Source organism: Bacillus rossius, chromosome 5, assembly GCF_032445375.1.
Source record: "Bacillus rossius redtenbacheri isolate Brsri chromosome 5, Brsri_v3, whole genome shotgun sequence".
NCBI classification, from domain to species: domain Eukaryota; kingdom Metazoa; phylum Arthropoda; class Insecta; order Phasmatodea; family Bacillidae; genus Bacillus; species Bacillus rossius.
In genome coordinates this window covers 79871772-79927470 of record NC_086333.1, presented here as the reverse complement: position 1 = coordinate 79927470, position 55699 = coordinate 79871772, and the positions used below count along the sequence as shown (strand labels likewise).

Sequence of the window (55699 nt, the reverse complement as noted above, 5' to 3'; positions counted from 1 at the left end):
TGACATAGTTACCAGAGTTCCGTCCTCGCTGTGGCATAGCGGACACAAATGCTGGGTGCGGGCGCGGCGGTACCGAGGCACGGCGAACTCACACGTGACCGCGGTACATCCCAGAAACTGAGTCGTTAGTAAATGTCACTGAACGCATTTAGCTATTAAGTAGCCCCGCGTGGGCAAAGTCCAAACTCCTGGTGGAGGTATTACAGTGTGAAGCGAGGGCACATCGGCGTGATACCCTTAACAAAAGTACTTACATATTATAATAAAAACTGCTCATTCCTGAGCCACATACAATTAGTAAAGGACCGCACGAAACTTCGCACGGTCGGTTTAGGGCCAGCCGTGGAGCGGATGAAAACGGATTAAGATATTGAACTATTGAAAACTTCATGCTGAAAGTGAAGGCTCCACGTGCGCGGGGCTGCTGGCCCTGATGAGTGCTTGATGGCAACTGACTCCACTCCCTGGCAACCCGGCCAGGGAGGGCTCGATTTCCCGCGGAAAGTTACGGAGCGCGGGAAGATGGTGACGGCCAGCGTTGTAACACTAAAGCACCTGGATCAACATGAATTAATTATTTAGGGATTTTAAAGACATAAAAAGTTTTAGTTTTTCTCTGAATTACAATTACATTAGTGCACTATGTTTCGATGGTGCATTGCCACACCCGGCCGGGCGCGTCGCACAACACAGCCAGCCGTGACTAGCATCACGCCGTTCGGTGCACTGCCCTAACTCACTCTTCCTGGACCGTGCGGGCGTGTTCGTTACATTTGTCCTAATCAGGTGTTGAGGACACATAACGGCCTGTGCTCTCAGAGGGAGCACCGACGGGCGACGTCAGGTACTTTTCCGCCTTTTTTTTAAGTGGCCAGGAGGAATATTCGTATTATGGTAGTCTTCCGATATGGTAGTCTTCCGCGCCCCCCTTTCTAGCTGTCAAGCTTTTATTATGAAGTGTTCTTTTTTTCTAAACACAGCCATACAACCTTAACATAACCTGATCATTTTTTTTTAGTTAAACTAACCTAGCCTACCCTTTAGAAAAAATAAAGCATTTATTACACTGAGAGATTATAACCTAACCTATTACTTCGGTAAACTTCAGAAATATTCGGGTTGTTGTTGTTGTTGTTGTTGTTGTTGTTGTTGTTGTTGTGGCTTTCTTCCCTGTTAACTGTAGGCTATTCGGATCACATTAAACGTAAGCAAACCACGCTGACAGGAGTTGCTGCTACCGAGCTTGAGTCACGCTAACGATTAATATACAGCGTAGAGCGCTCGAAAAACTTTCCAACAAAAGTTACTATTCATGGAACGACTATCGATAACCAAGTACATACTATATGTATCGTTAAAAGCAAGATTAAAACCGTCAGCGAACACTAATATCGGGCTTATGTAAATGCTAAATACAATGTACGATGGTAGTCAGTTAAATAGAATTACACTGAGTTTTGCTGTTGTGCATAATATTGTGTTCTTTTAATACTAAGTTGAAATTGTCCGAGCCTTAACATAAATACATAGGAAATGATTAAATCGCTAAAATGTTGAATTGGCGCTATCATAATACATTTATGTTTGTTAGAAAATACATGCATAAGTATTCTTATCTCAATCCATAATCCAAAATGTTGATCATTGTCACATTTTAGTCCCTATCTCCAAAACATTTTTTGTAATTTTGGAGGATAAAATGAATTGATAAGTATAAAATAAATAATCGGAATCAACAACATAACAAACGTATCTACGTTTTGTTTTGGGAAGCCTACAACTCATGTAGTTTCGGTTCCCTGCAAGAATTTCCGAAGATTTCCGAAGTTTTACGTTTTGGTATTAACGCCACTTCAGCCGCTAAATCAGAAGTTTCCAATGAAAACAAGCAGATTGTGACTGACCTAACCTAACCCTTCGATTTTTTTAATTTCGAATTTTTTTTTCCTAACCTAACTAAAACTAAGTGTATTTTGGAGGGGTCCGGATTAGGGAGGGACCTAGGTGCGTCTCAGGCCGAAGCCTATACGCTTAGTAATGCTGGGATTAGCCATGCAGGGAGAGTGTCGCATGCATCATGTGCTATTTTTAATTTCAATTTTTGAGAGAAATCCGAAGTTGCACGAACGTGGTAGGGAATCGAAACTGTGTGAGTTGTAGGCTTCCCTTTTGTTTTACCGCGGAGTTGGTTAATATGTAGTCGATACATCGAAGAAATCGATATTGGATTCAATTTTTGGTGGTAATTCAAATGGTTCTGTTAAATTCCTGTAATGTAAGATATATTTAATTTTATTTGGTCCATTAATTTTGAATTAAAGCGTCATTTAATCAATGCATATTTCTGAATGATATATCTAAGGTAATTATAGTAATTATTTTGTAGTATTTGTCCAGTATATTTAAATACATTAAGGTTGCTAAGATACTTGATTTCTGTTTGGAGTATCTAAACATTAGGGTTAGGAATTTGTGCTTTGTTTATTTAATTGGGAATGTAACACATGCTAAATATTTGCAAAGGTGATTATATGTGATGAATATAGGGTCTAAATGGTTTTTGTCTGATTTTTTAGATCTGCTATATACTACAAAAAAAATGGAATGATTTAAATATAAAATATTGATACATATAGACAGTTGCAACTGAAATGGCCACTCCTGAAATAACGCCCCACGTGATATTTGGACTGAAGACTGGGATAAAAGGCAATGCGACGTACATCTCGGACAACGAGCTCCTGTACCCAGTTGGAGCGGTGCTGGCGGTTCACAACTTTGATGAGAAGCGCCAGCGTTACATTAAACTTAATGACAAAAGGAAAGGTGTGAACATAATATGTGTCAGTAACAACAAGTAAGTATGCAGAGCTGAAGTAATTTTTCAACTTGTGACTTGTGTTTTAACATGTAGGATTTAAACCTCCATGTTGTAGGTACTTAGAGTTTTTGAAATTGAATTTTAAAAGAATCAAAGGTTTTGTTTGTCTAAAATTGTGCTTTAACTTAAAAAAAAAAAAAAAAAAAAAACCTTTAAGTGGTGGGTTTAATAAAACCTGTTTTAAAGCATCAAGTAGGCATGTAATTTATAACGGCGAAGCATTTCATTGTTATTTTACTTGAAAACTCTATAACTACACCCTCAAAAACTGTGACACATTGATTCACGGTACCTAAGTAATACATTAGAGCTAAGGTCTATAATGACCTGAACCCAAAAGTGATTTGTTATTATTATTATTTTTTAAAATAACTTTGTAAAATGGACATTAGCTTGTTGTCATTGTTAGGCAGCAATTTCTTATGAGGGGAAATGTGGCCTGTGTAACCGTTTGAAATTTACACTCTCCCTTTTGCATGGATTTACCAAGGGGTGGTTTTATGGAAGGCCCCACCTCCAGCCCTTCTAATGTAAAATGTTTGTCATTAAAATGTAGACCCTTTTTCATTTTATAATGTTACCATAATTAATTTACATTTTAACTGCTTAAGATAAATTAGTAAAACCATTGTTAAAATGTTAGTTTCAGACTGTCTATAAAATGGTGTTTTGAATAACACCTTATCAAAATTCATCATTATGTAATTTTTTCTGAAAAACCCAAAATTACTAGGCCTAGAGAATTTATTTTTCAAATATTCCGAATGAGGGCCCACCGAACACTCATACGTACCCCAGCAAGACATTGCCAGGATTTTGTGACGTAGGGGATCCAGTTCAACCATGTCATGTTTTATGGGTGATTTTTCTTTATAATTGAATCTTAAAATATTGTCATACTAAAATTTCAGGTAAAAGTACCTACACTTTTAGATCTCCAATATTTACACATAAATATTCAAGTAAGGATTTTGCTTGAGTTTAGAAAACTGATAATATTATATTTTGGTTTATGATGATTTTTAAAAATATTTTTCTTATTAAGTCAAATGTTTGATGATTTCAATAAAAAAAAATCATACATATAAATGTTATTAAATACATTAATTACACATGTCCATTTCAAAGGAATATGCTCACAGTTACATGTGTGAAAACCAGCATAAAATTATGGCTTCTTAGAAATACAATTCCAGACACATGGCCAGTCTTAATGGGGAGGAAAAATATAGTTAAGTAGCCCATTATGGATTATAATAAGCCTTCTAAAAAAAGTGTGCACGTGGAGTCCACACGCAACAGAAGTGAAACTTTGTGTATGGTACAGATAGAGATAAATTATTAGTATTTTTTTATTGAACAAGAGATAGTTCAGAATAGTAATAATGTGGATATGATCTCAAATGAAAAAAAAAAAAAAGTGATAGCATCAATCATTAGCCGTTACGAAATTGAGGAGTAGACAAACACAAGCAGCATTATGAGAATTCCATAGCGTCACTCCTGCATCACATGTCTCTCCCTTGCCCTCTCCCCTTCCGGCCGTTACAACTAGCATATAGCATGCTACGCTATGTACCTACCTTCCACCCTCCCTTTTGTCGACTTCCCATTAGACCGCTAATGCATGCGTTAAGAATGGCATCGCCACTGACACACTGTCCTCTACCAGTTCCCCCACCATGTATTTATATATTCTCCTCGTGTGATCTGTATTTTCGTAACGCTCGAAAATTGTAGCTACCTCAGCAGAGTTTCACTTCATTAATCTCTCTGAACCTTTATGTAGCTAAGATGCTGAGTAATTTTCTTATGTCTTCGCTTGTTAGTTTTTAAACCCTGGAAGGGAAGGGTCCGGGCAGGATCTGAGGTCGCCACTGGATGTGCACAACTCCAAAAGGAGCGAGTGCTAATGACGGACAACGCGCAGAGGAAGGGAGGCGCACGTACTAGGGTGTTGTCGATGTGCACACGGGAGTGAGCGACGTGGTCGTCCTGCAGCGACGTTGCACGACGCACCGTTCAATTATTCTTCCGTCTACACTCTCTCACTGTTGTGTCCTTTCGTAAGTTGGCAGCAGTGGGACATGTTGTAAACAAAAAAGGTGTTTATGGCGGGACGCGGCTACGACAGGCGCGGCAGGTCTTATGTTGTGTGTGAACAATGAGGTGCAATATGAGTACCATGAATGCTGTGATGTGCGGTGTTAGTGTCATCGACTAAACACTCACATAGTGGGTCACCTCCTAGTCTTCTCATTCAACCTTCTGTCGTTCAGTCGTACTTCCAAATCACGTCTATAGAATGTACACTTACTTTCCTCTTCTTTTATCACTAGTTTCACGCAAATCTTCAGAAATTTTTCTCTAAAACAATTGTAGCTATTCTTCTTGAACAAAAATTACAATTAATTTGTTAGTAATGGCTGCTGGATAATTTCATTGATAATTTTTCTCTAATATTTGTGTAAGATTTATTAGGTTTTATTATAGTAATTTAAACTAAGAACATTTATATCAGTATATTATTTACCCTCATATATAAATTTATTGGACTTTATCATACACTTAGCATTTAAAATAATAATTTTAATTCTTTGTGATCAACATTTTTAGATTTTGGTTTATATCATAAAAGTTATGCACATAAACATAGACTAGTAGCACTTAACAAGCTAACTCTTGTGAGTGTTATGTGTTTTGTAAAATATTGAGAGTTTTTGGCAAATGCTGTAAAAAAAAATTGCATGAATACATGAAACTAGCCCGTGTATGATGTGCAGGGCCCAGGACCAACGAGAGGGCGTGCAGTGATGGGGGGTGGGGGGAAGGGAATATCCTGGGGGCTGACCCCAAGGAGGTCCCGGTTGAGTCTAGAGATAACTTTAATTCTTTAGTTTACTTTTTGTGGGATGAAAATTACAAGTCAGTTGTTAATAGAATGCATTGAAACCTTGCGAGTAACACAATATGCACAGATATTGTTTTAAGTTATGACTACAGTAACAGTGGTAGTCAAATTATGGATTTAAAAAGTTGTGTATCAAAAATTAGGGAGGGGGCTCAACATATGCCCTCGGGCCCTTGGTTTCTCTGTGCGGCCCTGTACCCTATGTGATGACGGTGAAACAAGTGACTGATGCGTGTGCGTGTGCAGGGAGCTGCTGGCGGTGGGAGACAGCGGCGAGCGCGCCTCCGTGTCGCTCTACGACCTCGAGACGCTGCAGCTCAGGAAGACGCTGGTCGCCCCGCCTGAGATCACCGCTGCCGAGTTCGCGTCGCTGTCCTTCACCTGCGACGCCAGCCAGCTGGCCGCGCTCGCCGGCGCGCCCGACTGGACGGTGGTGTTCTTCAACCTGGCGCGCGGCCGTGTCGACAGCTCCGTGCGCGCCAACAATCCCAGCAACCCGGGCCCCGTCTTCCAGGTGCAGCTTCGCACGCACTGATCCCGACCTTCACGAGCACTGATCCTGACCTTCACACACACTAATCCTGACCGTCACACACACTAATCCTGACCTTCACATGCACTAATCCTGACCTTCACACGCACTAATCCTGACCTTCACACACACTAATCCTGACCTTAACACGCACTAATCCCGACCTCCACATGCACTAATCCTGACCTTCACATGCACTAATCCTGACATTCACACACACTAATCCTGACCTCCACATGCACTAATCCTGACATTCACACGCACTAATCCTGACCTTCACATGCACTAATCCTGACCTTCACACGCACTAATCCTGACCTTCACACGCACTAATCCTGACCTTCACACACACTAATCCCAGCCTTCACACGCACTAATCCTGACCTTCACACGCACTAATCCCGACCTTCATGTACCTACTTTAACTTCAGACGATTCTGTAGCCAAGATTGATTTTTTTTTCAGTTACGGTAGAGTGTCGATTAATCAAGTTTCAATGTACCTAGGTTCCTTATTATCTGAGCTGACATAAACCGCCATTAACAGCAAAGACTATTGAAACATTTGCTTGAGGATCTAGAAAATGATCTTGTTGAAATCCTGAAGAAAATTAACTTGAAAAATACTGTTTACTGGTTGAGCAAATCAGAGAGTTATGTGAAAGAATCTTCTCTAAAGAAACACTGGGAAAACATCACCTCGAAAAATAACACCACAGGGCCAGTTCTATTATCAAATCTGTGTTAGCCAAGATTTTGCTTATTCTGTTGTTATGTTGTAAAACATTATTATTAGGTTCGGAATCCGTAATGTTATAACATAGTTAGACGTTAAATAGAACTATTCTTAACCCTCCCTATTATCTGATATTTTTGCTCATCCGACATTCTGCCGACCCGTTTGTCAGATAAGTGAGACACTGCTGTACGTGATCACCACCCCAATTGTTTGTCTTGACTTTTGTTTCACTAGAGCTTGCTAATTCAACACATTGTTAGAACCAGCAACAAACATTTTTTTCTCACCAGGCAGTGTCCACGTTTGTTCATTCACAGTAACACTTGGTGAATTTTTTTTTTTAAATGTTGATTTCAGAGTAACAATAGTAGCACAAATGCATCTCAGCAATGTCTGCAGCTAGTACCCTGGCAGTTGGAGCGGACAAGTTGCTTGTCACTACTGCAGCCATGGTTATAAATTTCACCGAAGAGTTTGGAAAAGTAGTTTCTTCTGCATATAAAAAAAAATAAGTTTTAAGATTTTATTTTGTAAGAGACTGCATCAAAGAATGTAAAAATGTGTTCCAGGATGAATGAATCAATTCCAGTTTATTAACTGCTTCTGGTACGTCCAGGGAGTGTTGAGTGATTTAATATTATAAACCCAATTAAGTACTCAATCGTGAGCGTAGTTACCGGATGGATCTCGTCTTGAGGCGGTAAGTTGATCTATTAGCGTTTATTGAGTTAGTCTCGGGGCACGAGGGAGTTGCTGAATGTTGAACACGAGGAGGTGCAACGCCACGCCGGGCCTCGCGCAGGTGCTGTGCAACCCCAAGGACAGCACGCTGGTGTGCGCCGTGGGGCCGGGCCTGTTCCGCCTGTTCGGCTTCTCCGACGCCGGCTGGCGCCCCTACGGCTTCCAGAAGTCGGACGCCCTGTCGCTGACCTGCGCCTGCTGGCTGACGCCGGACCGCGTGGTGGCGGGCACCCGGGACGGCGCGCTACTCTTCGTCGACTCGGGCGAGGTGAAGGCCATCGTGCGGCGCGCGCTCGACGCCTCGCTCATCGTCATCAAGGTCAAGGACGAGTGAGTGCGGCGTCCCGCGCCGAGCGTACTAGCACCCACCGCTCCTCCCTCCTACCTTCGAGACCATTGGGGATCTGGGATCATTCATGTCTTCCCAATTTCTGCTATTTCGAAATTAATTAATTTCTAGAACTACAGCAGACATAACACAGAAATGAATTTTAGTTGAACTTTTTTTCAAAGCAGTAAGTAACGTATTTACGGTTCTCAACAAATGAAGTACATCTTTTGTGTTCGGATCAAGGGTGAAATTTATGGAAACCTAAGGAGCACACAACTTCTTTTCTAATAACATTTCTGTTGATAGATATTTTGAACGGAAAAAAAATTCAAAATGCAGTACGTCTTTCTCTAATTCTCTGTTAAATTTAAATCAATGTCACGTTGTGTACGACTGGCATGTTCGTGCTCATCTACAGACTGTACTGGGTAGGATGTTCAGGATGTTCACACCTAAATGCACCTCACCAATTGTCTGGTTTGTCACCAGTCCTTGTGAGTTACGCTTCATGTACGACTACATTGCTTGCTACTGCCATTACTGACTGTTCTTTTAGGGTTTTAATGTCTCATCACATTGTCATGTCTGGGAAAAGGAACTGCAGTGAAATCTCATTGCAATGTACATACTTGGAAAAAAAAAACACCTTTTTAGTACTTAATAATTAAAGTACTTTGTACTAAACTGGTATTAAATGTAAAACATATTTTTGGGACCTGAAAATATATACTATACTTTAAAGTGAGAAATCTTTCATTGCGAGGTAACTTATTAATGTTTCCTTGTAGTTGCTTTATGCACGAAGTTACCAAAATATGTGAACTGAGTTTGAGAAAGATATGAGTTTTCACTTAGGTAACCAGTTTTTTAATTTTTTTACTTAGGCTGTTAGGTATTATGAGCAGTGTATTGAATGCAGAAATTGTCTTGTATCAGACCCAGGTTCACTGTGTTCTCTCTCTTATGGATGTGGTTGTCACAACACTTTCATCAACTGCATATTTTAAGTTCAACAAAAGATTTGTCCTGATATAAATAAAATTTACGATAACATGTAAACCATCATATTCCAAATTATGAACACCATGTGCAAGGTTTGATTGGAAATCTCAAATTTTATGAAACTCACAAATAATTCTGAAGCCACCCTCCTAGATGGTACTGCCATCAGTAACTATTTTAGCTGGGCTTGCAAAACACGCACTTGCAAAATCAATGATTACACGTGGTAGTTACATTTATTACATAATAACATGTATTACCATGGCTTCACATAGCAAAATAAAAGATTATGCATCAATTTTTTTTTTTCATTAGATTGGGTATTGCTCACAGAACTTCAAGTAGATTTGAGCTGAGTCAAACTCAGAAAGTTGAATTACGATATAGTGTGTTTGTGAAACAGCCAAGTCAAGATCTCAATTAAGATGCAGGTTAACTTACAGCCTAGTTGTAACTATGTTTAATTTGTGAGCGGGATAGCCTGTGTTGCGCTGTGTCGCCCGGGGCATGCGGAGGGGGCTGGTTGCGTGGCAGGCCGCCGGCCCTGTCGTCCATCAGCCTGCGTCTGTCGAGCACCTCGTCGCTGGACGCGTCGTGCGAGGTGCGCGAGCTGCTGCCCCTCGCCAAGGGCTTCGCGTTCGCGTGCGGCGCGGGCACGGTGCACCTGTTCGAGCGCGAGGGCGCCAACAAGTACAGCAAGAGCGCCGTGCTGCTGGTCCCCACGCCGCACTTCGCGGAGGGCACGGCCTCGGACCTCACCGCCGTGCAGTGCCTGGCCGCCGGCGCGTCCCAGGACCGGGTGGCCGCCACCACGCTGCGCTCCCAGCTGTACTCGGCGCCGCTGTGGGGCGCGGCCGGCCACGACCCGGACCAGGCGAGTGTCGCGCCGGGCTCCGTGCGCACGCGGGCCGGCCGCGCGGGCGCCGCTGACGTGCCCGGGGGCGTGCGTGCCGCAGGTGGCGAGCGCGCAGTTCCGCGAGCTGGGGGAGAGCCTGCACCACGGGGCCGTGGCAGGACTCGCCACCTGCGCCTGGAAGCCCGTGTTCATGACGTGCGGGCGTGTGGACCGCACGGTGCGGCTGTGGAACCACGACACGGGCAGCCAGCAGCTGGAGCGGCAGTACCAGGACGACGTGCATTGCGTCGCGCTGCACCCCACCGGTACAGTTCCGCACTCCACAACAACTGCCAGGTCTTGGACACCCACGGGTCTCGCGTGTTCCACTGCTGCCAGGTGAACACATGCTGTCGAATACATACTGGATGGCCAGACGTTATTACTGCGGCTTTGCTCCAAGTTGATGACTTTACTACGATACATATCTTAACATCACATTAAACAAATAACTTATAGTTGGCCAATGGAAAAGCATGAATTCCCCCAAACTGAAATCTTTTTAATAAATTGGGTAAGTTACTGTGTACAAGGGAGCTAGTATTATTATTATAGTTATTTATGCATATCCAGTATCTTACATACTGCTTATTTGGCTTTGGAATTATTTTCTTGTTATGAAACCAAACTTACCCCCATTTTACCTTCTTGATGGTAAAGTTTAAAAAACAGGAATAAAAAACACAATGTAACTTCTGAATTTCTTACTTTTCCCGTTTGTAGATTTAGTGAAATTAATTTTTCCATATGAAACAAAACCTACCCTATTTTCACCACCATAGAGATTCACTTTCAGAAAATAGTAAATATGGGTTGTTAGTTTTAGTTTTTAGTATGTAAGTGAGGGCGTACCGGTGTTACGTTTTGAATTACTGGTGGAAACAGTGGGCGTCACCACGTGAGTGGGCACGTGGACCCAGCTTGATGCTCTAACTCAGGGCGTTACGTGGCCCGTGTGCGGCGAGATATTAGCCCTCCTGATACCTAATTCCACAGCTGTTCCTAACCGAGCCCGCTCTCAGCGTCGGGCACGCTTCTACTTAACCGCATTGGGCTCTTAGGGCGTCCCACACGCCATGACTGGGTTAAGGACCCACGTGGCCCGCCTGAACACAAAGACACGTGACTCAATTAAGTTGGTTTTATTTATTTCTACGTTACACGTTCTCATACAGTCCTTCCTTGATAATGTAAAAAATGCCCTAGGCACGAATCGGTTTAGTTGAGGAGGCGGACCACACACGTGGCCACCTCAAGCTTTTACGTAGAACACAGGGGGTTAAAAACTCCGGAGAGTATAGAAATCACTAATTAAACAGCCCCACCGACCGAGAGAGGTCCCGAGGATGAAGAGAAAACAATTTGAATTATTTAACTGAACAGAACTACTTATCGGTGAGACAATGGTGATGTCCTCGGGGTTTCTGCAGAGACGTCCACTGTCGGCCGGCTGAAGAAGGAGACTGGGGTGAGACAAGCGCTCGCGGCAGGAAACATGGCGCCCTTCGCGCCCAACACAATTACCGTTAACATCCTAGCTATTGCGTGCCCCGGGTTATTATAGAAAATAACATGAACTCTTTATAAAATTACCAGATACACATCCACGACAGACCGTCTGTAATAATTACTTATGTGGTTAAATAGTTTGAATAAAGTTATGTGTTGGTTCCGTCGTCGCCCGCTAGGGAGCGTCCGTGGCCGTGCTTGCACGTACTTTATTAAAAAAATACAATATATTAATAAAACAAAGGACACTCACTTACTGATTCGTCGGGACACTATTTTAGGGGCGAAAAGAAAAGGTTACAATATTATTAATTACATATAGGGGTGCAGCGCACTGCAGCTAAGCGCCCTCTTGCCAGGCTACCAACACACGCACGCACACGGACGCACTCGTTAGCGGGAGGGTTGAACAGAGGGTGGTGGTGTTTGGATGGTGGCATATCGGGCTCAAAGGGGCCGCAGGCCCGGACGACGTCATAAGTTTATTATTGATACCAAATATCTCAACTTCAGCTCGATTAGCTCCCGAGATACAGCTTTTTTTGTATTGCAAATTCAAACTTTACTCGCTTTTCACCCCTTTAAATCTAGGTCTAACATGTTGAGGTGGTTATTTAATTTTTTGTCAGTAGTATTAATATATGAATTTTCCAGTTAAATAATCCTGATAGCTCTCTTACATGTGATATTAGGTCACAAATCCTTTCACCAGATATTTGCTAAATATTATTTTTTAGTTTTAAAATCATGCAAAAAATGCAAGAGTGCTACTGTGATAAATTTAAAGTGGAATTTAGAAAATGGTACAACTTAGTTGGTAATTTTTGTTTGTTTATTTATCATGTTCAGTATCTTACCTCCTGCTTCATTAGTTTTTGAGATATTAACTTCACTCTTTTCGATGGCCAGATATTATTTTTGAAACTATTTCGGGGGCCAGATATTATGAATTGCTATTAAATTTATTACAATTTTTTAATATACATATTTTTTTGTTAATGTTAAGAAGAAAAAAATCTTTTAAAAATATTTTTATAAAATATAAAAACCTTTAAACCTAAGAAGTACCATGAAACAAAAAAAAATTCATGAGTAAGAAAATGTAAATAATGTTTTTCAGTGTTTTTTTGAGTAACTATGGCTTTCGAACAGTGTCTAAGGAATACTTACCGGTATATTATTTATTCTGTACAGGCAAACAAAAACTGCTATAACACAAGGCAATACTATGTACTTGTAATATTCTTTGTTGAAAGATCCTTCAAGCGGACCATAAGAAACGATTTTTTGTGCCTGATTTGGCCTGTAAGCCGCTGTTTGCCATCACTATAATAAAACAAACTAACCTCCATGTCACCCCTCTTATTTCTAAAAACAGTAAAAATCCATACTTTTACATTTATAATGTTGGTAGTATTGGGTCACAATACAGTGCAGCTATCATGCTATCCTCACTTGGCAGTTGTCTGGGCTCTAGCCTCCCAGATCTCTCGAGCGGGAAAATGGCTTTCACTGCTGATAGTCGTTCAGGTTTTCTCTGGGTTATTCAGGTTCTTTGGGCAGTGCATGCTGTTGCGCTATTGTTGTATTATTGCAGTTAAATTCATAGTATCATTTTGACTAATGTGTGATGCGCTTTCACAATAAAATCATTAGTAATAAGTATGTCTATAACAAAGCTACTCAGAAAAAAAAATTGTGCATTTGCAAAATGTGCTTTAATCATTAATTTTAAAAAGTGATATTAATAAGAGGTGCAACAGAAACAAAGTAATATAATTTTTTTTTTCATTCCATTTAGTTCTTACATTTTGGTACCAGATTAATGCTAAATTAATTACACTCAAAGAATTAACCATGATAAAAGATTACATATTTGTAGTTTTGATTCAAGTTTTGCGAAATTGCTGATTAATCATATGTTTTCAGTTATATTTTGGTGCTAAAAGGTGTATTAACTTGCATTATACGGTGTATGGACGTGATTCACTGTGTTATTTTGGTTTTATCGCAATGTACAGTACAATCGTGTCCCTAGTCATCACATAACTGCCATCAGAACTGAGGGCCTCGTTGTGGGGTTGCTGGAAGAACAAGCGTCGGGCGTCTCGGCAGAGTGAACGAGGAGTGGACGGAGCAGCGGGGGGAACGGGACCGTGCTGGAGGTCTGAGGGGAGGGAACCACACATAACTTAGAAAGTCACAACTTAGAACTGTCATAACTTAGAAAACTTGGAAAAATCCACGTAACTTGGAAACGTCATAACGTAGAAACTCATAACTTAGAAACACACAACTTAGATACACGCAACGCAGAACCACACAACTTAGAAACGTCGTAATGTAGAAAGTCATAACTTAGAACTGTCACAACTTAGAAAAACTCAACTTAGAACTGTCATAACTTAGAAACATGTAACTTAGACAATTCTAAGTTGTGACAGCACCCCCTGAGGGGAGACCGGCGGGCCGTGTACAGGTCTTTTCGCGGCCGTCGGCTTCTCGGACAAGCTGCGCCTGGTGATGCTGCTGATGGAGGAGCTGCAGCCCATCAGCGCGTTCCCGGTGCGCGGCTGCAAGGAGTGCGTGTTCAGCGCCAGCGGGCACCTGCTGGCCGCCGCCAACGGCAACATCATCCAGCTGTTCTCCACCGTCTCCTTCGGCACCGTGCAGACCCTCACCACGCACAAGGGCATCGTACGTGCAGGCAGGGGAGCTCGGGTGTCTTTGAAACCTGTCAGATACAGGGCAATTCAATTATAGCCTAGAATTACATAACAATTGGAGTAAAAGTTGCCTACGGAACTATGAGCAGGTGAATAGAAAAGATGGGTGACACTTGAATACTGAAGTTCTCATGTGCATCGGTTCGGAACAATTACGTCGATAATCAATAAAATTAGGAATATCCACCAATACTAATATTAAAATAATTACGTAATTCGGTACATCACTATTTGTACAATTAATTATCTTTGTATAGCAACCTATTTTAAATTATGTAAATCTTATGTTGCTGTTGGGGAAAAAAAAATTCCTGGTGAAATAAGTGGGTAAAATTTTCAGAACTGAAAGTGTTCCCACCCAGTTATCTAAACGCTACATCCGCACTCTTCTTGGTAGAGGATATTACCTCTGCCATCATGTCACGCAGCGCTGGTTGAGTATTACGCAGTGTGTGTGTGAGTGGAGAACGCTCGTCTGAGGCAGCCACTCAGGGACTGCCCGCAACTCACACACTGTGAACTGCGTGTGCAAGGCTGTTCGTGTTTCGGACAGTCCGCGCTTCGCTGCAACGCGGCGCACAGGCAGTCCACTCGCCACGGGGTTGCCTGTCTCTTACTTGATCCAGAAGCCAAGTTCCCTGGCAGTGCTGTGTAGCATAGCTTTGCCATGTGGTGTGGTGTTAACATTGTTTACTGGGTCGTGTGGCACTGTATTTGAAACATTTTTATGACTTACGCCAAAGCTGGTTTTCACTGTATGTCATAGTGAAACCACAATAATGGACAGGAAAGAATAAAACACAAACACACAGAAAAACAAAGCCAAAATCAGCCAATGTTAAATGAATGCACAGCACAGAGAACTCCGTGGAAGAAATACAAGTCAGAAATAACATTACAGCACAGACAAACACAATGGGCTGATGATGACGGAACAGTTGTAACAGGAACAGAAACAAACAACCTTGAACAACAGAACGACAAACAGACAAACTTGACGATGTTACAAACCAACAAGTAATCTGAACAAACAGGGCCTGATTAACCCTTAGGCTAATTAGGCTGCAGCCTAGGGCACGATGATGGGGGGGGGGGGGGGGGGGGCCTTATATTGTGTCTTCGCATGCTCTATTAATCTAGCATCATTGCATCTACCCTACATATTTCAACTAGACCGAGACAAATCACTAAAACTAAATGCGCTGTGAACTGAAAAAGCTTGGTGCTTTTATAGGTAGTATGAACCATGTTAAAATTTTCGCACTAGTAAACAAAGTGATAGCTAATACACTACTCTTTAGACCGACCGTAACACATACCTGGTGGGGGTGCGTCCTAATAAACAGCCTAGGGCGGTCAGAACTCTTGATGAGTCGCTGACCATACCGCTTGAAATATGTGAAATTGTTTTAATTGTTTTTATTCTCAACTTACTTTAGCAAATCAGTGAACACGGACATATGTTTTTCAAAGCACTTCCACAAAACTGCTGACAAAGACAAAACATTAAACTGGAACGGCATGTCAGCATGTTGTATAATTAAAAATTTTTCACAAGATTTTTAAATCTGTAGTACAGTTTTATCATTGCAGGTACAGCGAAAGCTCTTTACTCTGGCATGTCGGGGGACCACGGGCTTTGCCAGGTTATGGAACACACCAATGTAGTTTTTGAAATGGGAAAAACCGTGGATCACCGCAAAGTTAATGTGCATGCGATAACACAGGCCTAAATAAAGCATTTACAATTAGTCCTTTGAAATACAAGGACAACGCAGTCAGGGGCGCAACAACAAGGGGGGGGGGGGGGGGCAAGGGTATTTTGCCCCCCCCCCCCCCCTTTTCTGAAACCTTGAAGTGGAGGCAAACGGGAGCAAAGAAAGTGCTGTGTAATCAAATTTTAGATAATAAAACTGCTTAAATAGCACCATTTTCCACCTTGAAATACAAATTTTCCCGGGGGAGGACCCTCGGACCCCCCGCTTCAATAGGGGGGATCGATGATTCTTTATAAAAAAAAGGTATACATTCCCCCCCCCCCTTTGGAAATTTAGTTGTTGCGCCCCTGAACGCAGTGGCATACAGTGGGAACCAGCGGAGGCGTACGTCCATGAGGTAACGACGGAGAGAGCGAGTGCAGCGCGCAGGGTGGCGCGTCCCGGCAGGTGCACGGGCTGGCGTGGGCGGCGGGCGACCAGCGGCTGGTGTCGTGCGGCGCGGAGGGCGCCGTGTACGAGTGGGACGTGGCGGTGGGCCGCCGCGTGGCAGAGGTCATCGTGAAGCACTGCTCCTTCCACAGCGTGGCCGTCACGGCCGACGGCCGGACCAGCTTCGCCGTGGGCAGCGACACTCTGCTCTACGAGATCTCCAACTCCACCGTGAGTCGCGCTCGCTGAACTCTTACACCAACTTGAAGGGACCATCATTTTTGTATCTTTGCAATGATGAGCAGGGCCGGTGCAAGGTAAATTGGTGCCCTAGGCAAAAAACCTTAATTCATCCCCCCCCCCTCCCACCTCCACCACCACCGGACACCCTAAAAAAAATTTTCCTTGCCTCAAAATACATCACGTAAGCCTAAGATTTTGTCAACAATCAAATATAAGCAGGCTTGTGTTTTTTTTTTTTTTACTTTTAACTTATTACAAATCATAAACAGGTCACCGTGGACTTTAAATAATTACTTATTTCAATATAAACATTCCAAACTGTTACCAAAATCCATTTTCATCTACGTAGTTTCAATAATCGTTAAACATGTTATATGAGCTGTTATGTGTCGTGCTGCGCCGCCCCCAGCTACTTGGTGCCCTGGGCGGTTGCCTGGTTCGCCTGTGTGGACGCGCCGGCCCTGATGATGAGGTTTGCATTAACCAAACTATTACGAATTTAATCACAATTTATGTATCCATATATATTAATTCTAATTCAAATAAAGTTACAAATATTATTCTCATTTATCATTTAGTTCTTGCAAAACACCAAAAAAATTTTATATACTCCAAAAACAAAACTTGTATACAATTCCATACAGCACCAAATGTACTTGTTTTAAGGGATTGCAAATAAATACTAGGTATTTATAATAGCTACACCTGTGCCTAAAAAAAAATATATTTTTTTTTACAGTAAACTACTATTTTTTAAAGGATTTAAGACAGAAGACTGAAGCAGAGGTTTTAAAACTACCACCTTCAAAAAACATACCCTACTTATGCTGAACCAAAGAAATGTCAAACTTGCACCAAGATTGGTTCAACTGACTTGTCTCCATGTCTCGTGTTTACAAGAAGCTTGATTCAAACTAACTAGTCTCAATGTCACAAGTTTACAGCTAGCTTTATTCAAGCTAAGCAGTCTCAAGGTGTCAAGCTTGCAGAAAGCCTGCCAAGGAAAATCCACAGCAAGCTTGCCAGAGTGTCTGTTGCAGAGATTAATCCTAATTGAAGCCTTTGGCAAGGCTGTAGAAAGCAAGTCTCGGCTTTTATTGTCAAATCTAAGTTTGTATAGGCTTCAATAACCTTTGGTGAGTGAGGCTTGCACTGCAAGCCTAATTCAAGTCATGAAAATTTTTCCGCTAGGTGGCATGCATTGGGAGATTTTGTAAAGTAGGTACCAAACTCCACTGACTGAGAACCATGTTACCAATGCTTCTTTTAAACTCTTCTGTAGCAAAGACAAGGCCACGTTTCATGATCATTTGTTACTAGACCCTGCACATGTCTAGTAATAAAATGTAACACCATGTGATGGTTGGCAGGCATGGGTTGCAGGTGGTGCGCGCCCTGGAGGTGACCGGAGAGGAGTTGAACTGTGTCACCCTGTCGCGCTCCGACCCCGTGCTGTTCCTGGGCACGGCAGGAGGGGCCGTGCTGGCCGTCAAGTTCCCGCTCACGGAGCCCCTGGCCTTCACCCGCCACCAGATGCACGGCGACAGTATCTCCCGGGTAGCTGCCCCCTCCCCGCGCAGTAGAGCTCACACCCGTGCTGCTCCATGTCAGCAAGCCTATTGGTCGCTAGAGTGTCCTATCATGGAGCCATTAGATTTGGCCAAATGATCGTTATTTGTAAAATATTACGTTCTACAGATATCACATCACTTCTAATAACCTAGCCTGTGGCCCTGAATATACATACTTACCATTCCTCTTTAGAGATTCTCCACAGAGTTTTTATGCCAATAAACCATTGTTCGCACTTGCACTGACTGAAAATACTATTTTGACTTTTAAGACGGAATGCATTAAGAATACTATCATTGCTAACTGCTAGCCATGATAAGAAACCTTTCATAAATCTCAATAAAGTCCTTTATGGCACATGATCTTTGGAAGTCGTGCACTTAATTTTTTTTGTTGTTGTTGTTCTTCTTCTTCTTCTTCTTCTTCTTCTTCTTCTTCTTCTGCTATGCAGTTTTATTACGTCCTGGGTTTATTGTATCAGAGCTATATTTTGGGCAGTGACTCAGTTAAAATTGAATTTTATCCCCGTTACTTAATGGCAAAACTTACAACACCATGTGTCTCCTCTTTGGCTTTTATCCTTGTCATTTATTTGATAGTGCACTTTGTTTGTAGTAAAAAAAATATTTTGTGGCTGCTATGGTATTTGTGACTTATTGGGTTTTCTCCTTTTATATTGTCTTTCTTCATATAAAGTACGAATACAAAAACCTAAGACCAACACTCAAATTTGAAAATTTTCCATGGCTGTTGACATAAATCAATTGCTTTATTTAATGTCTTCATTGCAGAAACACTCAAATGATGAATTTAATAAAAAAATAAAATTACTCTAACCCAAAATACACTCTAAAATGTAGAACAAATCACAACAAAAAATACTACTGTTAGTTAAAAGTATTCCATAGGTTGTAATGCACTACGTATGTAAATCTTTTCATAAGTATAGTTTTTAAACATTGTTGCGTTTCATGTTTTAGAATCAATATGTATGCATATGTATTATTAGGTTATATATATTTGAACAATCCTCGCACAGTTTTGAGAAGGAAACAAAATATACCCATGTTGAAAGGCTGAGGAACAAATACCAGGCTAAAAGGTGTTCTTAAGTATTCTGGGAGCTATGTCTGACATTTGACGAGCAAGGTCGTAACTATTCTTTATAATGGATTTTTGGAATTCTAAAATTAAAATTGGCTGTCCCCTCCAAAATCTCAGTGAATAGTAGAATTTTGAAGGGTACTCAAATGTCAACTTATAGAATTTTTTAAGCAATGATTCTGCTTGAGAAAAAAAAATTGTACATTTTATATTTTGTTTATTTTGTTGGTTTTAATACCGTGTTCTCAAGTAAATCGTTTGCTTTTTTTTTTTTTAAGACAAGTCAATAAATACATGGAACACACGTACGAAAGACATAACTTACACATGTGCAAACTGGCAAGACTGTACGTACTTGGAAACATAATCTCTGCCGTGTCTGTGTTCGAGGGCTGTAAAACGTTGCCCGCCTAAGGAATTACAATGACATTGCCAGAATGATATCTTTGTGACCTTATGTAGCTGAATTGTACATATTTTATAATTCTGTTCTCAATATTTTTTTTTTCTTTTTTTCTTTTAAATCCTGGAAGGTAGGGACCTCTCCCCTGGCTGCGTACGTAATGCGAGTCTCGGAGGCAGAAGGATACTTTACAGTCCGTCAAGGTGGCTACTACCGAGAAGTCTTGTGTATCAAGGTGTTTGCAATGCCAGGTTCATGTTTTATTGGTGTTCAGCCACGTTGCGATTTCATATATTATATGGAACAGCATCAATAACACTGATATTGAAAAGCTTGACAGGATTCAATCTAAAGTATCTGACTATATTAACAAAAAATTAAATACCATCAATAACATAGATTTAAATTCCCTCCTTGGTTCATTATCAACTAGAAGAAAGATCTTAGATGCCATTTTTGTCTTCAATTGTTATTATGGTAATCTTATATGTCCTCATATATTTGATGTTACTGGCATTAAAATTCCTTCTTTTAATAGCCGTAACCAACCTTTTTTGTGCACACTTTTAAATACAAATGATATTATATATAGACTTGTTAACAATTTTAATATGTATGTTAAATCACTTACAACCTACCAGAGAGAAAAAAAACCTGTTAAAATAATTATTTTTTCGGCATCCAAAGATTATTTATCTTTATGCTCTTAATGTTTTTACCTAAATAATTTAATACCAGACATATTAATCTAAGGTTACTACCTGTATTTATCTACATAACATTATATGTTCTGTACTTATAACATTTATTACTCTCGTGAAACAATTTTTTTCGTTATTTTAAGTGTAATTTTTTTTAGAATTAAAGCACTCATACGCATATTTGTACGTCATGTTGTCCTGTCTTTGTTTTTTTGTCCCTGCTTTTTGTGTGTTGTTCTTATAATTGCTTTGTTCTTTATTTTTGTTCTGTTATACTGTATTTGTTTTTTTTTTTTTTTTTTTTTTTTTTAACTTGTCTCGCATGTTGTGCCCACCGTCGGAGCCTTGCGCTGTTGGTGTGGCATGTTACGAATCAAATAAATAAATAAATGAAAATTCCTGACGTGCCGGAGAGTGGAGCGGAGCACGGGGGCCTTGCAGATGGTGCTGACTCACGGCGACCGCACGCTGGTCAGCTGCGACGCGGACGGCGCGGTGTGCCTGTGGGACGTGGGCGCGGGCCGTGCGCGCGCCGCCGGCTACGTGTGCACGGAGGTGCTGGTCGGGCGCGCCGACCTAGAGGACAAGCTGCGCACCATCCAGGCGCTGGGCGCCCGCGTCGACGAGATGAGGGCGGAGCAGGCCTACCAGCAGCAGCTCGACCAGAAGGAGCACGCGCGGAGGATGGCGGACCTGCGCGCCTCGTGCTCGGAGGTGAGCCAGTCGCCGGCTGTCTCTCGCGCCCGACCGCGCGGCTGTGCAGTCTCCCGGAGCGAGCGGAGGGGGCCCGAGTGACGGCCGTATCCCTGCGCAGTGCGTCATCTCACTCGTGTCCACGAGCAATCGCCCACACCAGTTGCAGGTGGCTCTAGGAAAAGAAGTGACTTCTATCTTTATTCATTGCATTGCCCTCGGCAGCACAATGATTTAAGCCATGGTATAAACCAAGTGGTGTTTATAAAAAAAAAACAATTGGTTGATTTTAAGTAATGTATTTTTAAATAAAATATATTAATTTTTTTTTTTTACTGAAGAGTCTAATTCCACTTTAATAACAACAAAAATTTGCTCATTAGTGTTTCTGGTGATTTACAGGAACTTAAAATTATATACTAATAAAAATATTATAATTTGAACTATCTGAATAAGTTGTCAATTATACCCAACTAAATACCCCTCTAAAACTAAATTAATTAGTGAATTAAAAAGTGACTTCTATCTTTATTCATCGCATTGCCCTCAGCAGCACGAGGGTTCGAGTCCCTCCCGCGGTCCCGCCAGAGAAACAAAATATTCAAACACCACCGCCTTAGAAGTAACCCGGTGCCATCCTCTTCACAGACATCCACACATGAACAAGAGGCAGCGGGCGGCACTCCGCGGCCTGGGACTCCTCGCGGGCCCCTTGGTTCGATGCTCGGACCACGAGGCCCGCAGTGGCTGTGGTGACAGTACAGTTAGCGGCACACACTGTGTCACGGTGTTGTCTGATCAAGCAAACAGTCTGAGCGATCCCTCTCAGTCAAGAGTTGTTCCTTCAGTCGGTCAAGTTTTTTTTGTTTCCTTTGCTCTCCCTTCCCAGCTGCACCGCCAAAGTCTCAATGTTACAAACCTGAAGCAACTGTGATTTTATCACTTATGATATGATCTCCAGTGGAGTTTTGATTACAAATGCTGATTAATTTCATGACGTTTTGTTGCATTTCAGTGCTTTATGGTGAAGGTATGCAGAAAGTTGGATGTTGTGTGGCTTTCATTTGAACATGCTTAGAACTATAATAACTAATGTAATAAAAAAAGTTTGTTTAAACCTTAAAAAAAACTCTGGTTCAAACAAAAACTAAAAGTTATTTGGTATTTTAAAAAAAAACTGGTTTTATTTCCAGCCGTAGAGAAACCTCATTTTTTATTTCCAGCCTTGGTATGGCCCACTTCGTGGCTTGTGCAAGGCTCATCTGCCTTGCTTACTAAAGCTGTTCCCACTTCCCTGCCCCTCTGGCATCATCACTGTGCGAGGTCTCCCTCGACTGCATGCAGTCAGCTCGAACTGACACGGCTCATGTTAGTGTATGTGTGCGCGTGCGTGCTGTTTTAGGCCATCAAGGAGCTGCAGGACCGGATCGCGCGGCTGGAGGCGGAGCACGCCCGCCAGGTGGCCGCGCTGAACCGCGCAACCGCGCGCGCCCGCGACGAGCACCAGCAGGCGCTGGTCGCCATGGAGACCGACTACAGCCACAAGCTCATCGTGGAGTACGACAAGTTCCAGGAGCTGGAGCTCAAGATGGCCGCTGACGCCCAGGAGTACGAGGCGCGGCTGGAAGAGGCCCAGCGCGACAGGGAGGATGCGCTGCAGGCGCTGGAGGCCCGCTGCTCCGCGCAGCTTAACGAGCGCGACGCCCGCGTGCAAGAGGCAAGCCGCGCGTCTCGCCCGCGCCCGAACCTCTGGTTGTGACGACACTTGCCAACCAGGCGGAGGCCTGGGCACACGAGGGTCTCACAGCAACCTGACCCAGTTGGCTTACCACAATTAGGCCAGGACACTCTAAATCACTCGCTGACCACACGAGGGTCTCACAGCAACCTGACCCAGTTGGCTTACCACAATTAGGCCAGGACACTCTAAATCACTCGCTGACCACACGAGGGTCTTACAGCAACCTGACCCAGTTGGCTTACCACAATTAGGCCAGGACACTCTAAATCACTCGCTGACCACACGAGGGTCTTACAGCAACCTGACCCAGTTGGCTTACCACAATTAGGCCAGGACACTCTAAATCACTCGCTGACCACACGAGGGTCTTACAGCAACCTGACCCAGTTGGCTTACCACAATTAGGCCAGGACACTCTAAATCACTCGCTGACCACACGAGGGTCTTACAGCAACCTGACCCAGTTGGCTTACCACAATTAGGCCAGGACACTCTAAATCACTCGCTGACCACACGAGGGTCTCACAGCAACCTGAACCAGTTGGCTCACCACAATTAGGCCAGGACACTCTAAATCACTCGCTGACCACACGAGGGTCTCACAGCAACCTGACCCAGTTGGCTTACCACAATTAGGCCAGGACACTCTAAATCACTCGCTGACCACACGAGGGTCTCACAGCAACCTGACCCAGTTGGCTTACCACAATTAGGCCAGGACACTCTAAATCACTCGCTGACCACACGAGGGTCTCACAGCAACCTGACCCAGTTGGCTTACCACAATTAGGCCAGGACACTCTAAATCACTCGCTGACCACACGAGGGTCTCACAGCAACCTGACCCAGTTGGCTTACCACAATTAGGCCAGGACACTCTAAATCACTCGCTGACCACACGAGGGTCTCACAGCAACCTGACCCAGTTGGCTTACCACAATTAGGCCAGGACACTCTAAATCACTCGCTGACCACACGAGGGTCTCACAGCAACCTGACCCAGTTGGCTTACCACAATTAGGCCAGGACACTCTAAATCACTCGCTGACCACACGAGGGTCTCACAGCAACCTGACCCAGTTGGCTTACCACAATTAGGCCAGGACACTCTAAATCACTTGCTGACCACACGAAGGTCTCACAGCAACCTGACCCAGTTGGCTCACCACAATTAGGCCAGGACACTCTAAATCACTCGCTGACCACACGAGGGTCTAACAGCAACCTGACCCAGTTGGCTCACCACAATTAGGCCAGGACACTCTAAATCACTCGCTGACCACACGAGGGTCCTACAGCAACCTGACCCAGTTGGCTCACCACAATTAGGCCAGGACACTCTAAATCACTCGCTGACAAACGAGGATCTTACAGCAACCTGACCCAGTTGGCTTACCACAATTAGGCCAGGACACTCTAAATCACTCGCTGACCACACGAAAGTCTCACAGCAACCTGACCCAGTTGGCTCACCACAATTAGGCCAGGACACTCTAAATCACTCGCTGACCACACGAGGGTCTAACAGCAACCTGACCCAGTTGGCTCACCACAATTAGGCCAGGACACTCTAAATCACTCGCTGACCACACGAGGGTCCTACAGCAACCTGACCCAGTTGGCTCACCACAATTAGGCCAGGACACTCTAAATCACTCGCTGACAAACGAGGATCTTACAGCAACCTGACCTAGTTGGCTTACCACAATTAGGCCAGGACACTCTAAATCACTCGCTGACCACACGAGGGTCTTACAGCAACCTGACCCAGTTGGCTCACCACAATTAGGCCAGGACACTCTAAATCACTCGCTGACCACACGAGGGTCTTACAGCAGCCTGACCCAGTTGTCTCACCACAATTAGGCCAGGACACTCTAAATCACTCGCTGACCACACGAGGGTCTTACAGCAACTTGAACCAGTTGGCTTACCACAATTAGGCCAGGACAGTCTAAATCACTCGCTGACCACACGAGGGTCTTACAGCAACCTGACCCAGTTGGCTCACCACAATTAGGCCAGGACACTCTAAATCACTCGCTGACCACACGAGGGTCTTACAGCAACCTGACTCAGTTGTCTCACCACAATTAGGCCAGGACACTCTAAATCACTCGCTGACCACACGAGGGTCTCACAGCAACCTGAACCAGTTGGCTCACCACAATTAGGCCAGGACACTCTAAATCACTCGCTGACCACACGAGGGTCTTACAGCAACCTGACCCAGTTGGCTCACCACAATTAGGCCAGGACACTCTAAATCACTCGCTGACCACACGAGGGTCTTACAGCAACCTGACCCAGTTGTCTCACCACAATTAGGCCAGGACACTCTAAATCACTCGCTGACCACACGAGGGTCTTACAGCAACTTGAACCAGTTGGCTCACCACAATTAGGCCAGGACACTCTAAATCACTCGCTGACCACACGAAGGTCCTACAGCAACCTGACCCAGTTGGCTCACCACAATTAGGCCAGGACACTCTAAATCACTCGCTGACCACACGAGGGTCTCACAGCAACCTGACCCAGTTGGCTTACCACAATTAGGCCAGGACACTCTAAATCACTCGCTGACCACACGAGGGTCTTACAGCAACCTGACCCAGTTGGCTTACCACAATTAGGCCAGGACACTCTAAATCACTCGCTGACCACACGAGGGTCTTACAGCAACCTGACCCAGTTGGCTCACCACAATTAGGCCAGGACACTCTAAATCACTCGCTGACCACACGAGGGTCTTACAGCAACCTGACCCAGTTGTCTCACCACAATTAGGCCAGGACACTCTAAATCACTCGCTGACCACACGAGGGTCTTACAGCAACTTGAACCAGTTGGCTCACCACAATTAGGCCAGGACACTCTAAATCACTCGCTGACCACACGAAGGTCCTACAGCAACCTGACCCAGTTGGCTCACCACAATTAGGCCAGGACACTCTAAATCACTCGCTGACCACACGAGGGTCTCACAGCAACCTGACCCAGTTGGCTTACCACAATTACCCCCTTGGTCTAAAACTTCACAGTTCAAAGTTGTATGTATTGCCGTATTTAATCGCATAATGTCCGCCATCGCATAATGTCCGCACATTTCCTTTTTAAATACTTGAAATGGAATTTTTTTTAAATCCGCATAAAGTCCGCACCAGACAAAGCAACCTTGGCCACCCCTGAAAGGCACAGTAACGGGATGGAAATTTTACCGACCGACGCTGTCAACAATGCTTTGACCTTGACTTATTCATTTCTCCGGAGCGGTCGCTGAGAGGGTTTTGTGGCGTGGTGAAACTGTCCAGACTCGGAAACTCGCAATCCACTGCGCAGCTGCCTGCGACGTCACGCGAGTTGCATGGGGACGGGCTATATATATAGCACAAGCCAGTACACGTCAACTCACACTACGTCACGAAGTAGGGGAGGTAGCGGAGGAGTGGTGGGGGTCCACGCATACGGTTTTTTTAATACACACAGCGGGCAAGGGACAGGGAGGGAGGCTCGCCGGCGCCGGCTAATGCAGACATTAGACATCTGCCCCGTGCCGTCAGTGGCCATCTCAATGAAAGATTAAAAAAATGTCTTTTCACGCAAAGCGTTTATTTTGTGTAGGCTGGCTGCGGCTTCTGAACGTAAGAGCGCACACGCGAGTGAGAGAAGAAAAAAAATGAGTGGCGTCTTCCACTAATCGCCGGCACCCAATTATCTCGATACCTGTCACATTTCTCACGTCCGCTGCGGAGGGTCGCCAGTCACCAGCGCTCTGCTAGTAAACTCATTATGAGAGAACAATTTTTTTTTACTCTACACAAAACATAAAATTTTGAGGAAAAAAATGTTTTCCGGACTTCACCTCATAATGTCCGCACCCCATTTTTTTTGTAAAAAATGTAGCCAAATTACTGCGGACATTATGCGAGTAAATACGGTACATCTCCTGCTACTGTGGTGATTGTAAACAACTTCCTGTGGTTTCAAGTATGGGCAAACGGGTGACTGGTACGACTATTGAGAACTGTCAAGTTGCATGACCGCACTATAATCTTGCCAAGTAATTTTCTACAACAATTTGTTTTTGTATTTGCAAGATGGGGCTGTAGTCTTACTTGCTAAATGCATTGTTCTTCTTCAGTCTACTCAGGCACTCAAAGTTGGGTCAACGTAATTTTGTTAATGCAGTAAAAATATTTGATAAATTCCTAACAAATAAGCGATCATCAAGAAATTATCAAACACAACTAGGGGTATTAAAAAAAAAATTCTAGATTTGTGAATAATTTGGTATTTGATATTTATGAATACATAATTTGATATTCAATTCAACATTTCAAAATTATGTATGTGTGTGCGTTTGTGTGTGATTTATGTTTGTGAGTGTGTATTTGTGCATGCATTTGTATGTGTGTTTGCATGTGTATATTTGTGTGCATTTATGTGTTTGCATGTGTGCATTTGTGTGTTAGTGTGTGTGCATTTTTTTATATATTTTGTGGGCGGGGGTGTGTGGGTGTGTTTTTGTGTGTAGGTGTAGTTTTTTAATGTGTCTGTCTTAATTGTTTGTTTTTGTGTTTATTGTTTTTGTGTGTTTTTTAGTGTATTTTGTGTGTGTTTGTGTATTTGTATCATTTGTTACTATTAGATATATCATTATACTACATGTGACTCATTAAAAAAATTTTTAAAAAAAAATGAACTTGCATGATGCTAAGATTATTTATTGAGTAATTTAGATTTATTTCCTATACAATTATTAACATATTCTTTTTAAAACTTAAAATTTGGTGATTAGGCTTTGAAATTATAAATAATACTCTAATTTATGTAGCTAATCAACTATACAAAGAATACTGTTTTCAAAATCAAAATTTTACTGTATGATAGTTTTTTTTTTACATTTTACACATTTTTGTTGTAGTACAATGTATATTTCTCATTTTTTTTAAATTTTATTTTATAACTGTATTTGCTTCAATTTTTTTTTGAGCTCCTGTGCGAAGTGTGAAAAAAGAATCTCACTGTATGTTAAAATTCAATTTCAAAAATATTCTAAATTTGTGAGCATTGTGATATTTAATTTTAAATTTGATTCGAAGGAAAAGAATACTACTAGCAGAAACCTAAGCAGAACAAGATCTAAATTGGTGGTGCAGCTGCTGTGACTGCGTGTTGTGAAGAAGATGTGGTGGGGAAGATGGTTGTTGTGGACGAGCGTGGTGTGCTGAAGTTGGTGGGTTGTGGAGGTGTGTGGTGTGCTGAAGTTGGTGGGTTGTGGAGGTGGGTGGTGTGCTGAATTTGGTGGGTTGTGGAGGTGGGTGGTGTGCTGAAGTTGGTGGTTGTGGACGTGCGCGGTGCGTGGTGCTCAGCTGGAGGAGGAGGCGCGGCAGGCGGCGCGCGAGCACGAGGCCGCGCGGCAGCTGCTGGAGGAGGACGCGGACCAGGAGATAGCGGAGCTGCGCGCGACGTGCGCGGCCCAGCTGCGCGAGGAGCGCGCCGCCGGCTCGCTGCTGCGCACGGAGGCGGGCGTGCTGCGCAAGAAGGCGGCGGCGCTGGGCAAGGAGATGGAGGAGGCGCGCCACGAGGCGGAGCGCCTGGCGCTGGACCTGCAGCGGCTGCGCCAGAACTCGGCCGAGCTGGAGCGCGACGTCGCCGACCTCAAGAAGGAGATCAGCGAGCGGGACACCACCATCCAGGCCAAGGCAAGCCCTACCGTTCCATCAAGTCCACTGTCCCCTTTCGGGTACCACCTTAGCTTTTGCCTGGAGTCAAGGCCGTCTTAAACTATGCTGGGGCCCACGGGCACACAAGAATTTGGGGCCCTTTTGGAAAGTAAAGATAGTGAATTATACTAACATTTTTGACGTGACAACGTCTAATAAATCGATGAACGCCGGCTGCACGCACGAAAAAGTGTCCCGTTATGCTGTGTCCCGTTATGCTCATTGTACACTTGCGCCGCATCTATCTCTCTTCCACTCGATTGGAACAACCATCGATATGACTTTTTCGAGGCACATTAAACTTGAAACACTCCCATTCGTTTCCTACTTTTCCTATCATCATCCTATCCTTAACAGAATAACATAGATTGGAAGAAGTTAAATAGCAAACATGTATAAAAGTTATAGTTAAAATAATCTATTCGTTAAAGTAATAAACATATTTTAAATAATGAGTGCAAATAAAATAAAATGTATCAATTAAATTGTATATTTCATTTCACTCCTTGTTTGTATCCATACAAAATAGTGATAATTCAATAAAAATGATTCAATTTTATTCATAAAAGTATGCAATCATTTCATCAATGTTTTGTTATGACGTGAAACTATCATCCGTAAACCGACTTTACAGACAACCAATTTTTTTTTCTATTATGATCTATTTATCATTTCATGGGTAATCAAATAAACAATATAATATTTCACTAATGATATTACTTAGTGTGCTGCTTGTTTTTTTTTTTTTTGTTATGATTAAGATAATGGTTTCTTTCAGGATTTCTGTTTTGAGCAAAATCTTCTACGGACGTCAAAATCTATTTTAGGCCTCGTTTGGACTGTGCAGCTTGACTTTTGGAATCGAAGTGGTTTACATGCTTGATCGCTAGATGGTGTACTTAGTAAGTTAGGATGAATTCTGAAATATTATTAATTAGTGCAACCCGACAAACAAAAATTTTGACAGTGGCGCTGTTAGGTACTGTGCTCGACAAAAATGTTTTGAGTATAAATGTGAGAGAAGTGTCGGTCCTTCGGGGCCCTGGGCACGGGCCCCGTGCGCCCTTGTGGTAAAGACGGTATTGCCTGGAGTGATTTCCAGTAAACTTGGGATAGGAACCTGGATCCTGTGAATTGTGAGTTCATCATGTTACACTCCATTCAGTGAAACCTGATTAATAAAAACTTTGTTAATATAGACTTTAATTAATACAAGGGTGTTTTCATAGTCCCTAGAAATTACATAAGAAATTACGTAAAATGCTAAGCAGTTTGTGTAATTCAAAATATGGTTATGTAATACAAAGGGTTCTTATTTTTTGTCACACAGAGCAACAATTCCATGTATTACAGGACAGTTAATAAAAAACATCTCAGAACGATGAAACGAAACCTTGTGAAGTTTCAACTGAACGCAGTCTCCTTAGTTCAATGTAGGATGGAGAAAGAAAATAATCATCTAAATTGATGGGTCGACTCCTTGTACGTAATTCTGAAATTGTGGTACGTTCTAGTATCGTAAATGCTTGTTAATAGTAGTACAGTACACTGTCAATTTTTTGAACTACAGTTGTGCCTAATTCCAAATGACGTATGTATGACATATTACAATAAAAAATTGAGTTCATTTGTATCAATATAAAACTGTGCAAAATTTTTCTTACAGCTCTTTCTACATTTCTTTAGGAGGTGTCTAAATGTTATAACTGATACAAATATTTATAAATATAGTGGTATTCTCTAGACACCTGCGAGTACTCGAAATTCGAGTTTCGAGTCGAGTTTTTTAGTAATACTCGAACTCGAGCTCGTGGCTTTTCAACAACTCGAAATTCGAGCGAGCTTTTCTTGCACTCTACCTATAGAAAAAAAAACTCTCATTATATCGGAATAAAAGTCTTACAACACTATTATCCTTTACTTTATAATGTAACATGATCGACCGTATACATGAACACATCATTTTTACGTACCCGGGATTTACGAATTTCCGTGATTAATTTTTTTTACTTCTATAATTTTCCGCATAGCACTAATGTATCACTTTCCTGCTTTATGCGGAAGTATTTCCCGCTTTATGCGGAAACATTTCCCGCATTTTACTGTAAAAAGCGTTTAAATTGTCCGGGGTCTCATCATTTACGCCATTAAATGTGTGACATAAAGTCCCGTTTAAAATTTTTATGAAAGTTCCTGCCAGTAATGGCGCACGTAAATATAAATATGAAGAAAAGACAAATGAACAACAACTTACGAAGAAATATGGATGATGTACCATAACTACAGTACAATTCCAATAGTTATCTTAAGATAATTACCATAAAAAGAACTAAAGATTCTTTGTAGATACCATAACTACTGCAGAAGCATGATAGTTACCACATTTGCACTATAGTTGCCGTAATAACCGAGATGTGTATTTACCGTGATGGTAATGTATTTATTTAGGACATATTAAAATTAAAGAACATTATTGAAAAAAAAAGGATGTTAAATCTTGATATGTACGGTTGGCACATGTTGCTAAGAAATAATGTGATCTGAAAGAATGCAGTACTACTACGAAAAGTGAAAAGGGTACTCGTGGATTTTTAGGTTATGGCAGTCTCTCTTTCGTTTTTCAGTAATATCGGCCGAAAATTAACAAGAGTATTGGAAGTTGGCAGAAATGCCGATTCAACTAAATATTGGCAAAATCGGCTTCTTCAGTACAGCTCTACATTTGATGACATGAGTAAACATATTTCAGACTACAGGACATTGAAAAAGACTTTAATTTCCATGTAGGTTTATTGTGCGTAAGTTTTTTTTGCAAGTGTAAATTGAATTTAAGTAAAATGCTTCTATTTTTATTACTTTAAATTGATTAAACTTAATGACAAGTTACAGATATTTGACACTAATTTTGAGGTTAAACAATTTGGTAAATATGTAGAGTAACGGTATATGCGAAAAAAAAATGCTAAAAATCTATGCTCTTTCACTTCCTCTTTTCAAATCAACCGGCGGAGATAAGAAATTCCAAATACTTTAGGAGATATAGAATTTTTTAATTTTGCAATACAACACCTGTACAACCATTAGACCGACGCCATTTTTGTTATTTTGCCGTATGTTCGTGAATGCTTAATAAATAAAATGGTCGATTAGGTCAGGTCAGTTACATTATTAATACTTTCAAACTAAGCGGACATAAAAAATAATGTGAATTAATTTCAATGGTTCTTTAGTTTTAAAGTATTTATAATGTAACTGACCTGACCTAACAAACCCGGACAAATGATGAACATTAACAACTCACGTAAAATATTTTTGTTACTTATTACTTGCGCAACAATATCCAAATAAAAAATAAGACTTTAAAATTAGAAACGTTAAAAACCCACCTAAGTTGGAGGCGGGTACATTTCCTTTGCCATTAGAAGGAAATGATGTAGTCGTTCACCTACGTCGCGATACCTCCGACGGAACATTAATAAATAAATAAATAATCACGTATTGGTTCATTTGAATACTGGCCAATCACGGAACTGTCACGTGACAAAATTGTCCAATAAGAAACATAATAGATACTCGTAAACCAGAAACAATGGTGATCGCCACATGAATACCCAGGTATTGTGATGAAAATTAAAAAATTCGATATTCCTAAAGTATTTGGAATTTCTTATCTCCGCCGGTTGATTTGAAAAGAGGAAGTGAAAGAGCATAGAATAAAAGTATTTTCGGAATTTTAGCATTTTTTTTTCCGCATATACCGCGACTCTACATATTTACCAACAATTTTACTAAAGCATTCCAGCCACACAGGTTGCCAGCGAGAAATGCTTCTCATCTGCTGTAAACACCATCTCCAATCGTAGAGCTAATTTAACTCCTGAACGTGCAGAACAAATTATTTTTCTGCATGATAGATTGAAGAACAGAATTTAATACTCTGTGACAATCTCTCTCAGAATTTTTGTGCCGAAAAGTGGAAATGTTGAAACAATGTGAATGTACTTTTCAAACAACATGATTTTTGGTGCCCAGTTAGTTGAAGCTCAGTAAGGACTCCAGAAAAATTGACAAAGATGAAATTATTCCAAAGATATGTTACATTTACACAAACATATACGTACTTGTAAACTGTGGTTATGTTAGTTGGATGATATCAGTTGCTAATGAACCAATGGAAACAGGTTAGATTCAATGGAAAACATGTTTTTTTTCCTAGCAGTGCAAATTATAAAGCACTCTGTAAATAGTTACCCAAAATTAATAAGCCCACTTCATTTTAATACTTTATTCAAACATTATACCTACTAAGTTTAAGGTAAAAATAATTTCCCAAAAGTGTAACTGTATCACAAAAGCTCAAGCTTCGAGAACTTTCAAGTAAGCTCGCTCGAGCTTGGCTCAAAGTAAAATTCTTAGGCTTGCAGACCTCTAATGTAGGTCTATCTATTTAGTAGGCTAACAATGATAATGGTTTATTTTTTTATTTCCATATTTTTCTCAAAAGTTCTCACATTTTATTACTCCATCACAGTAAATTTATGTGCAATAAACTTTAAAAAAAAACTCGAACTCGACTCGATACTCGCGAGTATTTTAGCAAACTCGCTCGAGCTCGACTCGAAGTGAAAATCTTCTGCTCGCAGAAGCCTAGTATTCTCGTTATAAATGATTAAACTATGTAGTTACTACTAGGTAGACCAGTAGTCAAGAAAAGCAGACAGGCCCGGGGCATGCTGGGAAGAGTACTCAGGAGAGGAAGTGGTTTATTGAGAGGAAAGGCCTACACAACAATGCTGGAGTATGCAGCAGTGCTTGAGAGGGAACTGGAGGGGGTGCAGAGGAGAGCGCTAGGAGGGTGAAGGGTAAGTGGAGGAAGATTGATGGTGATGACAAGGGAGAGTACCTATAGTGCAAGAGAGGACATGAAACGTTCTTTAAATGATTCATGCGATGAGGAATTTTGATTTAATTAAGTTTGTTGGACATACATAATACGCAACTGTTGTCATTGGAAATCTTGTGTGTTCGTCAGTGGTATCGTCGTTTTATTGTCCACAGAACATGTTCAAATTCATAGCTGTTTTCATTTGTTTGCTGCGTTGTCCAGGTTTCTTGTCTGCCTGCATTTAATCTGTCTCCTTGTTGTTAGCCCACTGTGTTTATCTGTGTTGATAAATTTTTTTTCCATGACTAAGTTCCTTCAACGGAATTCTTGTTCTGTATGATATTTAAATGTTGAGCATTTTTTGTCCGTGCTGTCGTCGTTGTGTTGTCCGTAACAATTGTTTAGTTTCATCGTTGGTTCCGTTTGTCCGACATCGGCTGGTTCAGTCTTGTTTTCTGTGAAATTTTTATCTTCATATTTTTATTTTTTTTGATTCTCGGAATTTTTCCATGACAAACGGTACAAAACTGCAATGGCGCATGCTCAAAAACTTTATTAAATCAGAGAAGATGAAGGAAAGGGATGGTAGGGCCTAAAGGACAACAGGCAGAGGGAGAGGTTAGTAAAGATGTACTAGGTGCTGAGGAGGGGTGCGAGGGTGGGGAGAACTGGGGAGACAAGTTGCGATGGACAAGAAACACGGAAAGGGGTCAAAGTGCAATGGTTGAGGAGTGTGTATTGGCTAGTCGTAGTGTGGCTCAGTTCTGGAGAAGAATGAGATGGAAGCTTGCCACCAGGTTTTTCACCCATTCGCAGCAATAACTATCATAATAATTCTGTAGTACACGAATCTGGCAGAGGTTGGAAAGGCGGCTGCGCGCGAGATGAAACGGAGATCAAACAAATTGGAGATATTAGTTTAGCAATTGTTCGGTTGTTACAAACTTCATTATTGCATAGCGCCAAAATCATGGTCCATGCAGTTTCACAGTAATGAAGTTTGCCTGTGGTTCGTGCCGCCGTGCCGAGAGGAATGGAGGTGGCTCCTGAACGTGCCTGGTGGTTGTCCGGCAGGAGAAGAGGATCTACGAGCTGCAGCGGAAGAACCAGGAACTGGAGAAGTTCAAGTTTGTGCTGAACTACAAGATAGACGAGCTGAAGAAGCAGCTGGAGCCCAAGGACGATGAGATAAAATACAAGAAGGAGCAGATAAAGGAGGTAGGCATTGCTTGTGGTGGTTATTGTACGAGTTCATCATCAGTGACATACTTGCCACAACATCACAGCAACCTCAATACTGAAGACACTAACAGTTTTAAAGGTATCTTGATATCAAGGGAACCTAGAACTTTATACGTACTCTTATTACTTATAATAAATACCCCATTTTACCTATTTTTCTCTTACATTATCTAATTTCAGCTCTTACAAGTATAGTGGATGAGGGATGACTTTTGCTTGTAGCCTTCTTTTGTGTAGTAAGTTACTTTTCTTTTTGTCATTATATTACTATGTTATAAAGTTTTCACAGTAATTGTTCTTTATCACGTATCTAAGTAAATCCCTTGATATTGATGGCATGATACTGTGGTACACGATACTTGCTGTTTTAATTTAGTACGTCGAAATATCCTGACCAAACAAAAATTTAAATCACATTACAAACAAATTATGTCAGGTCTTGGAGAATTTTTTTTTTTATTCAACTTATGATCATAATTCATTGTCATATCACAAGTATATTGGTTATGTTGAAGATTTTTCGACGTACATATTAATTTTAAAAAAGCTAGCATCATGTACCACAGGATTAATGTACTTACGGATCATGCCATCAGCATTAAGGGATTAACTTGCATGCGTGATATGGAACTCCAGAGTACTTCTTGGCTCTGTTTGTAAGAGTTGTAATAGCGTTCGCACTCTGGGTTGTGGAGCGGCGTGAAGGCTGTGGAACGCCGTGCGGGCTGTGGAACGCCGTGCAGGGCTGTGGAACGCCGTGCAGGGCTGTGAGCGCCGTGCGGGCTGTGTGCGCGGCAGATGGGCGAGGAGCTGGAGAAGCTGGAGGCCCACGGCGTGGCCCTGGATCTGCGCGTGGCCAGCCTGCGCGACCAGGCGAGCGGCTGCGCCCAGGAGCTGCAGGCGGAGCGCGAGCGCGCGCGCAGCACGGAGGCCCTGCTGCGACGGATACGCACCGACCTGCACGCCTGCTCCGGGCACGTGCAGGAGCCGCGCCGCCTCAAGGAGATGGTCGTGGTAACTGCGCTGGTGCTCTCTGCTCCCAGATGTGTACTCTGTGCGTCGTCACATTCTTCAACCCGCCACCAGTTGAGATACTCGAGATCAGATCTGTCCTGGTCTTACTAATGTGCTGCCAGCGTTTTTAGTCAACTTAGAATTAGTTTTTACTGTCTGCTCTCTTATCAGTACAGCGTTTGCGGTTTTAGAGAGGGTGAAAGTTCACAATACACGTTTCAGCGCTTGGTATGTAATTCCGTCTTAGCTACATAAACTTTTGATAAAGCAGCATAATCGTTAATCTGGCAAGGCCGTAGTCGGGAGCGTACGCAGAATTACATTTCGTGGAGCGGGGGGATAGAACATAGAACGTCTTTGCTTGCTATTTTCGTTCAAATCCTTTCTTGTTGTTGGTGGGAATAATAGATTTTTTTTAGGATTTCTTATGATTTCGGGGAATGATACATCCCCCGATCTCGCCCGATGTGGACGTTCCCGGCCGTAGTCCCGATCGCGCAGGGTTGAAGACCTTCCACTCCACTGTCCTAAACCAGAGTGATATTGCTCATCACTGCTTGCCAGAGCAACCGCTTGCTGTCCACTGGTGTTCCAGTAGGCCTACACTTTCTGCCAACAAATTGGTTTTTCGTAAATTAACAATTTAGTGCAGTCATCGCTCAACGTACTATTCGCAAACTATCAACCACATATACCATACGCAGTGTGCGAGCTGCCTCCTCCGTACTGACAGTTTCACTTGCGAGCAGTGGCGTAGCCAGGATTAGTGTATGGGGGGTGTTAAGAAGGATGCACCACCCCCCCCCCCCCCCCATATTAAAGCAGGGAGTCCGGGGGTCCTCCCCCGGGAAAATTTGGATTTTAAGGTGTAAAATAGTGCTATTTTAGCAGTTTTCGGTACTTAAATTATAAATATTGTAATGGTAAAAATTTTATTAATTTTAATATGAAATTTGTTTGAGTGATGAACAAGAAATTAATTAAAGATATGCTGCTAAGGGGGGGGGGGGGGGTTGAACCCCTGCCCCCCCCCCCCCCCCCCCCCCCCGGCTACGTCCCTGCTTGCGAGTCAGCTGTACGATGCTGGGACCCCATCACGCAATCAGTATGGGCCATCAGGCTTGAGGTCACAGGTAAGGCAAGGATGAACTAACCTGTGGGGATAGTAGGCCCAGTGAAGCTGGTGTGAGCAGCGTGGCCGTGCGCAGGCGCTGTACCACAAGTACTGCCAGGACGAGGAGATGGAGGCAGGGCTGCGGCAGGCCGAGGCGGTCCAGGCCGAGATGCTGCGGCAGAGGGAGCACCTGGAGACGACCATCGCAGACCTGCGCGCCCAGCTGGGCAAGGGCACGCGCGACCACCGCCTCAAGCTCATGGAGGTGCGTTCTCCGTCCCGGCACGGCCAAGGTCGCGTCGCCTCAGGCCCCTGTGCGCGGCCGTCCAACCGTCAGTCAGAGGCGGATCCAGACACCCTCCCTACCTTTACCGCGTTAAAAAGGTTTATAAAGGAAATTTTTGGCCCTTTTGATCCTACTAACATTATAAATGCCAAAGTTTGCGTGAGTGTATGTTTGTCACCGCTCAGCTCCGTAACGGCTGAACGGATTTTCGTGAAATTTGGTAAATGGTTGCTTCATGTCCTGGGATAGGACATAAAAGTACTTTTCATCCGGGAAAAATTATTTGTTTCTGTGAGATTCCGTCTTCAGTAGTTCAGGTAACAGTAAATGCCGTAGTATGTTTAAAAAAAAAATCTGCTAAAATAAAATTTGTGATTTTGATTTCGCCATGAAAAACATTACCCCTGTTATGCACAGCCGCGTTAAAACTATAACCCTCCTTTTCATTGAATACTTATAAATTAAATAGTTATTTACTATATAATTGTATCATTTAAGTTAAATTATTTTCTTTTGTGATATTTTGGAGAAAAAAACATTATTTTGAAATAACTGCTTTATCTGACTTCACAGAAATATATCAAGGTTAAAATAAATACTTTTTTTAAATACAATTAAAAATATTTATATTTAAATTATTGTCATGTTCAAAGTTATTTGTATTTGTTTATTTGTCCCATATACATTTCTAAACCATTCAAACCTTTGCAATGAAATTTTGCCTTCTTGACCTTTGAAACATTAGGAATATCACTGTCTAGGTGAGATATTTATAAAGTGAACCCTTAAAGCAGACTTTAATTATTCTTGATGATATTTCATCATTTCATTGTTAATGCATTGTTCCCATCTCTTTGAAATTTTGCACACTTTACCTTTGAAACACAAGGAAGGTTACTGTCTAGGTGAGGTAATATAGGTACAATATAGGTGGCGTGCGATTTGTATTAATGGGAGTATTAGTCTATGGAGTGGATGACTGTTCTGAAGTTGAAGTCAACAACTGGTCAGCAATGGGATAGTAAAACAAATCGTAGCTGCATAAAGGCTAATCTTTACAAACATAAAACGAATGTATGTATGTATGTATGTATGTATGTATGTATGTATGTATGTATGTTTGTTTGCCCCATATGTGTTCCTACACTTTGGCGAGTCGTTATGCGCAAGCCGCGCAAAGGTTTCCCGAGATGTTACAACCGTTTTACAGTACGCAGGTGGTGTGTGAACCATTTCAAACAAACGTGTGTGTAGGTATTTTGTATGGTTTGGCAGCAGTTCGTGTGTTTTTCAGTGTAATATGAGTGGGCTATGCATGGCAGAACTAAATTGAATTAAATATAAAAAAGAGAGAGAGAGGAATATAGAGTGAGATATAGATGTATAGAAAATGAGATGGATAAAGAGAAGTGTAGAGACATCTATAGGTATATAGAGGAGCGAGATAGTGGGAGATACACCGGGACATATAGAGAGATCAGGGGTGCAACAACTAAATTTCCAAAGGGGGGGCATATATCTTTTTATAAAGAATCATCGATCCCCCGGGAAAATTTGTATTTCAAGGTGGAAAATGGTGCTATTTAAGCAGTTTTATTATCTAAAAATTGATTACACAGCACTTACTTTGCCCCCACTTCAAGGTTTCGGGGGGGGTAAAATACCCATGCCCCCCTCCCCCCTTGTTGCTGCGCCCCTGAGAGAGAGAGATGTTTATGTCGTCGTAGTTAACTAGGCGTGTCGTGGATGGCGGACGTGGACGGGCGAGGGAGGGGCGCCGGCAATGGTGGACTGACCGGTGGCGCGGTGGTGCACAGGAGAACGTGGCGCTGGTGGCGGAGGTGAACAGCCTGCGCCGGCAGCTGAGCGTGCTGCAAGAGGCGCGGCGCGGCGGAGCGTCGGAGCTGCAGCTGGCGCTGGCCAGCCAGCACCGCAGCACGGCGCAGCTGCAGGCCAAGATACAGGTGCCTGCTTGCTGCACTCTACCAACTACCTGTTCTTGTCACCTACAGTACACTCCCGAATACCCGCAAAATTATGTGGCAGGCCCACCGCGGATGGTGAAAGTCGCGGATAATCCGCAAAAGAGCCGGAAAAATGGGAAACAAAAAAAGGAAACATTAAATTCAACTTAAAATTCGAAAAATTCATGTACAGTAAAAGTTACAATTAACAGTAAAAAAAATTTTTAGATGATGCTGAAATTTTAGTTTTTTACTGAATAATCACGCATGCGAGCCTACTGAGTGAGTTCCGAGAAGGCCTGTGGCGTTTTACGGTGTACTGCACACAATGCACTCGTCAGTAGAGTTCAAATTTGCTCACTTGTAATAAAATACAGATTTACATATTTGCTGTTTCTTTTTTCTGAGCATGCCCGGATAATTCGCACCGCGGATCATCCGCCCGCGGGTAATAGGGAATTGACTGTATTTAAGTTTTTTATATATATATATAAAAACAGTAGCAGAAGGCCAAAGAAAAGCTTGTGCCTGTTACTAATTATTTGGCAGTTTTTTTACGTTCATGCAGAATTATTTTCTGATACTACTTGAAGCCATCACTATAACTCTCTCTGTTCTCTCTTTCGATTCTTCACTACTGATGTAGGATTTATTTTTAGAAAGGAATACAAGGTGACGAAATACAAATTATTAGTCCTGCTTCAATAAAACTCCTTACTTTAATCTAAACAAGTGAAGATTTGTTTCCTATGCCAGCAAAAACTCAAAAGCAATATATGGACTATATGCTTAAATTCTGTGTTATTATCTGATTCCACAGCTCTGGTAAATGCATTGCAATAAATAAAATTATAAATCCAATAAATATGTTTGTTTTTTGTCTCTAATAGGTATCATGCAGAATTGATTCAATTTGTACTGTTTCATTAAAAAAAATATCCATGGTTTATTTTATTATAATTTCGTACACCTTTCAACTCATAGACAATATCGTGGGCGTACAAGGAAACCCACTAAGTCCATGAGATGTTCATATGACAAAAGTCCAATTTAGTGTTTTTCATGACAAGTATATTACATGACAAGTATATTATTATGTTAGATTAAACATGTTTCAGAACCGTATATATTTTACAATATTTTACAAACCCGTATGAATATAAAAATCAATTTTTCTCATAATTTCATTATATGGACTTACAGGGTTTTCCTTGTACGCCCACGATGCATCAGGCAGCATTGCTAATAACCAAGATTATAGCTATCACCACGGTAATCGATTGAGGTGATGAAAGCTAATTGGAGGAATAAAAGAAACTGCCCTGGCAGCTGGCAGTGAAGGTGGGGGCACGACGTGCGCCGTGGTGTCCCCAGGAGCAGGAGAAGACCATCGCGCTGCTGCGGACCGAGGTGCAGTGGCTGGCGGGCCGGCAGAGCGGCGACCACCCCAGCACCGGCTGACGAGAGCGACCTCCCGCCGCTACGTACGCGCGTGCCGCTCGTCAGTGGCTAGAGGCGCGCCTCGTTCCCGCTCCGCTCGCCCCGCGCGAGCGTCCCCCGGAGCCAGTGCCAACACTCGTTTCCTTCAAGTTTACAACACCAGAGACTTTTATTCTTGTGCGTGTTTGTTTTGAAATACACCTACACTTAAGTTTGTTGTTTACATTATGTAGAGTACTGACATTCAATGTATTCACGTAATAACAGTTATTTTATAAACAACAAAAATTTTACATCTATGGTAACATTACCCTGAATCCGCATTCCCATTTCCCCCCCACCCCCTCCCTTTTTCTACTTAGCGCTCTGCTGTTCTTTTGCAACCGAGTTATGTACATTGTTACATTATTTATGTTTTGATTTGGGGTATTAACCATGTATACTTTGCTTAAATAGTAGCAAATCAACTTGTGGCACTGCCTACTTCATTACTATAAACCTCCCAGTGTTTCTTTGAGAACAGTTAATTCTAGGGACAAGATTTTATGGTTTTATTTTTAGGCAAATTTCGTTTTTAAAACAGGAGAATTCGTTATTGGTTTTATTTTCATACATTGTCTCTACTTATAAAAATAATGTATTATTCAACAACTATGAAACTAAAATATTTCTTAATACTTAATTCACCAAAATACTCTTGTTTTGAATAACATATATTGCACTTATACAATAAAATCATTAGTAATAAGCATGTCTAGAACAGACTCAGAAAAATAAAATACATAAATTGGCAATTTTTATGTGTTTGAAAATTATGTCAATGTAAAAAGTGTTCAGTGCAAAATGGTGCATTAACTTACATTTTGGTGTTGTGTTGTATTGACATTCTTTGCGGTGTTATTTTGGCTTTATCGCAATTCACCATCTAATCTTGTCCCTAGTTATTACACAGACCTTTGCTCAGAGACGACTGCCACATGTGTGCGGTTCATAGTCGCTGAATGCAGCCAACAGTGGATCTGCTTGGGGAAAGTTTTAACCCGGTGCTGGCCGGCACTGCAACAAGTGCAGTCCGTGCCAACACGACCACCACCGTTCCAGCCACGGCACACCTGCCTCACGAGCGCGGTCGAGGTGAAGTTGCGAGCGCTGCGGACTGGGCGAAACACTGCTCCCGGGACCCGGACGGGACGATGCGGCACTCTCCCTTGCTGGCAGTGGAAAAAACTCCTGCCTCGTTTTGCAATTGTGAAACTAACAATAAAAAATCTTATAATCATAAATAAACACTGCACGGTCAGGTTGCCCACAAAAATCTGTAATCAAAAATTTCCCTGATTTCACATCACCTGAGTTTTAAATAACCACTAATTTTATTCAATAATTTACCTTTTTGATGTGTAATGTATTAGCTCTCAGTACACAGCATTTGGCAGGAGTTATTTGGTGAGAGAAATTTCACGAATGTGATGGATATGTTTAACAGAGAAGTAGGGAGAAGCACGCACCATTCCATTTGTCGGCGCTGCGTACAGTTGGTGCTTGTACTGCAGCGTGTCAGCAAGCACAAACTTCCATGTCATTCGAATAGAGAAAGAGAAAGAACAAGAACACACAGCTGTTTACAGTTCGTTCTGCTAAAAGTAGTTTTGAACAATGTGACACGATGCCAGCGACTTTTATAATATTTTACAAATAGTATTAAGTGTGTTGTATTAAAATATGTAGTGTGATAATAGTTTGTGATACAAAATAATTTGTACCAGTCCAGTGGTACAGAGCTGCTGAAATTATATTATCGCTGGTTTGTTTACGTTTTGCCGAGACCGTCGCTACGTAACCTGGTGTTCACAGTTAACCAAACAATAACTTTCATATGTTACTGTGTGTTATATATATTATTCGGCATACATTTAAAGACATTTCCAGTAAAGTTTTCAATAACAAACTTTTATTAATTTTTAAAGACCATTTTGAAACAGCAGTTTGTCATTGGCCGGAGTTTCTCAGCGGCGCGGCCGTTGCGAACCTATGTGGTTTGAGGCCCCCCGACACTGAGGATTCTGGGGAAAAAAAAGGTTTTTGGGGTCCAACTTGTGAATGTTGGGACTTGCCCCAGAGAGACAAACGTGGTGTAAAATCCATGCGCAAGCATAAATTATATGTGCACAACACATACGCACCATATGGCTTACCTGATTCACAAGATTTGTGACGTGAATCGCCGCCGAGGCGGTATTTCGGTACAAATAATAGTGTTTCTGTGCCAACGATACTAAGGTACACTTCGTTCACCCATAGTAACTGATGCCACTCATGATAACATTTATTTATTGAATCCCCGAGTGACTTAAAAATAAAATAATGCACATTTTTACAAGTTTAAAATAAAATACAATAACAACAGCCAGGTCCAGTAGTCTAAGAGAGGATTTTTTTTTTTGCTCCCAACTTGAGAATAGCAGGCAATTAAAAACAAATAAATCTATATCATTAACTGTGAAACTGTGAACATTGTATGAACTCTTGCACAGTCGTATGCATGATATCTGGCAGTGCTAGATTAGGACATTTTCTAACAGTTTATTGGACAAAGTGTTGGAATGGTCTTTAATTTATCTGTGGAGTAATAATTTGGTGTTTCGTTAAAATATAGTAAATTCAAATTGTGTAGTTCAATACAGCCAGATTTTTTTTTATTAATTATATTCATTCGGACAAGTTTTTTTTTCTTTTGTGTAGCGTTTATGCACCACTGCATAACCACAGAGAAACTTCCAAACCAGTAATTATCACTTCTATTTAGTTTTAGTGTGTGTATATATAATAGCATTATATTTAATATTGTCTACGCATTTCAAAGTATACTAACACACACACACAATACATATTCCTGGAAGTTATTTTTATAAAGTGAATATTAATAAATAAGTTCTGCAGTTGATAAGTCATTTTAAAATTTGAGATTCATTCATTTTAATGCATGTTTATTAATTCTTTTAAAACTGGTTTATAAGAAATTAAAATACTGTTTAAAAACAAATAATTTCCTTAATAATAATAATAATTTCCAGAATTGATGAGATTTTGTTAATTTTTTTTTTAATTTATGGGGAAGGGTAAATCAAGAGCAGAGCATAGGTGACCACACAGACAGTGTAAGCATTGTGAAAAATTTCAAACCGGAGGAGTAGAAAAATATTGCTGGTAAAACTACTCAACATAACTGGGACTTTGTTCGCTACCGAGGAGAGATGTTCACATCACTGGCGAGAACTGAAAGTCACGCTCACTTTTTTTTTGCAAATTATATTGAAAAAAAAATAATAAAATCAAGCATCCACCATCCCCATATCTGGCCTAGTTCTCTCCCCAATTTCTTTATTTCTTGAAAATTACAAAAGAACCATGCATGAGCCATTTTATGGTGTGTACAACCTTTCACTAAAACATAATCTATAAAAATAAATGCTCTCATTGTCTGAGAAATGGCAGACCTGACCCTGAGCAATCCCATTTTCCCTGGCTCTCTCAGTTTTTTTCCTGTAGTTAGGAAGTCAGGAGATGGCATACTGTGACTTAGTTGTCATTTTTTAACCTAACCATCACCATATCATTCCGCCCAAAATATTTTGGGAATGGTGCTTGATAATGTCCGATAATGGTTAGTAAGCATGAATTAGAATCTGTTATCAAATAAACGTTCATAAAAAAAGTCATTTAAAACTTTTTTCACAATGCGAACACTGTTATCTTTAAAAGATTTGTGCAATGGGAGTGCATGACTTGATGTAAGTTTTTGGACATACGCCATTGCTAAGAACTTTTTCTGTTGAAGAAAAACTAATAAATAAAATAAATAAATAAAAATACTCAAAAAAAGACAAAAAACACACAAAACTAAGCAAACAATTGCTGTTGTCAACAAGGATATGAACACCACAAAATATTCCGAAACAGGAATATGGTCAGCAAACAAAGAAAAACAAAGAAAAATGTACTAAGAGAACGAAAAAATCCCCACAAATGATAACAACACAAAAATATTGAAACCCAAAATAATTCAGCACAACAGTTGAAGCGAGACAAAAAACATGACAAAACGAAAAGACAAACAAATACAATAGTTTTACCTAAACAGAAACAAGCAGTTCCCGAAACGTCGCTTGTTTCTGTTTAGGTAAAACTATTGTATTTGTTTGTCTTTTCGTTTTGTCATGTTTTTTGTCTCGCTTCAACTGTTGTGCTGAATTATTTTGGGTTTCAATATTTTTGTGTTGTCATCATTTGTGGGGATTTTTTCGTTCTCTTAGTACATTTTTCTTTGTTTTTCTTTGTTTGCTGACCATATTCCTGTTTCGGAATATTTTGTGGTGTTCATATCCTTGTTGACAACAGCAATTGTTTGCTTAGTTTTGTGTGTTTTTTGTCTTTTTTTGAGTATTTTTATTTATTTATTTTATTTATTAGTTTTTCTTCAACAGAAAAAGTTCTTAGCAATGGCGTATGTCCAAAAACTTACATCAAGTAATGCGAACACTACATTTCAGTCAATGTTTCGGACGTCTAACCAATGTGGCACAACAATGAATTGAAGGACGGCTCCACAGTTACCATGTGATCATGCAGATGTGGCCACCCCTTAGTTTTTTCTATGATGCGGAGACCCTGACACTGATGGAACCAGCAAGTTTGGTTGCTAGGCAACCCCCTTCCCCACTAGGCCTGGGTGTACAGTCTGTTTATTCTCGAGACTCACTGCAGCTGGGTGTCTGGCAGATTGTCGCAGCGGCATGGCGTGGACAACACCTGTGAAACTATTAAGCATTTTCAACGGGAAATAAGAAAGAAATTTCAAATGACAAACTATTGCAATTCATCAAACAATTTGACTTAAAAGCAAAGAATGAAAAAACAATTTCACAAAAACCAAAATATAAATTTTTATTTTTTTTATTTTTATGTGTAAATGTTGGATTTCCAGACATTTGATTTAATGTTCACATAAATTTTTTTTAACTACGTTAGCAAGAAGATGCCAAATATTCAATTTTTTTAGTTAGATTCAATGTACAGTTCCTGCATAGATGGTAGAATTATGGTAATAAAACATTCTTTGTTGAGTTTAAGAATGCACACCAGATGACAAACATCATTGTGTACATGGAGCGTCAGTCCGACACCGCTACAGCTGAACTATTAATGATTCAGAATTTGTGTCACCATGCTTCATTCAAACACCATGCTTGTTCAAATCAAAACAAAGTCAAGAAAATCTTTGTTAAGAAATAATTTGAAAATTTGTTTATATATTTTTTAATGTCTTGTAAACAATATAGGGCATGCATACTAAATATTTTTGTTACATAAACATTTATTTATTGTAATAAACAGTAAGTCAGCTTATTTAAGAAATGTGTTTTGCTTAGTACCCATATTACCCGGATTATCGATTTTTGATTGTCCAAATTGCCTTTAGTCCCAGTTAGTTCAAACAGATGTGTTTTAAACTGAACTTTATAAGTGTGGACTGTTGGTTAGGTTATCAACATTTTAAAATACTTAAAAATAGTACGCAGACAGTTGGGAAGTTAAGTTAGCTACATCAAAAACATTCTAAACTTGTTCTAATGATTGGTTAGGAATTACACATTTAAAATGTAGTTAACTTAACCTAACCAATTGTTCACACAATAAAAGTATTTAAAATGGAGCCAATCCAACCATGGCTTTCGGAAGGGTTTCTCCTGTAGATGCAGATGGCTGGACTGCTGAAGGACTTGGGTGGAGGCACTGGATATGAGGGCAAACAGGTAGACGCAATCTTTAGTGATATTGAGAAGGTGTCCAATAGTGTGCCACACAAAAAGGTAATGGATAAGGTTGATGTCTGATGAAATTGGACAGGGGATTCCCTGAGGGATACGAAACAGCGGGTGAAGGTGGGCATGGGACGGTCACATCATGAGTACCGCAGTACTGCTGTTCCTGATCATGACGAACAATGTTGGGGAGGAATTTGACAGCAAGCTGAGACTGCTCGCTGATGACTGCGTGATCTGTGAAACTGTGGGGTAAGCGGCACACCAGCAGGAGAAGACTTGAAGAAGCCGGAAGTTTGGTCAAAGGCAAATGGAATGGAGATAAATATCAACAAAACAAGAAGAAAGGTCGTTAAGCAAATACATAGTTGGAGGGGCAAGACATTCAGGAAGTAGGGGAAACAAGCACCTGGGAGTAACCCTAGAGTGACCTAGGTTGGGGAAAGCAGGTGCCGCAGGTGGTAAAGAAGGGGAGGAGAGGGCAGGGGGTAATTGCTAGGACACTGAAGGGGACAGCACGGAAAGTAAAGGAGAAGGCGTATTCAATGTTGGTGAGGCCAATGCTTGAACATGCAGTGGCAATTTGGAACCAAACCTAGGGATGGAAATTAAGGAACTGGAAAGGGTGCAACGTAGAGCGGCTAGATAGACGATGGGTATGTGGGGCAGGAGGGAAGGGCATATCTGTGATGATGGAGGAGCTGGGGTGGGACACACTACACAGGAGGAAAGTAGAGAGATTGGTGAAGAGGCGATGGCGGCTGGGGGACATTGGGAGTCAGGTTGAACAAAGGGGTGTACAGAGGAAGGAGGGTGGGATTGAGAAGAGGAAAAGACTTGAGAAAGAGGCTTCAGAAATAAGTAGGGAGGGGGGGTGGTGAGACTCCTTGCCACCGAACGGAAACCCAATCACAAGTGTATCAATCAATCAACCATACACCCTGTTTAAATGTATTCTTAATGTGGATAACCTAACCAACCATTCCCATGTTTTCACACTATTTTTAATGTATCTAACCTAACATTACCACTCTATTGAATGGTAAATTATTGGTAAACTATATCCATTACAACATCATCTTAGATAATGATTGTAAAACATTTCAGGAAATCAATTATATCATTTTTAACATTTTTAGAAAAAAAGTAGTTTTGGTAAATATGTATTGTACGGATTAGCGCCAAAAAAAATCGTACAAATATGAAATAACTTTCATTATATGCTATCTTACGTCCTCTTTTCAGAACCACCTGCGGAGATAAAAAATTCCAATTACTTTAGGAGATATCCAATTTTTTAACATTCATTTTTTGGCAATTTTTTTAGAAAAAAATTTTTAGAAAAAAATTTTAAAAATTTGAAAATACCTTTATTCTGTGCTCTTAAACTTCCTCTTTTCATTAAACCCGGATGAGATAAGAAATTCCAAATATTTTTGGAGATATCGAATTTTTTAATTTTCATCCTGTGCACTCATGCGGCTATACCAGACGTGTGTAATAATTTGACCGTTGCCATGTGCGCCTGAATGTCTAAATAACAGAAATTTTCCATTAGGTAAGGTTAGTTACATTATAAATACTTCAAAATAAACGGAAATTAAAAATAATATCAATTTATTTTACATGTTGTATAGTTTTAAGTATTTATAATGTAGCTGACCTGACCTAACAAACCGGGACAAAGGATGAACGGAATAAACTCACGTAAGTTTCTTTTTACATGATGTATTTGTTCACGTGAGAGTCCTAAGATCCACATTAAGTTCTGCCATTCCCGATTACACCCGAATATTCACCTTCGGCCAACCTCGGGATTTATTTATTTTTGCGCAGGAAAAATGAATTGAAATATTAAAAGTGGTCGGATAGGTTAGCTACATTAAAACACTTTAAAACCCTTTGGATGGTTAGTTAGGTTAGTATAGCTACATTAAAATAAACAGAGAAATATAAATATTAATAAATAAACCCGAGGTTGGCCGAAGGTGAATTGTTCGGGTGTAATCGGGAATGGCAGAACTTTATGTGCATCTTAGGTTTCTCCGTTCGGGAACATCGCAAAAAAAAAAAATCATACTTGTAAACAAGCAACCGTTATCGCCGCATGAGTGCACAGGATGAAAATTAAAAAATTCGATATCTCCAAAAGTATTTGGAATTTCTTATCTCAGCCGGGTTCAATGAAAAGAGGAAGTTTAAGAGCACAGAATAAAGGTATTTTCGGATTTTTAAAATTTTTTTTTAAAAAAATCGCCAAAAAATGAAGATTAAAAAATTCGATATCTCCTAAAGTAATTGGAATTTTTTATCTCCGCAGGCGGTTCTGAAAAGAGGACGTAAGATAGCATATAATGAAAGTTATTTCATATTTGTACGATTTTTTTTGGCGCTAATCCGTACAATACATATTTACCGTAGTTTTCCTTCATAATGAGCAATATGGAGATATCTATGGAAAAAGGCATACACAAACTAAAACAATATATGATAGTTCACAGATAAAAAATCACTCATAATATTTAGTTTCGGCAAATAATATAGAATTAATCCCACACATATATAAAATGTATTTTGTTTACTTATCTCACATACTTATTTCCCATATACTCCCTAGATCCACAGTGAAAACTTTTAAGAATTTGAGGGCAAGATACTTAAATAGAAACGAGAGTTTTAGATTCAAACTGCAAGCAGTGGCGTAGCCAGGATTTGTGTATGGGGGGTGTTAAGAAGCATGCGCCCCCCCCCCCCCCCATCTCCATCGTATTGAAGCGGGGGGTCCGGGGGTCCTCCCCCGGGGAAATTTGGATTTTAAGGTGTAAAATAGTGCTATTTTAGCAGTTTTCGGTACTTAAATTTAAATATTGTAATGGTAAAAATTTTATTAATTTGAATATGAAATTTGTTTGAGTGATGAATAAGAAATTAATTAAAGGTTTGGTGCTAAGGGGGGGGTTTGAACCCCTAAAACCCCCCCCTGGCTACGCCCCTGACAGTAAGTAATTATTAAAGAAATACATTTACAACACACAATCAGAACCGGAATACCATACTGCATCCGTCTGAAATCAAACAAATGCACCCTGTACAGATACACTAATTATTAATCCAAAAGACAATGCATCACACAGCATCAAATGAACCAGTTTTGCGGCATATCCTAAATATACAATAGTCAACAGTTACAATGAGGGATAAAAACACTATTGCTGTTCAAACACGAGGAATATAAAATACATTTTCCGTTCATGTCTGTTTCATCGATCACTCCTCCATGGTTGTAAAAGATGATAATACTTGAAGAGGGACGCCTAGTAGTCCCTGCGACTGCCGGAGCCGCCCCCGGAGCCACCCCCGCCCCAGCTGCCCCCGCTCCTGCTGTGACCGCCGCCGCCACCGCGACCTCGCCCCCGGGCCGCCTGCGCGCGCAAAATGGCCGACTTGCCCCGGCCAGCGCCCCCCTGGCCCTTGTTGCCCTGCCGCTTGAACATGGGCGCGTTCTTCAGCATGTCGGGCAGGATGAGGAAGCGGATCTTGGAGCCGCGGATGTACACGTTCTCGATCTTGGCCACCTTGCCGTCGCGGTAGGTGACTGTCACCTCCGTCATCTGGCAGTTCATGTTGTCCTCCGCTTCGACCAGCTTGCCGCGGAACACCTCTCCGGCCGTCGTCTCGCAGGTCACGATGTGGCCTTCGGCCTCGTGCAGCACCTTGATGGGCACGCCGATCGACATGGTAGCACAGTTCTGGACACCACAGCTCACGTAATAACACTCACCGACTCAAGCAACACAACGACGCCAATACTCACAACAACCGGTGTCGGTACAACAACAAAATGTTACTTGACCGGAAGCGGGTAAAAAAGTAAGTTGTAAATTGTCATAGAGTTCTCATGCTCTCATACAGCACTTACAGTAAAATCTGCACTGACTTACACTTAATGTGATCAGCAGTACAATATGTGTTGTGTAAATAAAGATTTAATATTATTTTTAAAAAGAAATGTTTCATAATTTTTAATGAGAAACTTTTTTTCATAGCAATACTATTTTCATACCATAATTGAAACGTTTACCACTAGAGGACATTGGCAGAATCCTTGGGATTAATTACGATACATCTAATGGGAAGGAGTATCGTTACTAAGTGGTTGTAGAGTGCCCCGTCCCAAAAACTCGTGAAGTTATACTTTCGAACCCACTGTGTACAATTGTACACATTAAATTTCTCTTGTTGTTTATTATTTAAATATTATTTTCCAACAATTGCTGCTTGTTGTGTACGATTGTGCACAGTGCATAGATGACTATGTTATCATTCATTGTTATCTATGGTGGTTACTAAGAGGCAAAAAATTTGAAAAGGTTGAGAAAACTGCTATGCTAAAATAAACCATCAAGTTCCAGGTTTTTTAAAATTATTTGAGGAATAATTATTGTGTATTTTGTGACAAAATATTTACTCTCATATTGTTCATACATTTCTGAACAATAAAAACCAGGGTTTGTGGACTTGACATTATATTTTATATTTTTTTTAGTCAAATATTTTATGTGTACAAATGTGCACAATCAGACTCAGCAGTAGCTTTAGCATGTGGGAATCATAACCTATAATAATAAGTGTTTTTTTTCAAGTTTTCTATTTGTAATTGTGGTAATTTAGTATTTATTTCAATGGAAGAACATTCACAATGTACTCAAAATGCTGGTTCAATTTTGGATATGTTATTGAGTGGAGAAATTTCTGATGTGTGGTTATCAGATGATGAGGGTTTAGAAGATGAAATTCCTGCAGTGGTTGCCCCTAGACAGTTACGTGTTGGTGCTAGTAGGGTAAGTGCGAATGCTACAGAAACAGACAATCTTGATGATTCAGTAGATGAAGCATCGACAAGCCATTCAGGTGGCAATGAAAATGAACAGACTACTTCACAGTTCACAATCATCAACAAGAAAGACATTGCATGGTTTCGTAAACCAATTTCAGTCTGGCCCGAACCATACGTTTGTGGCAGTGCTGATGTGAATGAACTATTATCACCTGTGGGATATTATCACCGATATTTGCCTGATTCAATCTTTGAAAAAATGGCAGAGATGACCAACTTGTACGCAGTGCAACAAAACAAAACACGTTTCAAACACACATCATCGGAAGAAATTCAGAAGTTGTTTGCTCTCCATTTAGCTGCAGGAACTTTGAAATTTCCAAGAGCACAACTGTTTTGGGATGAAGCACTGGGAATTAATATATTCCTAGAAAACATGGTAAATATTTACTTGGGCGGTATTTCCGAAAAAAAATGTTAAAAATCCGAAAATACCTTTATTATATGCTCTTCGACTTCCTCTTTTCATTAAAAGCGGCGGAGATTAGAAATTCCAAATACTTTAGGAGATATCGAATTTTTAAATTTCAGCACAAAACCAGCGCATTCCTGTGGCGTGCGTGTACCATTGTTTCTTGTTTACGTACGAGTATCTATTTTTTTATTGGATAATGATGTCACGTGATTGTTCGTGATAGGCCAGAATTAAAATGAACTAATACGTGATTATTTAGTTCAATTATTGTTTAAAACGGTGTTTAATTACCGCCTCCAACTTAGGTGAGTTTTTAACGTTTCTAATTTTAAAGTCTTATTTGTTATTTTGATATTGTTGCGCAAGTAATAAGTAACAAAAAAATTTACGTGAGTTGTTACTGTACATCCTTTGTTACGGGTTAGTTAGGTAAGGTCAGTTACATTATAAATAATTTAAAACTAAAGAATAATTAAAATTAATTCACATTATTTTTAATATCACCTTAGTTTGAAAGTATTTATAATGTAACTGACCTGACCTAATCGACCATTTTAGGGCGCGGTTACACGGGAGTCTGAACTACTTCAGGTGAACATGTTCAGCTGTTGAGTGCGGTTACACACAGTCTGAACATGTTTCGTTCGAGGCCATTTCTCATTTAACTTAAACAGGTTGGCAAAGTAGTTCAGATCGACATATCTTCTACATTAGCCTCTGATTGGCTGTTTAGAATATAAACAGTCTTTTGCAGAAATTCAAGATGGAAAGTGTTTCTGGCACAAGTTCGAGTAATATTTTACCGAATGCAACAAAAAAAAAAATCAACAGATTATATATATATATATATATATATATATATATATTAATTGATCCTAATTTTCTTAAAACTGAGATAGGTACTCTCGCTCAAAAAATAATAATAAATAAGTTTAAAAATTTTACTGTGCATGTTGTTTGAATTCCCGATTTGTAAAAAAAAAAATATTGAGCAATATAAAACACATTCCATTTGTGCTGATAATGCTGTATAAACAAGTGAGAAAATCACGCGTTTTCTGGATATAATTACAAAATAGAGATCAACAACACAGTCATTCGTTGACAGTAGACAATCGGTATTAGAGCTAAACACACTTTTCAGCAACTACAGTGTAACCGTACACTTTCGCGTTTGTAAACGTGTTTACTTAAACATGTTCACCTGAAGTAGTTCAGGGTCCCGTGTAACCGCGCCCTTAGTTTACTGTTCACCCTCTGTCCGGGTTTGTTTGGTCTGGTCAGTTACATTATAAATATTTTAAAACTAAACAGCCATTAAAATTAATTCACAAAATAATTTTTAATGTCGGCTTAGTTTGAAAGTATTAATAATGTAACTGACCTGACCTAATCAACCATTTTATTAATTACGCATTCACGATTCACGTATTCAACGAACACACGGCAAAATAACAAAAATTGCGCCGCTGGAATGGTTCCACAGGTCTTGTATTGCAAAATTAAAAAATTCGATATCTCCTAAAGTATTTGGAATTTCTTATCTCCGCCGCTTTTAATGAAAAGAGGAAGTTGAAGAGCATATGATAAAGGTATTTTCGGATTTTTAACATTTTTTTTTGCAAATACCGCTCAACTACATATGATGAAATTTAAAAATTTGATATCTCCTAAAGTATTTGGAATTTATTACCTCCGCCACTTTTAATGAAAAGAGGAAGTTTAAGAGCATTAAATAAAGGTATTTTCGGATTTTTAACATTTTTTTTTTTCGGAAATACCGCCCAAGTAAATATTTACCGAAAACATGACAAGGGACCGCTTCTTTGAGTTGAGGTCAACTTTACACATAGTGAATAGTTTGGAAATGCCTGTTGAATGCAAAGATAAGGTCTACAGAGTGAGACCGTTGTATGACTCAATTCTTTCCAGATGTTTTGAGTTAGAAACAGAAGAAGAATTATCTGTTGATGAACAGATTGTCCCATTTACAGGTAGGTTTAGCCTGAAGCAATATGTGAAAGGCAAACCTTGTCCTTGGGGAATAAAAATATTTTATTTGTGTGGACAGTCTGGCTTAGCATACAATTTTCTTATTTACCAAGGATCCATGCCAGAAATCGATCCAATAGAGTTGAAGAAGCTAGGTCTTGGTGCATCTGTGGTGCTACATCTGGTAAAAAGAATTGAAAATCAACATGGCCACAAACTTTATTTGATAATTTTTTCTCCACGTACAACCTCTTTCAAATTCTGAAAGAAAAGAAGATTCATGCAGCTGGAACAGTCAGGGTTAACAGATTCGGAAATCCTCCATTGACACCAGACAAGGATGCCATGAAGAAAGACCGTGGCTACTCTGAAGAAATCATAAATCGAGAGGAAAATGCAACCTTAGTAAAATGGGTAGATAGTAAAACAGTGGTGTTGGCATCAAATTTTGTAGGAAAAGGGGAAGTTGATACGGTTGACAGATGGTCAAAGAAACAGAATAAGTATGTGTCAGTGGAGCGACCAGAAATTGTTCGGCTCTACAACCATGGAATGGGTGGTGTCGATCTTTTCGATCAAATGCTCAGTTACTACAGAACATTTATAAAATCTAGAAAGTGGACCCTGCGCATGATTTTTCATGCTTCGGACATGGCAGTTGTTCAGTCATGGTTCGAATACCGACGGGATGCTGTAGCATTGGGCATACCATCGAAGAAAATACTTGATATAATGCACTTCAGGATGCGCATAACAAAAGGGCTGCTCTATGCAGGGAAGAAAGTGACTACAAAGAAACGTGGTCGCCCCTCAAATAATGACATCTCGCCAATCCAGCATGTGCAGCAGCGACGAAGAGGAGAAGCTAGGCCTGCTCCTGAAGTTCAACTTGACTGTGTCGACCACCTTCCAGTTCACGATGGTGACAAATTAGGGACACACTGTAAGATGCCAAAATGTATGGGAAGATCGAGAATCTCTTGTCAGAAATGCAAGGTTCATCTCTGTCTTACAAAGGACAAAAACTGCTTTCTTGCATACCATTCAAGCAAATAGCTTCATTTTGGATCTTTGATTGCTCTGCCCCCCCACCCTCCTTATCTATGTTTGATTTTGTATATTGTATTTATCATTTCTTTTGTTTGAAATGGCCAACAATTTCTTAGCTATGATTATTATTGTACAAGTTTCAAATATCCCCGAACAATTTATTTGCTCGGATAAGTTTTAGCTTGTGTTTGAAAGTGCCAATTTATATGTTTCTTGTTTAGTAATTTATTCAATTGATTGTTTCCCCTCTTCTTTGTTATTGTATTTAGTATTTAAGTTGTTTCTTACATTGTTTATGGTTTATTTGAATTTATAATCGTAAGTTTATGTATGAAAATGTTATTTTCGAAAGACCTATAATTACATCAACAAGTGCATAATGTGTACATTTGTACACATAATTTTTTTTTAAAAATTTATTAAAATTTAAAAAAACAAAAATTGGATTCTGTATTTAAAAAATATGCTGATTTCAAAAATGTAAACAAATATTTTTTATTTGAACTTTGGAAAAGTCAGGATTGAAAGGGTTAAATTACAAATACAATACAAATTTATTTTGCTTTCATTGTTCAATATATTCTATTTATCCTTGGTATCAACAAAGATTATATAATGCAGACACGTAAGAAATGTGCGTGCTCCATAAGATGCTGGGTTCCTAACTGTAAAAATAGTAAGCGTAGAGCGGGTGTGCGCTACTTTTCTTTCGTGAGTAACCCGACAAGGTGAGGGATCTTAAAAAATATTTTCTTATCGTAAAAAATATATATAACTGTTTAGAAGGGTTATATCTACTTAATACCGGTAATTTCTTTTTTTTTATGGAAAGGGGGTGGGGGTGACAAAGGGAATAGGAGGAGAATAATATAACTTAATGTAAATTTTACAGGACAACCAATAAGTATCAAGGCTGCTGTTATAAATAAGAAGCTAGAAGTTTGGTCAAGGGCAAATTGAATGGGGATAGATATCAACA

The 55699-nt window shown here is 40.7% G+C and overlaps 2 protein-coding genes across 2 annotated transcripts; one reads left to right on the top strand and one right to left on the bottom strand.

The window, feature by feature from the left end:
* The first annotated feature begins 2288 nt into the window (after nucleotides 1-2288).
* LOC134532312 (cilia- and flagella-associated protein 57) lies at nucleotides 2289-40837 on the top strand. The gene is made up of 17 exons (XM_063368731.1): nucleotides 2289-2362; nucleotides 2577-2857; nucleotides 6039-6306; nucleotides 7865-8133; nucleotides 9671-10010; nucleotides 10093-10297; nucleotides 14020-14237; nucleotides 16432-16644; nucleotides 18040-18213; nucleotides 20878-21150; nucleotides 22532-22846; nucleotides 28246-28578; nucleotides 34559-34702; nucleotides 35525-35740; nucleotides 36949-37119; nucleotides 38958-39104; nucleotides 40479-40837. The coding sequence occupies exons 2-17, from the start codon at nucleotides 2652-2654 to the stop codon at nucleotides 40563-40565; spliced, it is 3579 nt and encodes a 1192-aa protein (XP_063224801.1). The 5' UTR covers nucleotides 2289-2362; nucleotides 2577-2651; the 3' UTR covers nucleotides 40566-40837.
* Nucleotides 40838-45844: 5007 nt separating this feature from the next.
* Nucleotides 45845-50244, bottom strand: LOC134532094 (small nuclear ribonucleoprotein Sm D3). The gene has a single exon (XM_063368348.1). The coding sequence runs from the start codon at nucleotides 50101-50103 to the stop codon at nucleotides 49681-49683; it is 423 nt and encodes a 140-aa protein (XP_063224418.1). The 5' UTR covers nucleotides 50104-50244; the 3' UTR covers nucleotides 45845-49680.
* Nucleotides 50245-55699: the final 5455 nt, after the last annotated feature.

Coding starts and splice junctions, on each gene's coding strand:
- LOC134532312 (XM_063368731.1), top strand. CDS start 2,652: ATGGCCACTCCTGAAATAACGCCCCACGTGATATTTGGACTGAAGACT. Junction 6,307..7,864: donor ACCCGGGCCCCGTCTTCCAG/GTGCAGCTTCGC, acceptor GGCCTCGCGCAG/GTGCTGTGCAACCCCAAGGA. Junction 8,134..9,670: donor GTCATCAAGGTCAAGGACGA/GTGAGTGCGGCG, acceptor GTTGCGTGGCAG/GCCGCCGGCCCTGTCGTCCA.
- LOC134532094 (XM_063368348.1), bottom strand. CDS start 50,103: ATGTCGATCGGCGTGCCCATCAAGGTGCTGCACGAGGCCGAAGGCCAC.